This window comes from Topomyia yanbarensis, chromosome 1, assembly GCF_030247195.1.
Source record: "Topomyia yanbarensis strain Yona2022 chromosome 1, ASM3024719v1, whole genome shotgun sequence".
Classification (NCBI taxonomy): Eukaryota; Metazoa; Arthropoda; class Insecta; order Diptera; family Culicidae; genus Topomyia; species Topomyia yanbarensis.
This window is the reverse complement of record NC_080670.1, coordinates 41,462,056-41,534,144: the sequence shown is the minus strand read 5'-3', so window position 1 is coordinate 41,534,144 and position 72,089 is coordinate 41,462,056. Positions and strand designations below refer to the sequence as shown.

General features: G+C 39.4%; 3 protein-coding genes across 3 annotated transcripts; 1 reads left to right on the top strand and 2 right to left on the bottom strand.

The window, feature by feature from the left end:
• Positions 1-1,983: 1,983 nt before the first annotated feature.
• LOC131677453 (V-type proton ATPase subunit B) lies at positions 1,984-17,424 on the bottom strand. Its single transcript, XM_058957287.1, has 3 exons — positions 17,012-17,424; positions 4,986-5,311; positions 1,984-4,929 (listed from the first exon to the last, which is right to left on the bottom strand). The coding sequence occupies exons 1-3, from the start codon at positions 17,097-17,099 to the stop codon at positions 3,856-3,858; spliced, it is 1,488 nt and encodes a 495-aa protein (XP_058813270.1). The 5' UTR covers positions 17,100-17,424; the 3' UTR covers positions 1,984-3,855.
• Positions 17,425-19,366: 1,942 nt separating this feature from the next.
• On the bottom strand, positions 19,367-23,643 carry LOC131677452 (uncharacterized). The gene is made up of 5 exons (XM_058957286.1): positions 22,988-23,643; positions 21,657-22,931; positions 19,874-21,598; positions 19,665-19,813; positions 19,367-19,597 (listed from the first exon to the last, which is right to left on the bottom strand). The coding sequence occupies exons 1-5, from the start codon at positions 23,484-23,486 to the stop codon at positions 19,529-19,531; spliced, it is 3,717 nt and encodes a 1,238-aa protein (XP_058813269.1). The 5' UTR covers positions 23,487-23,643; the 3' UTR covers positions 19,367-19,528.
• A 4,697-nt stretch (positions 23,644-28,340) lies between these two features.
• LOC131677451 (uncharacterized) lies at positions 28,341-69,435 on the top strand. Its single transcript, XM_058957285.1, has 6 exons — positions 28,341-29,496; positions 57,903-58,018; positions 68,099-68,815; positions 68,874-68,952; positions 69,059-69,176; positions 69,251-69,435. The coding sequence occupies exons 1-6, from the start codon at positions 29,415-29,417 to the stop codon at positions 69,306-69,308; spliced, it is 1,170 nt and encodes a 389-aa protein (XP_058813268.1). The 5' UTR covers positions 28,341-29,414; the 3' UTR covers positions 69,309-69,435.
• Positions 69,436-72,089: the final 2,654 nt, after the last annotated feature.

Below are 72,089 nucleotides of genomic sequence, written 5' to 3'. Positions count from 1 at the left end.
CTTATACCACAGAGTTACAGACGTAAAACTCGACAACAATTATTCGTCAGTGTTAGCGGTCATTTTGAATTGAATATATTTTTAGTTGGGACTGTTATCGCATTTGCGATTATGGTGCCACTGACATATGCGCAAGTATACGGGGGATATACCAATTGTTCCTGGGCCTGAGGGTTAACTAATTTGTAAATGAGTGGTTGGAACCGTGTATAAAAGGTGTAGCTAGTGTTTTGGCCGAATTGGAGCAATGATATTTTTGCGAGGAGCCGCCGCTTTCGACGGCTTATCCTTACCAGCTTAACATCATGCATCATGCATCAATTCCTTGACTTAGGTAATGTACAAAGTTTTGGTTTCGTCACATAACCTTACTTATATAACACTGTTTCATTCTTTTGGATCCTAGGAAGGGGGCTACCGCTTTCTATGGTTGTTACCAAATGGCACTGAAAGACACACCTGTGCTGAATTTTGCGATTTGTCCTACATGTATGTTTATATTATTAAAAGAAAAGTAAAAATATTGCTATTGTCTAATGCTGCTACCAGTGCATTCTTCGAGGGGAGCAATATGGTCAACATACTGAAAAAATGTTTTGATTTTCATCAAAAAAAATTCCACTTCAAAAAAAATGTCTGGGAATTAGTTATAACTGTGGAATGAACTTATGAGCATTGGTTCATTCTGGATATGGTTTTCTGGAGAAAAGTTCTTTCTGGGGAAAACATTTCGGTATTTTAGTTTCTGTGGAATGGGTCAGCCATTCTTTATTTTAATTCGGAATAAATAATGTCATCCTAACTTCCCGTTTCAACACAATGCAAATCATTTCAAATGTGACCGAATCGAAAAATGTCGTTCGATGGAAGTGGGAACGAGTAGTACGTTTGAAAAGATCAAATCAGTAAAAAAAAGTTACTTTTCTGGGGAATGACTTTCTGGGAGATGGTGCATTCTGGGGTATGGGAATGGTACATTCTGGGAAATGACTTTCTGGGGAATAGTATATTCTGGGGGATGATATTCTGGCGAGTGGAATTCTGGAGAATGGCTTTCTTGGGTATGATTTTCGGGGGAATAGTATACAAACCTTTTCATTTAATAATATTTAGGGGAGTCTGGCAGAAAATGAAGACGAAGCTCCTGTTTTTATCTTTTTTATAACATGACATCAGGAACCCATTGTTTATTTATTGTATCTACACCAACCTTGGCTCCAATGGTGGTTACTTAGACTAGTTACATTTAAGGATAGGCAAAAACTTAGCTTTGGTCATTTTTCTCGACAAGTGGAAATCAAATGCGGTGCTAACTCAGCAGCAAACTCACTGAAGTCCGATAACAGCGCTCTGGGGACCATAGTTAGACAGTAAGTCCAAAACGAATAGGGTTTCCTCTGAAAGCTAAGGTTATTAACTGACAACGTTTTTCATAGCTCGGCCGTTGAAAGCTTTTTCGCCATGGAATATATCAATCTACAAAGCGTACGAACAGACATTAGGAAACTTCGATTCTTTCTTTCTAATAGTATGGAATTATCGATTACAAATGCCATGGATGCCACACGGTCCGGGATTGCGCGAAGAAAAATAAGTGTTTTAAAGCGCCTAATTCATACTGGTTGCTCCGATGACCAAGTTGTAGTTTCCTGAAAAAAACTGCTGTAAATCAAAGAATCATCCGTAGAAGGAAACGTCGGGAATACTACCGTAGTTGTCTCCAAATCCGAAGAGCTATGCAATTTAACATGAATCTGTGCTGAATGTTCCATCCATGATCCACTTCGTTATATATTCTAGTAATCATAGATGTCAGAATACAATCCATTTAATTTTGTTATGTGATGTTTAAGTAATTGATGTATTTGGCTTAATGACATTCGGATAAGGTGTCTATTTGGATCAAGACAGTGGGGTAAGTGATCCATTCAGTGTAATCATTGACAACTGATTTGCAGTTGATGCAGTAAATTAAAAGCCACATTTAAGGTTTTTATCGCTTTTATATATTTTTTTTTGTTTTCACTATCATTGTTTTATTTTAGTGTATACGGTGAATAAAATTATTTCTCCAACAGCTATAGAATCACTATTATATTCATTTGTTACCGTTGCTTGAAACGATTAAATATCTTCAATTATCCACTCAATTTACTTACTGATGTTGATGTAATCGACTAAGAGTTTTGAATTGCTTTTTACCCTCCAGCCAAAATAATCTGTGACGTCGCATAACAATGCTTATAATTTTGTGTTTGATTACTTTCTCTAGTCTATTCTCTAACTTACAAGCTACTTATTGTACAGAATTTCTTCCTTTAGACCACTCCACCACATTGCGGTTGGTAGTGAAGCCGGTTCAGTTTTTTCCCCAATTTGATGAAAGCATCCAAACCTTTATCAAGCTCTTCCAAATGGTCAGTGTATATTTGCTCATTGTTGAATTATTCAGCTTATCAAATGATAGTAATTTCGATTATTCCAGCTATGACGGTCGCATTAGTTGGAGGATAGCTTTCGCAACACAGCAGAATAGCTGAGATATTCAAAGTGGTGATATTTAAAGGGGATTACTAACCAAAGGACAGAGAAACTTTCAGTTGGTAATGAGACAAAGAAGGATGCTTTCACAAAATTGGATTAAACTGCCAGAATCACCTCACTGCAGGGTGGTGGATTGATGATCCTTTCGGAAGAATTTCTCCATATACGACGAGAAATAAGAACATGCAAAAAGGAAACGCTTGCACTTAATCGCTAAATTATTATGCTAATAAAATATAAGAACATTGCGCCAAAACTTGTATGCGATTTTTTAGCAACGTGGTTGCGCGCACTTCGCTATACATACTACTGGACCGGGTGCTGGCGATTTGTTTGTGACTACAGCTAAACCACTTCCTCGATTAGATTGGCTAACGTTACTAATGCTTAATACAAAAGCATATCATACAATGAAAATAAGATTGTTCCAGCTGTTGATTGTTTTCTACCCTAACATTGTGAACAAAGTATAAAATAAAAACTACTCGGCTTTCCACGGTCGGAGGGCAATTCTCGCCCTGAAGACGAACTATCTCGACCCACCAATCCCACCGACTCTTGGCTTTTGGTGACGGATCTTGTTGCGAGTCGACGTGCGCCCAGGAAAGCTGACCAAGGAAATTCGATGCTGAGAATTTCCTCTGGAATCAATTTCAACCTTCGCTTCTTTCTTTGAATGACGTTTTGCTGTTTAGTTTGCACAGTTTTTTTTTCTGTAGGATGGATTTTGTCATTGTTGTTATTCACTCCTTGTTGGTTGGTTGGTAATTATTTTGTTGAAAGTCGATTCTGTTCCACGCGACTGGTAGAGAAAAAAAATCCGCATTTCAGGGCTTTAGAATTGTCCGAGGGAAATACCTATGTCTTTGATCGTTTTCGTATTTAGACACCATTTTTGTTAGCATGAAATTTCGGAGTCATTTTCTCCATCCTGGTATTAGGAATGCTTAATTTCCACAGTGATACACAAGTATAAGAATTAACGAAATGACATTTGATGAATAGATACACCGGAACACACACACTCGAATATAATTGAAAACTATCCATCGATTTTTTTTCTCGATAAGTTGAAACTCTTTGATTGGCTGTTTCGTTGGTAATAGCAGAAGGGTTCAAATTTCCTTTACATTAAATAACAATACTTTATCGGCTCACGACCATCATTCATATGATTTATGGCCAAAAAAAAACAATTAATAAACAACATGATAACAACGAATTGCAGAAGGACGAAGGATAAACATAAACTGCAGCAGTGGCAAACTTTCTCTTTGTGTTTGTTCTTCTTTTTTTCTGAATGATGACAGCTTAATGACGGGAGTCTCTTGGGTAGAATTCGGCCAGAATTGAAGCCGGAATACGTTTCAACATTTCCTTGGGGAAGATACGCAGCAGCTGCCAGCCGATGTCCAGCGTTTCGAAGACGGTACGGTTCTCGTAGTTACCCTGGGAGATGAAGTTCTTTTCGAACTTAGTCAAGAACTCCAGATACAGTAGATCGTCAGGGGTCAGCGCTTCCTCACCGACGACAGCCTTCATGGCTTGGACGTCCTTACCGATGGCATAACAAGCGTACAACTGGTTGGACACATCCGAGTGATCCTTTCGGGTCATTCCCTCTCCGATAGCAGACTTCATCAGACGAGACAACGATGGAAGTACGTTAACTGGTGGGTAGATCTGCCTGTTGTGCAGCTGACGATCGACGTAGATCTGACCCTCGGTAATGTAACCAGTTAAATCGGGAATCGGATGGGTAATATCATCGTTAGGCATAGTCAAGATAGGAATCTGAGTGATGGATCCGTTACGACCTTCAACACGCCCCGCACGCTCATAGATGGTAGCCAAATCGGTGTACATATAACCGGGGAAACCACGACGACCGGGTACTTCTTCACGGGCAGCTGACACCTCACGCAAAGCTTCCGCATAGGAGGACATATCGGTCAAAATGACCAGCACGTGCTTTTCACACTGGTACGCCAAGAATTCGGCCGCCGTCAGTGCCAAACGTGGGGTAATAATACGTTCAATTGTGGGATCGTTAGCCAAGTTCAAGAACAGGCACACATTCTCCATAGAACCGTTCTCCTCGAAGTCCTGCTTGAAGAATCGAGCAGTTTCCATGTTGACACCCATAGCAGCGAACACAATGGCAAAGTTATCCTCGTGCTCGTCTATCACCGACTTTCCGGTGTGCTTGACAAGACCAGCTTGACGACAAATTTGGGCGGCAATTTCGTTGTGCGGCAAGCCAGCTGCTGAAAAGATCGGAATTTTCTGACCACGGGCAATCGAGTTCATACCATCGATAGCCGAGATACCGGTTTGGATCATTTCCTCCGGATAGATACGTGACCACGGGTTGATGGGTTGACCCTAGATAGGAAGTAATCGCTTTAGAGCGTGAAACCAAAACGAGTTCGAAAACGTACCTGAATATCCAGGAAATCTTCAGCCAAAATCGGAGGTCCCTTGTCGATGGGTTTGCCGGAACCGTTGAACACACGACCCAACATGTCCTCCGATACCGGAGTACGCAGAATATCGCCGGTGAACTCGCACAGGGTGTTCTTCGCGTCGATACCGGAGGTACCCTCGAACACCTGGACGACGGCTTTGGAGCCGCTCACTTCCAACACCTGACCGGAGCGGACAGTACCGTCGTTCAGTTTCAGCTGCACAATTTCGGCAAACTTAGGGAACTTTACTTCGTCCAAGATGACCAACGGACCGTTTACACCGGAGACGGTTTTGTAAGCTGAAAGTGGTAAGTGATAGGATGTGAATTATATGGCAGTTGAAGCAAGTGCAATGGGATGGACAAGTTCAAGTAAGAAATAAACGGGAATTGGTGCCAGCGTTTAGATACGTTGTGTACTTGAGACGAGCGCTGAACTGCCGTTCTACGCATAATTGTCCCATGTATATAGGGAATCCCATGGAACACGGGACAGATATGCTTATAACGGCAGTGAATGATATGCGATAAAAGTAGACAATTTGAAGCACAATTGATTCCGGTACAGAAAATGCGATGGCTAGCACATGGATTATCTGTCGGATTATGTTAGAACCAGAACGTCGATTTGTCGTTTATTTGTACCCTTTGACGATTACTTATAGACTAATTACATCCAAGAATGGGTAAAAATTTAGCTTAAAGCGTATTGTTCGTCAAGTGGAAGTCAATGGCAATAGTGACACGGTTGAAACAAGATCTGAAGTCCGGTAACAGTGATATTGCGGTCGTTGTGGATTTTTCGGTAAAACAGTCGCAGTAGTGAGTTTTTTGGTAGAGTTCGAAGGCGGGCTTGAAGATTATGGCTTTAGGGACTATAGTAGAGAACTGTTACTGTTATACAAGGTAACAACAGTCGCTTTTATGATGACATTGTAATCTAGCAAAACTTTTCAAATATGAATGATTCTGCTACATTTGTCTGGATCGTCACACAGCGTACATGGATGCGTCGATTGACTGTTCCAACCACGCGCCCGTTTGGCCAACCGTTCTTCAGAAAATTTGTACCCGCAAACAAAACGATTTTACCTTCTCTTATCGGATAGACGCTTTGATGTCACTTGAAGCGACCAATTATCTCTGGCAGCTAGTTCTGGAGCCATCGGATGTACCTATCATCTATACTACCCATAATCGCAAGTCAGCCACATGTTTTATGGGGTTCCCTATCTACATGGGACTGACTTGCGATTATAGGCAGTATATCAGGCGTGGCAAGAAATATATCTACCTCATTTGGCTTACAACGTTCGACCAGATAGTACCGCTCTATTTCCGAAAACCCAGTTAGTGAAGTTCACATAAAACCGTCGCATGCTATAAAACTTCAATTGTTACTTGGGAACTTCTATGTGAATGGCGGATGCAATCGCTCATGTCAGAAGGACTTCCTACATTGAATTTCAGAATCCATAGCTGTGTGGGGACACGGACGAGTGAATGCTACTAGTCTGTACCTCGGATGTGTTTCCTTAGTTGGTGAACGATGAAGAGTCACTCGTATTTTATATCGTTGGCAGTGTGTTCTATTCTGACAATAAGTTAGTGTCGGTTTCTGATGAGCCGAAGTCGAAACGCACCCACGATATTGTTAAGTCTGTTCTCACTTTGGAATATACTCTACACAAACGATGAATACTGAACATTCATCTTATCTTGTTTATGGCGACGGTTTCATCGTTTCAATGATGAAACTTTCCGTAGTAACTCTCGATGATCAGCTTAATGACCATATGGTCTACGCACAATTTATTGTTCCATCTGCCATTCTAAGGATTCTGTCTGCATCAACGAAGGAATTCAGCTTTCCTGGTCTTTAACTGTCAGGATCGCAGCTGTTATGCTAAGCAGTGCGATAGTGAACTTCTTCAATCCAGTGAATCTTTTCACTGGTAAGAACTCCGACTGCTTGCATGCCGCCGTGTCAGCAAAACAAAAGGCTTACGCATTTAAGCGAATTAACTCACCATGTTGAAGGGCATCAGCTTCAAATGTCCATAAGAACTTGAGCCCCTTGTAACGCATACTGTCGTTAGACATGGCGGGCCTTCTTCGGCAACATTCCATTTCGTGATGTTCATGTTTCGCCTAGAAGACACTCCCTGCTCCACTGCTCTGTGCTGCTAGGAGGTCCAGTCTAGCAATTGGTAGACTCTTGAGCGGCACATTCGAACGTTGTCGTTAAGAAACTCATCCTCTCACTTTTTGTTCCAATCTACAGCCATTCGCTCGACTTCCTGTAGCAGCACTTCTCAGTGGATCGTTGGTACTCATTATATAGCGTAGAACCTCCCGTTTGCCGTCCTCCTTCCGGCAGGTCCTGCCCTAGTCTCATCCGATGTAACGCTACTGGTGTTGAACGGCTCAAGCTTTTTTCGCTATTCGATGAGGGAACAGCCGGAGAGTGTGTTATCCAATTTCGAATCCACCTTGCTTGTGAACCGAGTCTATCATTCAGTCTTAAGGCGCTCCAAGTGTATTGGGCACTTGTCCGGAAATAATCATGACTTTCATGACGTAAATGCTGGGTTCCTTCTGGTCCTGATTATCTATCCACAGGACCTCCTGGCTAGGCTAATATTTACTTCCAATGCGAATTTGATGAAACATTTGTCACCAGTTACTGCAAATCGATGCTCTCGAAATTTGTACAGGACCGATGTTAATGAAGTTAGTAGGTCGCCCCCCCCTCATTAGTTCATCGTTTGTGGGCTTCCGTACAGTCTGGTATTATGCAAACTTTTTCTTCAGAATGCGTGCCATTTTTCTTTCTTCATGCGATTTTTAGAATTTTTCTTCATACGATTTTTAGAACCGTAAGGGAATTGTGGTTAAAACCGACACCTTAAGCTCAGGCCCGTAGCCAGGATTTTGTTTCGGGAGGGGCTTAAAAATTATTGCATAAATGTATTAATTCTGATGACTTGAAACAATCACTGGAAACTGAACGTAATTATGAAAAGTTCTTAGTGAAAACAATTCCAAAAATAAGACAATAGACACTAAAAACTCTAAGAATATGTTGCCTGTTACAAGAAAGGCTATAGTGCATCGACGAATTAAATTTGATTAGTTTACCGTTGCAAAGAATGTCCGAACAAAGTGAATGTCGAAATTTGCTTCAAATCTTCTGATTAGGCAGGCAATTTGTAGATGCAGAAAATAGGTTCAACTCCTATTTTCATGATCAGGTTTCTTTCTACTATTACTAGCTCTTTGACTTCATCCGAAGTTTGCGTTAACTCGACTTTATGAAATTTTCAATTTAAATGATACTGATCATGTCGTAATCAAAACAATCCTGAAAAAACACATGTTTTTTCATTTGACTCTCATAGGTAATGGGTTAAAGACTATCTTCGACAACATTATCAGGCAACTCAGAATAACTATCTTTTTAGCTATTTAAGTTGATTCTTTTTAGGTACTTTTTATATCATTGTACTTATGAATTAAAAATATCGTAGACTGATTTTCCTAGATCCCTAAAACTATAGTAAAAGTCAAAATGTAAAGTGAGTGCAAAAACTACTGATTTCACTACAAAGCAAAAATGCCTTAGCTCTATTGACTTTTGACAATCTTGCAAAACCGTTGTAACTGGAGAAGATTACCTAGATTAAGTAAATATTATATTTGAACATTTTGGTTTTATTTATTTATTTGAAGGTTTTATTTCGGAATTCGTGGGGTTTTGGACAATGTCAAATATATATTTCAATGATTTAATCTACTAATGGAAACTACCCAGAATTTAATCTACTGAGCGAAACTGCTCAGAATTTATTCACAAATCGAAAGAAAATTACTTAGCACTGATTACTCAATGCTTCTAATTTACATAAAATTTGGTAAATATAACATTGATGACACCACCAAAATAACTAGAGACTATAAACATAGATAATAATTTCAGCATCACTTGCTTCCGACACATGGAAGAGAACACATCGCACTTGCACCTAGCCTCGGCATTCTTTTAGAGTTGTCTGTTTTAAATTACAGCAAATTATCCGTTTCCTGTAAAACTTTTGCAAAACTCTTTGCCAATTCATTAAACAAATATGAACACTAATCTGTTTAGTAATAGGTTTGTTTGTGAATAAAAATAATTAGCTCTTGATTTTTTTCAATCATCATCAAGATTGGAAGAGATGTATGATTTCTTGAAGAAAGTTGTAATGTTTGTCTGATTACATGTTTGTTTTATCACTATTTGGGAAAAAGTTTCAATTAAAGTTGTTGCACCTAACGCAACGAAGACGAAATGAGAAGATCAGAGCGCAATTCGGAAAGAACTCGTGTTGAGTGTATAGTAAAGATAGAAGAGTGATCTTGAGTCGATTTAGATTGGTTGATTTTTTCCTCTCTTTGCTCTCTTATTTAAGATTATCTCTCTCATTTTATTCCATGACGAGCAAAAACGGAACGAAAGACTGTCACATACTTAAGACATGAAATCGAAACTGTTATCCCAACTTATTGACTTATAGATTCAATCAGTCCCAACATTTTAGTCCCTCTTCGTGATTGCCTATTATTTTACCACTTTTTGCCCGGTCCGCTTTTAAAAGATTTTTTTTGCACGTTTGTCGAAGATATCACGGATTAACAGTGTATTAGTACGGAACGAATTACTCGTAACAATGAAATGAAGCGTTAATAAAAATGGTATTGCGTTAAAATGACGCGAAATGAAAATTCTATTCTCGGCTCAATCGTTCTCAGACAAATTGAAATACTTTTTGTGTAGCGCAGAGTAGTGTACAGAGAACAGAGTGTACAGTGTGCACTGACCTAATACAGAAATTCAAAATTGTGTGCAATTCAAAAACTTATCATTTAAAAATAACAAACTGGGTCGTGGGTCTTTTATATATTTCCTTATGTAAACAATAAAAATAATATAACGAGTTTATGTGGTTGTCCTACAGATCTCGCGCAAGCGCTTAGCCATTGCACGTGGAAACCTGTTTACGAGGCGAGGAAATATTTTTTTCCTCACCAACTATGTCTTGGGGGGGGGGAGTAGTTCATTTCTATCTCGCTATTGTACATTTCCGTGTCATCATTGTAGTTGCTGCCTTTATGTTCGCGAATATCTTCCTTGCTTTTCGCCCTCAATAATTGCCCTTCCAAATAGATTCCATTTCTCCCAAATGTGACATTAATCTGCGAGTAAGCGGTATCCGATCTTGTAGCGGAACATTCATTTTCTCATAGTCCATATACAGAAGGATCTTAATTATAGCATTGTCACACACAACCTTGTGCTTTAAGTTGTGCGAAATGAATGGTTTCGTCTGCACTAATTTGTTGAGCGCTAAATGCCTGCCATGGTAGAACTGGATTGAGCCGGTTTCCGAAAGTCTAATCTCTATTTACACCTTCAGGATGCGAATGATCAATAATTTTATAATCACCGCATTTGGCTGGAGCACCAATTCTTGCTTCTGCTAATCACTAATCTCGACAGATTATTACAGCTACAATTAAAGTACTTTACGCACTGGCTCGAGCAAAAGCATAAAGCACACTGAATTTCGTGACCATTGCCTTCGGTGGTTAGAAATAGCCTTCTTTAACTTTTTCTCAATAATTTGTTCAAACCAAATAAGCAACAAGTTTTGTTAAAAGTCACCGGTTTTTTAAATTTATTTTTGAAAAATTTCGGGGGGGGGGGCTTTAGCCCCCTAGCCCCCCCTCTGGCTACGTGCCTGCTTAAGCTTAATCCTTTTTCTGAGTTCCCACAAAACCAATGAAATTATAGTTTTTGCGCAGAATTGTTCCTAAGAAAATTCTTAGCAAGGCCTAATTTTGATAGCGCTTCAAAAATTTCATTAAAAAAATTTTGGTTGCAAAACATGGAAAACAAAGTGATTTCTTTCAGGTACTGTGGGTAAAACCAACACACCATAGGGGTAAGATCGACATCCCCTTTAATTTCTTTTCTCTCCATTTTTTAAAAATCTGATATGTGTGTGTGTAATAAAGTGTAAAGAAGTACAGTCGTGATTCGCTTGTTGGACCGACTGCCAGATGTCAAAAACTCTCCAAAAGAGACGTTAGTAGTGTAATTGCATCTATTCACATCTCTAATAATTGTCAGATTGATTGTCAAAGTAAATTTGACATATGATTTTGATATTCAGATGCTTTTTAGTTGGACAATAGTCCAACTAAAAAGCGGTCCAGTTAAAAAGTGTCCAACCAGCGAATCACGACTGTATGTATGAAGCAAGTATGTGCTGTTTTTGTAGCCTCATCATGTAGTATGGATGGGTAGGGGGGACTGGAATGGATATGGGTAGGGGGGACTGGAATGGTCACCACCAAAGCTAGGACCCCCATATGAAACCGTGCCAAAAAGGGAACCTTATCAATTGCCTCCTCGCCGCCTCGAACCTAGTTTTGCTCAACGATGGAAGCCCAACGTGCCTAACCACGCTAAACAGAGAGAGTTCAGCAATAGACCTTACTCTAGCAACCCCAGGACTGAACAGAAAGGCATCCTGGAAGGTCATCAACCAAGAGTTCGGAAACTCCCACCTCTGCATACTGGCAACTTTAAGCAGCACGATCCCGCTTTACCCTCGCAAGACCGCCAAAGTAAACCAGGAAAAAGTCATCAACGAACTAAACCAAATTCACCCGGATGAAATCCGTAACCCAGAGGAGATGCAAGATATTTTGGAAGAGTGCATCAAACACGCAACGTACACCATCAACAACAAGAAGGCGAACTACCTGAAGAAATGGTGGTCGGAAGATATAGAAGGAGCCTACAAAGGCAAACAGCGACATCTCAGATTGTATAACATCAACAAAACACTAACAACCCAAATCGCCCTGCAAAGGTCAAGATCCATATTGAAGAGGAATATCAGAAAAGCCAAAAGGGAATACTGCAAGCAACTAACGGAAGAAATAAACGAAGCAACCCCAGCGAAACACCTGTAGAACATAATAAAAGGCCTGGATATCACGCTAACAAAACCAGTGGTGGGAAAAAGCGAACTGTCGAGAGAGGAAGGACAGGCTTTCATGAAACATTATTATGAAGGGAAATATATACCATCAGATCGACTTACGATAACCTCCAAACTGAACCTAATAAAAATTCGAAGCGTCTCTGACAGCAGAGGAAATTCTAAGGAACAAGAAAAAACACTCAGCGCCAGGTGAAGATGGAATGTCCTGTGCCATAATGAAAATCGGTCTTAACATCGGGCTGCAGCTCAAAGTGTGCGAAATGCTGAACCAAATATTCAAGACGGAGGAAATCCCCGAACGCTGGAGAATCACGGACGTTCGACCGATCCAGAAGACAAAAGGCGATCCACGAGACCCGGCATCGAAACGCCCAATATCGTTGATGAACATCAACATCAAATTGATAAACACAGTCGTAAAGGACAGACTAAACGAAATAGCGGAACAGGAAAAACTGTTACCGAAGCTTTCGTTTGGATTCAGGAAGAACTGCTCGGCCTCTACCTGTGTAAACTACGTAGTCAACCGGGTACACGAGACCAAACTCGATAGGAAACAAGCTATTGTAGTCTTCCTGGACCTATCAGGAGCCTTCGACTCGGTAGATCTCAGCACGCTTATGGACGTACTGGCCTGCAACGGAATCCCAAACAAGCTGCTGTCATGGCTACACATTTACGTAAGCAGGAGGAAAATGGTACTGAGAACGGAACAAGGGGAAACAACGGTACTAACGAGTGAAGGACTCCCACAAGGATGCCCGATTTCCCCAACGCTGTTCAACCTCTATACAGTACCGCTACAGTGATGATAGAGGACTGTGAACTAGTCCAGTTCGCAGATGACTTCATCATGTTGGCCATAGGCGCAAATCTTGATGAAAGAGCGATAAAGAACTTCCTTGGGAAACTAAGCACGGTACTCAGCGCGATGAACTTCAAACTCAACGTACAAAAAAGTGCAGCAATCGTCTTCTCAAATAAAACCACGAAAAACTGGAAATCAAAACCGGCCAAGAAACAGTGAGGATCAACAACACCCACAAGCTCTTGGGATTCACCTTGGATAGGACACTCACATTCAGGAGGCACATCGAGGAGGTCACAAACCAAGGGACGGAGAAACTCAGCATAATTAAGTTACTAGGTCGAAGGAACAGCAACGCAAGCCCGGACACCCTAGTAAAGATTGGAAACGCCATCATCAGAAGCAAAACGGAGTATGGAGCACAAATCTACGGCGCGGCGGCGACCACGAATCTAAAAAAGATTCAAACATTGCACAGCACCTACCTCAGATTCGCAATGCGCTTCCTGAGAACGACGCCGATTCACGTAATACTGGCTGAAGCTGGCCAAATGCCCGTTAAGGACAGGATCGAAATGCTAACCCTAAAGGGCGTACTAAAATCCACCTTTCACGAGAACCAGCTGTAGCCGTTTGTAGAGAAGGCGATAAAGATGGAGGAAGGGAATGGCTCCTTTTTAACAGCAGTGGCAGTGAAACACAACGACGTGATCAGCCAACTACACCCCAAGAACCAAAGCGCGACAGGAAGACACAACAAAGTGGATGCAAGCGAGAAAGCAAAAATAGCTATCAAGCTCTTCAGGGAACAGAAATGCAAAGCGGAATACAATAACCACTTCTGGAAACAAAAATTCCTACAAACTTTGGCGGAAGAATACACGGGATTCCACATACTGTACACGGATGGCTCGAAACCACCACTAGGAACAGCGACAGCAACGTACGATTCGACGGATCAGCAGGTAGCAAGCTTCAAGATCAATCACAATTTCTCCATCACCAACGCGGAATTGCTGGGTATCTTACACGCGCGTAAAGATGATCAACAGGAAGGAATACGCAAAAGCCGTGATTATGACTGACTCCTCCAGTACGACTCCTTGGTGAACGAAAACTACCTGGCGGCGATGATCTGGGAAGAGATAAGAGCATCCGAATCCAAGGACATCAGGATACAATGGATCCCAAGCCATCAAGGAATCGCCGGAAATGAAAGAGCAGATACGGAAGCAGTTGCAGCCGGGATAGGAGCCCAAAATTTATTCAACGCACTGACCCTCGGAGACGCCTTAAAGCTTGCAGAAAAAAGACATTTGGGACGGATGGACCAGGGAATACCAGGAAACCTCTTAGGAAAAAGGAGCCACACTCATGAAAGCACCAGGGAAAAGGATTTGGTGCCACGGCCTGACCCTGACAACAGAACAGAAGAGAATCATAAGCCGAATCCGTTCGGGGCACACCCTCAACAAGGATCGACTGAAACGGTTGGGAAACCGACGATTTATGCGAAATATGCGAAGAGCAGGAAAACCTCCATCATTTAGTTTATGAATGCCCAAAATTTAACAAAGAGTGGAGTTCGACCTACTGGAATACTACGAGCCACTGGGCAAAATTTTGCAGCAAAACATAGAGAGTGACCTCAAACAAATTACACAATTAATCAAATCAACTAAACTGCAAATTTAAACACACCAACCAAAACAAACTACAACAGAAATATAAGGTTGGCTCTTCGGTTGAACCTAAGAGAAGAGAAGACAATCGCGTAGCCAATATGATCCAGTCCTAACCTCAATATTGAACCTGCTTCTGATTGGTCGTTTTGCCAGTCAAGAGCGTTCATAATATTTTCAAACGGGATGGAAAACAGTGCTGCTGAATTTATTTTGGCTACATTTCATATACATGAACATTTCATGCAAATTGAATAAATCTCGACAAACATATGATTACGGCCTAAAAGCCAACTGTCAAAATCCACTTTGAATGGAAATTCCAGACAAACCATTACTAGTCGAACATAATTCACAACAGTTTATGAAAGAGAAAACTTTTCTTTTTCATTTAATACCAGCATCTGTGATTGGCGTGTAACGGTTTGTCCGGAATTTCCATTCAAAGTGGATTTTGACAATTGGCTTTTAGGCCGTAATCATATGTTTGTCGAGAAATACCCTGAATGACGATATAACTACGTGTATTGTTAAGAAAGACACAAATAAACTTAAAATTCAATTTTTAAATGCAGCTAGTATTGTGAATTCTTGACTAAGGGTCGATATTTGAGGTACAATTATTTTCAGCAATTGTGTAAATCATGCAAATGGAATCTGGCAACGATGGATGCGTGTTGTCTTTGGAATTACGACAGGGCCTGGTAGATAAAATTAAGAAGAGCAAGAAGCCTGTTGTCGTCTCTTCTCTTATGGCGATTTCGCTTGAACCTGAAACTGAGTCAGGTTCTAACCCCAACCGCTGTCAGTTCATACATTTTGACAGCAGTTGGGGTTAGGAACTGACTCAGTTTCGCCTCAAACAAAAACCACATTAGGGTTGAACCAAGAGCAGCACCCTACCCCTCGCAACACACCCTGCGTCGAGATGGGCCGAACACGGTCTTAGACGTCAAACGACAGCACAAACAAAAAAAAGATCATCGTCTCACTGTCATAAAGTTTAACTAGGACAGACCAACAACACCAGAAATTCAGTTTAACGAGCTTATTGCAGAAATATCAAAAGCATTGAATCTAATGAACAAAAATTCCTCTTTTTTATTTTAAGATAACAGATAAATAAACACAATAAAGCATTTATATGTATTTCTGCTATTACCATGGCGTGATAATAGTGTAATTTATTGAAGTGTCACTAAGAATCCTAGCCTTTTGTAATGAATCACAAATAAACACAATCATCTTAACAGCGTGTCGGTCTTACCCCAACCAAAGGGTGTCGGTTTTGGTTCTATAGCATTCAGTGTTGGGAAAACCATTATCAATGCAAGTTCATTCCAGGTTCATTCTCGAATCAATCTTTTCCAAACAAAAATCTGTGAAACCAAACATATCATCCGAGTGTATCATTCTTGAGACAAATATTCAATGGTTCTTAGCAAGCGAACTTCTAGTATAGAGTATACTAAATGGAACCTGAAATAGGACCTATGATTTTAAATCTCATGACGGGAAATGAGTACACAAAATCCCGCGATCAAATTCCTAAGCTATACAGATGGCCTTTTAGCTAGTCGGAAAATGGAATAAGCGAAACTTGATGCCTCTCTTATATGTTGCCTCTATACTGCATGATTTTACCACAGATAAATTATCTGTGATTTTACGTAATGTAGGCATGTGATGAAAACCTTATCTTATCGTATACAAGTTTTTCTCTATAGAATGCTTCCTAATGGTCAAAGAAAATCGTTTTCGGAAACATTGTCATGCAAGCTACGGTTTTTATTATATTGAAGGCATTGCGAGCAATATTCTACATGACGTCATAGATGCATGATGGACGCATACCTAACATGTCTAGATACTTTGGGTGGTATAAATTTCTAACAAAAACATAACTAGCTACTACTCACACATTGGCGAGAGCATTCATGAAAATGTGCGTGTATTCGTGATAACGAAACAAACATCTCTCGTAACCGACCACGACTAGAGAGAGCGAGTCAGGTGTTTTGACAGTCATGTGACATCATATTTTTTAGAATATTTTTGCTATATTTGCACATAAATCATCCTAAATTCCAGTCCACTCCGCACAATTACTAATTACAACCAGAACAAAACTTTTTTCTCCAATTTAGAACATTAAAATCAACGTAAAAACGCCAAATCCTCATTTCACATAGACTGAAACGTTATTGATTTGCATAGCAATCAATACTTTCGCTCACAATGGCTCTTTTTGCACGGCTTTGCCAATATTAGCATTCAATTCCTTTAATATCCATACATTGTACAACCGTGCTCAATAAAAATACAATTGATCGCAGTTGACATTTTTGCGAAAAGGTTATCACATGACACGATACGCAAAACTCAAACTCTATCATACGGGCTTCAATCCCAGAAAAAAAGGTCACCCGGATCGGCAACCGCGCCATATACTTACTCAGTCGTGGCTGCGAGATGAAATCTCTGGACACGGCCAGAACATGTTCCTTGGAGGCCTGCTGGGCCGACAAAGTACGATTTGCCATCTTATGGTCCTTGGCGTTCTCCCGTCTGCTACTGCTTCTGCTGCACTGGTGATAACTTCACCCTTCAATCTACGCAGGGAAAATGGCCTGGGATCCAATGAACCGGGGCGGAAATTTCTTGACGGAACTGCCGCGTGACCGAGATACACACACGCACGCACGGATTATCCACTCGAACGTGATGGAGAACGACGGGACACACAGGTGCTGTCGGCTGGACGAGAGAAAACTTTGTGACTATAATCTGCGACGGTGCTGGCTGCCAAATCGTTCGTGGAAGAAATTTTTCCTTCTACTAGCGAAGAGGATGACGAAACGAAACTCACCACCCCGGGTCGAGCTGTCATGTGATAAAAGAGTTGTCGCGAGTGCTGCACTCTTATCATGGTTGGGTATGTTTTGGGTACATTTCTACAAGTTGCGCATTATTGCGCATTTTACACGTAATTCAACCATTGTGTTAATATAGCTGTCTACGCAAATCTCGCTCGATTTCAGTCAATTTTTGACGTAAAAGTTTTGATTTTAATCAATTTTCGATTGTTAGGGTTACTAATCCATTAAAAAACGGTAACGAGGTTATTTTGACCATATTAGGGAAAAGTCCGCGCTATTTTTGAAACACTTTTAAATTTAAATATCCTTTTCAGGATACAGCTATTCAGCAGAAATGTTTCAATTTTGAGCATATTTTTTTTTATTCTGTGTATCTTTTCTCACTGAAACAATCCTATTATCGCCTCCTTGGCGAGCTAAAATTCACCACTTCGAAAAAAAATCCGGTGAAAAATAATGCCTTATATTCCACAGCGCCGAAATTTTTTTAACTAGATATTTAGAAACTCACCAGTTAAAATAAATGTATGTATGGATTTTTTTATATATTGCTGGCGGAATTATGGGATATGAGGCGGTATTTGGTAGTTCATATGCCCTATTCTCACAGTCACGTCACTTACGGCCAATTTCTTCACTGGATGAAAACCGGTTTTCGTTGAAAACCAGTTTTCAGGTTGCTGGTGACCAATTAGCCGAAAACCATTCATCCAGGTGAAGAAATTGGCCGTTAGTGACTAGAAGGAAATTTGCTTTCCGTCACTAGGTGACGTGATTGTAAGAATGGGGATCTACCAACCAGCCAAGAAGACTTCAGAACCAATGAGAGTGGCCCATGCCAATCGAAGGCCACAGGCTCAGCGCCATCTCGCATAGTTCCTGAAATTAGATGTTTGTTAGTGCTACTTACAGATGGCATTTCAACGGTAGTAAGTGTCTCATTCCCTCTTGTAAAACTCGCTTACCGCTGCTCATCTCTTCCGGCATTTTGACGCCGTTGGTCGACCGTCTCATAGAAGAGGTATCTTTCATCGAATCCTCAATTTCCGTCGGAACTCGTTTATGAAACGCCCAAAGGGTTGTACAAGCTGAAATATCAAGTATCTGAAGCGAAACAGGCGTTAAATATAATTTTATAAATATTCCCTAATCCTATAATCAACTATGGCTTTCTGTCGATTCTAATGCAGAAACGCTAATGATGTGACCATCAAGAAAACGTCAGACAACCTTAATTTAACTCCCTTCGACACCAGTTTGTCCTTACGAACCCGTAACGCGGGTGGCGGCGTAAAAGCTGCTGAATAGGAGTTGAGAACAACTGGAAGCAACAACTTGATCCAAAACGTCTCGCTAAGGTCGATCCACGAAGAACGTAATCGATTACATTCGTTAGAACTTTGTGTTAGTCGCGTTCGTTTAAGTTGTTGATGCATCATGGTGTAAAGAGTTTATTATTCTTTGACTTGTGTAAAACAACACTTTTCATCAAGTAGCGGTTCAATATTTTTGCATTTTAACAAACATCTAAAGGTTGAATCATGCCGTACCGTGTCTGACTAGTGAAGATCGAGCAAAACAATTTGAACTGTCAGCGGGGCCTATAATTTGTGTGCCCGCTGAGATGTTGACTCATGTCAGTTCAAAACAAATGGGATAGGATGCGTGATTTTTTAAGGAATCTTGTTTTTCTTGTTATAACGAGCAGTGTTTGATATGCCAGCTCCAATCTTTCGGTGTTAAGATATTCCATCACCACTGTCAGGTAGATGAGTGCTTCGGTACCGACACGCTCGGTGTAGTGACCCTTTCTCAGTAACCGATGGATTCGATCGACAGAAATTTAGAGACCGGGTAAAATTCCAGCCGAAAAATTTACAACGGTGCCCTATATTGAAACGTTACAAGTATTCAACTTCCAGATATATAAACTCGTTTTCAAAAAATGTATTTAGCTGTAATAATAAAAATAGAGATTGTACATTAGAACAGATCGTAATAACTAACCATAACAATGCATAATATACATTTCCTTCTAAAAGGCACTTCCTGCTTGAGCTAAATGACAGCTTTTCCATCCTAATGACAGTTTTTTAGTCTTGAATAACTCGAACACTGTTGGAAAGATCAATTTGGCCATGTAGAACTTTGCGCTGAAGGTTCTGCGAATGAAAATAATGTACGAAACGGTCATATGATATAAACAAACGATTTACAAGCTTTCCCTACCCGATTGAATTTATCTCTCAAAATAAGATTCTTTCGCTTGAGGTTGTTCTCTTTTTCGATCTCCTTCTTACGAAGGACTTCCGGTAATTTTTTCACTTGGCGGCGAGTATTTTCCCGTATTGCTTTCGAAGAGAAAATACGCCTTTGAGCTGAAACGAATAATAATGTGCATTAAAATAAGCCGTTCAGTTTAGCTTTAATCAACTTACCAAGCGGCGGCGGTGGCAGACGTTGCTTCACACCGGATCTCTTGAGTGAGTCATCCGAAGTCAGCAGCAACAGCTTTTTTCGCTGTTTGTTTCGCTCAGAGCGTAGCTTGTTTAACTCGTTAACACATTTTTGACGTTCCTTCAATCTGGTGAGCGTTCCCGGGCGATTTCGTTCAAACTGTTCTTTTAGCGGAAGTAGAAAGGACTGCTCCTCATCTCCAGTTTCGAAAGCTTTACTTGGAAGGTTTTCATTAGAACCATCCGATGAACTAATGTCGATTGAGTTTGACCGGTACACTCGTTCTTTTTCGGAAGACTTTCGTTTAGGATGGTCACCTTGAAACGTAATAACGTACGCAATAGAGTTTGGCTTTGTTTGCTGTTGTTTGTCCTGCTTGGGCTGGGTGCCATCGACGATTTCAGTGCGTTTGGGCGGTTTCTCAATCGCACTTTCATGCCGACAGGGACAGTTACAAGCGCACTGACAACCGACAGCCGAGGGAACTTGTACCGATGCAGTGGAATGTTTCGATTTTGTTTCAAATATCGGTTTCGTCCGGAGAATCGAACCGGTGGTCTGTGTGGCAACAGGTTTGACAGAGTCCAAATTGCTGGAACTGGATCTGGACGATTTTATATCGTATTGATGCGTAGTGGTGTTAGTGAGAGTATTGGCCGCTGGAATTGACATCGAGTCTGATGAAATAAATACATCACTGCTGGGGAAGTTGGGCTTTCCAATTGGTTTGGATATTTTTCGGACACTATATTTTTCATCCAGCCGAGAGTAGTGTTTGTCTTGCTTACTCTGTCTTCCGCTGTATGGTTTCGTGTAGATATGATGCTGGTCCTCGAACATTTGTCTACGGTGACGTTCGTAATTTTCGATGAATTTTTCCTTTCTGGTTTTAATGAATGTAGTAATACTTTCATCGGATGACGGAGTTTCAAGCTTTGAACGATTTTGGATCATTTGCTTCATGTGATAGTGTGAGTTCCATGCCGATTCTGAGCGTGTTACTGCATAGTAATCAGCTTGATCCTTAGATCGCTCACTAGGAGTATCCGCTTGGACCGAGTTGTAAAGAGGAGCGCTGCCGACACTTTTAGCTTGTTGACCCGTATTTGCATAGATATTTTCCTTCTCTTCAGAGGAAGCGTCTGGTTTCGTTTTTGGTTTTGTTTCCACGGGGCCCGCTATTCTAGTATCCGTTGCGATGTCGTTTACCACTTTTTGATCTTCTAAAAGTAGCAATTTCATCGATTTTAAATGCTCTATTTTCTTGTCTATCTTTAATAACTGTGACTGTTTTTCTTTGCGGAAAAAATCAAGAAGTCTTTCACTGTGTGTTGCAGAAGTGATACCAACAGGAACGCTAGCAGTATCTCGGTCAACAATTTTGCCACGTGTTTTCGCAGCCTCCAAGCTCCGCTTTAAGCCTTGCTGGTTTTCGTACTCCACCTCGGAAAGAGTCATCGGTTTTAGGTAGTCGTTCATTGCTTTCCGAATACGTTTATCGGTCTCGAGAAATTCCGCAGATGATGTTTTGACAGTTGAGGTAGGGATCGATGGAGCCATCTGTTTGGCAGTTTGGCTGGAATCCTGGCGGGAAGATATCGTTTGCTGTGAAGATGATTCGGAATAGTCACGTACGATCTTTGAAGCAGCATTTCGAATTTCATTGCTTCGGTTACTCGGCTCTTCTATGTCGTGGATAATGCCCGCTGAAAAAATATTCAAGCAATTAAAGAATCTTTCAACGAAAATACTTTATTTACGTACCCTCTTTGTGCAAACTAATGTTAGCTACAGGTACATCAGTGACAGTACCTTCAATACTAGATTTTGCAGCATCACTACGGTTGCTACTTGCTACCGTCGAATAGCTTCCACTTGTTCCGATCGTCTCCACCCCACTTAATACCTCCTTGCCCCTTGACACACCGTCAGACCGTTTAAATTTCCCACAATCCATCAGTAGTTCCTCTTTACTCCTTCCCTTTGGATCATTCTTCATCATTTTGCTAAAGATCTTATCGATCAAACTTTGTTTCACGCGAGCGGGCAAACTGCGGGACTCACAAATCGTATTATATAGTGTCATACCGAGCCGCAGTTCGTCGTCAAAGTTGTATGTGGGCGGTTTGCTTCCTTCCGCGGGTAGCTGTTTGCGGGAGGCAGAAGTAGACGAGGAGGACGACACTGACGGGGTGGAAGCAGTTACTTCCGGTGTACTTTTCATTGTAGATCCGGCAGAAGATTGATTCACTTGAGACGGGGGTGACGAATAGAATTCGAAACTTTCCGCTACCTCGATATGTTCGCAATTTGAATTGCCCTCCAACACGGACGTTGTACCACTTGCAATAGGAGCAGGAGAGCCGGCAAGCTGGACCGATTCCGTCCCAATCTGTTTATCGGATGTGACAATTTGTTCTGCTTGAACTGCTTTGGTGAGAATTTTCACCAAACTGGTTTGAGTTGATTTACCGGATTTTGGCGGAACGTTCTGTTGTGGGGTAATCTTTGGAGTGCTTTGCGCCTCCGGATTCATCAAACTCATGGAGATCTCCGATGGGTTTGAATACTTTTCCTTGTATTTTTGATACACAGCCTGCCATTTCAACTTAGCATCAGTCTTTAGTTTATCTTTGGTCACTTCCTGGTTCTTCGATTCAGACTTTTGAACATTTTTTACAACAACAACCTTTTCGTCAAAGTTTAGACCTTTTTTAGCAAAATACTTTTGCAAACATCGTTTTTCTGTTTCATTTAAATCTGCAGCCCCACAAAAGTAAATTTTTTCATTAGAATCATATCCGATGTCTCCCAGCGAATCCCATTCCAATTTCTGCTTGTTTGATGCAATACTGCTCACAGGAGAAATGTCTCGAGTTGTGTCGATAGTTTCCTCTGGATTTGAAATCGTTGCTAAGGTGTTGTGTTTGAGAATAGGACGGATCGGCTCTTCCGTTTGCTGTTTTGTTGAACGAGCTTCGGGCATGGTTTGTGTTCCAGCTGAACTAATTTCGTGGATTATCGGTACAGGTACTGGTGCTGAAATTTCTCAAATTTTTAGTATCTTTTTAAATGTAAATAGAGAATTTACTTACCAAAGCTAGTCTGCGTTGGAGAAATAACAGGTTGCTGGACGACAGTCGAAGGAGGCAACTTTATCTCTATAACTGATTCTAAATTGAAGCTAAAATTTCGTCCCGACTTTTTTTCATTCTTAGTTTCCTTCACTACAACCCCAGTTGACGGTGGCTGCTTGGGAGGCGACTGTTTTGCATTGGGCTTCTCCGCATCCGACGCGTCTTTCTTGTTCGACTTTGCACTACCTCCAGATCCGTCCAACTGTTCTTGAGATCGCGTTTGTCGTTGTTCCAGCTTTGCCAGTGTAGACAAATTTTCCAACGATTTACCCAGTTTTTCCACAATCTCCCCTCTCCGATCCAGCTCATCCAAGGCCGGAAGACTCCCGTCGCTAGAGGAACGCGTAGTACTAGCACGCAGACGAAGAAACTTCTCCAGGTCCCGATTTTGCCCATATCGTAGGTAGTAATTCATTATTTGATCCGAAATACGACCATCTCTGCTCAAGTTTGCCATTTTAATAACTTACTACGATAAAGGAATGAAATTTTTCTTTCGTGAACAGAAACTTTTTCTTCTCCATCAACAGATTCCGTTAGAAAATGCGGAACAGTAACAACGGTTACAACAGCGCGTAAACAGTTTTGTTGTTTATTTGATTGACAAACAAGAGAGAAGAAAGAGTATAAAAATTCAAGTCGCGCAACTGTAAATGGTGAATTTATACGTCTCATTATACGAGTTCAGTGGTGAAAATATGTGCACTGGAAAACTTTTTTTTATTTTCGTTTCCTACTGTATACTCGTATTTTTATATGCAGAGTTTACATATTCACCTACCCGTACAAATTAATACCATCCCTAATAAAAATAAATTATACACAAACATTAACCCATTTAGTGCAACAATTCCGCATATTGTTTGGATGATACCCTGAACAGGTCGTTAGGCTCTTAAATCATATACGATGTTTATTAGGGATACCAGAAACGTTTTGAATTTCGTTAGTTGAACAAAGGCTATGGCCCAACCAGCGAATCACGACTGTAATCAGGTTGGCCAGATAGAATTCCTTAATATCGGTAAGGTCACTAAAACGTAGTGTTGACATAGAATTGTAAAATACTGAAAACATAGATCTCGGACCAAATCCAACCCAAAAATTAATGTTGAGTAGGATATGTCCAAAATCAATAAAAATCGGCAGTTTTCGGTAAGGATAACAAAATATCGGTAGTTTTCCCTTGGTCGTCTGTGAATCGGTAGAGAATTGGCTCTCAAACGTGAAACTAATCCGGTCGACGCGCCAACTAGATTTCATTATTGGTACCATTCAAATGATGATAAAAATATTTTCTTGCATTGATGATGTAGGACTGTTGTACTATTTAATTTGTTTTAAGATAAACAATACATAGTTCCACAAAAAAATTAATTACGGGTGATAAGAAAAAACTCGTTCTTTAGTTTGGCACCAAAACATTCAATCGAACTCGATATTTTATTGCGAATTATTGAGATCCGGAATTATTTTTGTATTGTTGAGGTTATGTCGGTTGTTTTAGATACGGGAAATGTTTACTTAGAAATTGGATTTATCAGTGGATAACCTCGACTTTCAATACCTGCACTCTTTAATCTCTTTAATGGTGTATCAAGAAATTTACCATCAAGATATTTTTCAAACGTAGGAAACATATTTTCTTCATCAATTTTTCTTTTCATTAGATGAAATCACATTTGATTATAATTTTGATTGAATTTATGAATTTCAAAATTTAATTTTCAATGTGTTGACAGTTGAAAATAAAAACATCATCATTGCACTTTCATGCCATCTTGCGGTCTACATCCAGCTTTAGATCGCGAATACCAAAATTTGTAGGACTACCGATAAATCCACCCTGACTGTAATTTCGATTTTAGGTATTTGCAGCCCAGTCATAAAGAGCAATTTGCTGCACTCAACCAAGATATCACTTATAAATCACATGCAAAAACATATAAATATTTTCCATAATACTTTTCATATGAATGTCATATTTTTCACACATAATTTCTTTTCTCTTCCGTCTAATTGAAACTAGGGTTGATTACAGATACATGTTACGTGAAGTTCAGTTACTTTCTATCTGAATTTACAATAGTATTTAAATGCTTTGTAGCTGAATTGAATAAATGTAGGGATAATGTGTTGCACATTTAATTGGACTTAAATTAAGAACATCTTCTACTTGGACTAATTAGAAATGGCTTTCTACATGTAGTATTTAGTTTATTATTATATGCCCAGTATATTCTTAAATATCTATATCTTCATGTTCTTTGTACGCAACTTCTATCCAGGATTGGACAACCGCGTTTAAAATATTGTCGTAAATGATTTCCAATAATTAAAAAAAAATCAATAGCTTTGCAATAAAATAAACGTTTCTAAATCTATTTCCTATATACTTTTGCACCAGAAAACATGATATTATTTCCAGTTCCAGAAACCATTTCAGTTGTTCTACGATTATAGTGAATAACTCAAATAATCCAGTTCTGCATTCTGAAAAGAAACTCTAATTAGTTGTATTATTTTTATAAATATTAATATGATTTTACGCCAAAAAACCTCCAATAAATTGTACGGGAATCTCTAGTATGAGAGCAATGTTTTCATCGCCGGATTGTTCCATGACGCGAATTTGAATGTGTTTAGTTTTTTTCATATCGTACATTCACGTAACACTTATGTGTTTCACACATAACACTAAGTATTTGATATTCACTTAGAACATATGTGCGACGCGCTTGAAAGTTATATATTTTGTATTTGAATATCATCGGTGATTGTATAAGTGTTACATGCTGCATATGATTCTAATGTGCATAATCATTTTTAATATTTAGGTGATTTTTCACATGAAACCTATGTGATTTTTTGGCTCAGTGTGGCTAATGGGGGGGGGGGGGGCTATTTGCCAACTCGGATGCGCTACTTCCCAGTCAAAAAGGGCAAGTTGCTGGCTAACTCAGAACACGCCAATTGTTCAAAAAACAATTTTAACCCTAGAACGTTGCACTGGGGTAAAAATATACCCCACGACTTCTTTGGAGCCATGTAAAGACGAGAATTTGGCATTTACCGACCTGGGACCTTAACCTTAATTCAATTTAGAGTTCCTAGTAAGAGTAGGAAAAGGTGGTATAGCCAGTTTCCTTATAGCCTTCGTAGAAGCAGGTGTCAAAGTTGGCATGGGGTGCATTTGTACCCCAGTGTACGGTTGCCGTTAGTGTTTCGTCAGGTTTCGTGCTGTCAGTGGAAATGTGTCTCGTGACAATACCAGTTTAAATACTGGTTGTTTTACTACGTAAGTAACAATTAGTATTATATAATTGTTTTTAATCATTTATTCAATTAATTTAAATTAATTTTGAAGCGGAACAAAAATCGTTCTCATTTTTGCTGATTTTTATTGTTGCATTGTTTATTTTTTATAGTTTTTCAAAGCAATGGCTCGCAAGTATAATTTGTGCACAATTACTGCTGTAACAGTAAGGTTGCGTGTTACCAATGTATTACTAGCCAGAAATATTGCTTTCATTTCAATTTCCAACCCATTTCGTGATATTTTCCAAAACCAGATTTTTAAACTTTCACTCTTCCTAATAATTGCACTTTTTTGAAAATATCGAAATTCCATTCTTTCAACTTTTATAATCATTTGTATTTTTTTCAAATCACTTTTACAAAGTAATTCCTCCAGGAGTCGCCCATTACTTGTTAAAAATAAATCGTTGTATAGGAAATTTAACAAAGAAAAAAAGTCTCGAAAACCACGAAACGATCTGATGCTTGAGGAAAAAGTTATTAAGCAGTAACCGATTGATGCTCTGACGATTGATAAAATATTCATTTTTTCTAGCACCACTGCTGTTGGTTGTCCAATTATACGCAATTTTGTTTTAATCCTCTCTTAACGTATCTAAATCGTTTATATATACTATTTGGCCACTTCGCAAGATTTTAAGGGATAAATTGAGGCTTCTTTTGTACATAATAAGAGAAAGTTTAAAAAAAAATATAATAAAGCCGTCAGAAGCAGTGATGCTATGATAAGTGAAATTTTCATCAATCTTCAGGGAATCAGTTGGTTTTTGCTTAATAACTTTTTCCACAAGCATCAGATCGTTTTGCAGTCTTCTAGACTTTGTTTCCTTGACAAATTTCCTATAAAAATCAGACATCTGTTTATTTTTAGGAGATAACGGGCGACTCTTGGAAGAATTAATTTGCAAAAGACAATTTTCCCATACGAAATCCCATGTAAACTTTAAACCGTGGGCGCAAAAATATAGTTTCAACGATCGAGCTAAAAATTTGCAGAGTTGTTCTGGGAGCTAAATGGGACCCAAAAAGTTACTCGGACCCAAACTTTATTTTTTTCGTATAACCATGTCCAACTCTAATGCTCACCCGGGGAGACATTCGCGCAATTGCCGGAGGGTTAAAAAAAGTTAAGCAAAAAAAAATAATTAAATCCTACGTACGTCGCTGGAGAAATCAATTTTGAATATACTGTGAAAATTTCGAAGCGATCAAAACAACAAATGATTTTGTTCGAGTTACATTTCCGGCCAACTCAAAAAAAGTGGTTTCGAGAGAAGGTTAGTTTTCAGTACACACGGGATATACTTAAGAGGCGTTGGGGCAGAATTGAAAATTTGAACATTTATGTATTGTTTTCGTCTTCCATATTTAGGGATATCATTTTTACCATTTTAAAGCACATTTTAGACTAATAAACCTAAAGATTTTTTGAAAATTCTGCGGTGGTGTAACCCCTTAATGACCCAAGTGTTGATTCTGCAACTTTTTTTTGGTTAATCGAAATGTATCCCCAGTTTTACTAATCCAGCAAATTGATTCCGCATATATATTTCTGTCATCTTCTCTTCCTGGCCCACTGTTTCATTGAACGGTCAGAAATGCATTTAACGATTCTTCGGCGCAGTCAGCAGTTGCATTTACGCTGGCGCTCACAATTCTAACACGACCAATACATATATACACACGCACTATATGTGTATGCGTATGATCGCGGGAGTACGCTTAGCGTACAACTTTGATCTCAAATGATAACTGTCCCCATAGTTTCTGTTCATTCATTCATTCAATCATGACTAAAGCTTCGCGTACGCACATTTCGTACGACACCAGTTGGGAATGAATCATCAGTTACTGCCATGAGACTTAAACTAGGCACTTTGGTTCATGTAGAGAAGGCGGTCGAAACGATTTGCCCTATAGCGGAAGTATACGAGTGTGTTTGTATGTAGGGGACAACCAGCATCGTCGTCTTCGTTGCATTGGCTCTTACGTCGGTGTCAGTACAGTCATAACACTCACGCTTGTTGGTCACTTCTTGTGAATGCATGCGTTAATCCGAATGAAAATAACTAGATTTTGTGCCAATTGGTGTGTTCTTAATCTTTGAAATAATTAAGGTTGTTCGATAAGACACAAATTTTCAACGCGTCGTCCAGTTGTCACCAATTTTAAATTCAGTGGAAAGTGTTATCAGGCTGCTATCAGTTAGTGCCAAGGGCAGTCTATGAAAGCTAGATATCAGTGTAAATTTCTGGCAAACAAGATTACCGGTGATTTAAGTTTGGAAATGCCATATGCTGTCAGTACTGTTGAAGAGCTGAACACCTCAGCCGACACCTTAACTCAAGCGGCTCACGACAGGCGCAGTTAACCGACCAGCGCCTTCTTATTCGCAACCGCACGGCTTTCAGTCGAACGGCCGTTGCTGAAGTGTACAGTCGTGTCAGTTGTGGGAGGTTCATTGGAAATCGATCTGCGACGGGGTATCAGTCTGTATTAGAGCGCACTGCTTTTTTTCATTCGAAGGTGTTAATGTGCCACGCGGATTTAGTGCTCTCGACGTTTAAGCGGATCAGTCGTGTGTCGTTTTAATATTTAGGGCGTATACGTAACAGTGAAATTATCTAGATAGTTGTCGTTTCGTGGTACGTTCAAATGGAAAGTACTTTCAACTCGTCAGCAGACGGACAAAAAGAGCTGCCCTCGAAACTCCTATCGGTAGTATTGGTTCCAACCAGTGAAGACCAAAATAACAAAGCCCCCATTCAGGTAGTTTGTGTGTGATCCTCTCGATCGGAGCCTAGCGAGGAGTGGGGAATAGGTTGCATCCAACCAGAGTGAACGAGATAGAAGCAATAATAAACCAAGTATATAGTGAAGCCAGATAAAACTCGCATCGAAACGCGGAAAATACGCGAAAATAACTACCCAAAAGGGAACACACAAAACGGTTTTCCCCGGTGAAGTTCCCTGCGATTGTAGTGTGCGGAGCACTGTATACATCAAGCTGTAAAGTACTGTTCGGAATTGAGGTGTCCAGGTGCGAGAAGGATACCACGACTGCAAAATGTTGAAGAGCAAAGCAACCGAAGAGAAGGTCACTCTGCTGTCCACTAACCAGATACCGATCATCGATCTGGCTCATTGTGGTAAGTGGTGTAAGATGATTGCTGCCAATGAATGATGATCGCTTTTTCGAAATTTGACCTGATTGAAGTGTGATCAGAACGATAAAATTACTATTTCTAGTAGATTTTCTGTTTTTTCGCAATTGCTGCAATTTACATTTCAAGTTATTGTTGGAAATACACACAGTCGAAAAATTTGCTGATTTAGAAACTACTAGGCAGGGTGCTATACTTTTCGATTTGTGTTTCAAAAGCCATATAATGACAAAACTTGGTGTGAAAATTGTGAAAACCCCCTTTTTAACGAAATGAAACTTCGCATCGATCGCCATTCGCATACCACTTGAGACTGCGTTGAATATTCAAAGCAAAGCGCTGGTTGCTCTAACTCATTGGTCTAAATAAGAAATAAAAAGAACGTGGTGAAAAGGGGATCAAGACCCTACTTGCTTTACTCATCATGATTTCGACAAATATTTTTTTTAATTCATCTAACACCTCTACTCATCCCACCCATTTGAACACATTCGTTAGAGCAGAGTCTGCTACCTGTGACTACGAATGAATCAATTTAAAGTCACATAGGGTAAAGTGCCTATTTTCACCATACTAAGCAAGGTGCCTCGTTAATTCGTTAATTCCTCGCCCTACACTCAATGGAATGCGTAAAAATTGACATCAAAAGCTTTCCTTCGTTGTTATGAACCAATATAATAGCACAAATGCACTGAAAACAGTAAAATTCTCGTGAATTATCGCAACGAAAACTCGAATCGAGTGCCCCTATTGTTGCGCTACCATTTGACTCAATGCGTTGAACAAAGATGGCAGACACTGCTCTAACAACAACCTCTGACAGACAATTGCTTTAAGATGGTTATTGCATTACGCCTCGATGTTGGTGCATCGAGGAGACCGAGAGGGGTTAATGGGCCTTTTTGTGTTTTTCATAGGGTAAGGTGGGCAAATCCGACCGTTGGGTAAACCCGACCCCCCTCTGTTATCGAAAATCGGAAGCACTACGCGAACTAATATCAGTGTTGTCGTGTAGAACATCAAAAATAATCATAATGGTGGCATGACAGTATTTTATTAGTCTACATTGAGATGCTCACACGACAATGTAAGTGGATTCAAATTCTTTGATTAAAGTCTTACAAAGTGCATAGATGAATTTAGTCCAGCTTTTTTCTTAATTTTTGTTGATTGCATCGTAGTGAAAAATGGCGCGGTGGGGCAAATCCGACCTCTAAATAGTAGGGTAAATCCGACCGCTTTTTCTGCTGTTTATTTATCAAATTGAAATATATTTTTGTTATTTTTTAAGACAATGGCAATGTGCATTTATAATTTTTTTGCACATAATTACAAACGAAAGACACAAAAACGTGATGAATATAGTATTCGTCGAGCAATTGCTCCGATGCAAATGGGAATATCTTTACGTGCTACTGCTCATGATTTTGACATTCCAAGATTGACATTGAGTTCCATTTTCTTTTATTATAATTCAATAACATAACATTCATTCATACTATGTTGCGTTTCGGCTTCGCCTCATCAGAAACCGACACTAACACATTGTCGGAATAGATTAGCGCCGGCTTGACGCAAATCCCTTAAAACTAAAACACACTATGTGTTTCAATCAAACGACTGATCAAACGTGATGTCCCGTTCGAGCAGAAGTTCTGTTTATGCCGATGAGACACAAGTGAAGCCGAAACTTGTCTTGGCTTAGCAGGCCTATGCGAAAGCACTATGCTATATTTCACCCTAAGGAGGAAAATTTGGTAAAAACCAAAATTTCTCACTAGGGTGAAAATTTGTTGGTAAAAACCAGTCTTTGTACAGGAGGGCACAAATCCTTATTTCATACTATGTTGCGTTTCGGCTTCGCCTCATCAGAAACCGACACTAACAAGCCGGCGCTAATCTATTCCGACAATGTGTTAGTGTCGGTTTCTGATGAGGCGAAGCCGAAACGCAACATAGTATGAAATAAGGATTTGTGCCCTCCTGTACAAAGACTGGTTTTTACCAACAAATTTTCACCCTAGTGAGAAATTTTGGCTTTTACCAAATTTTCCTCCTTAGGGTGAAATATAGCATAATAACATTCATTGATTTATCATTCAAAACCCATAAAATTTGGGTAATATCTGTACTAAATCAACCAAGAACATAGGCGGTCGGGTTTACCCCACCATTTTTTGAAAACAGCAAAAATGAACATTTTCGTAAAATGCTTGCATCTCAAAATTTTCCCAAGATTCGAATAAAATGCTAAACATAGAAAGTTGCGCAGAAGTCTAACCTTTAATTTAGTACCAGCCCAAACTAACGAACAATAACTAACCTGTGCGTGCTGGTGTGGCCGACGTGGATTGTCTTATGCTGTAGGCATTGTTTATAAGAAGGAACATTTCCTTAATGGCGGTGTTGGTAGACACGGTTTGCAGAGGGGATCATTGTATGTCGATTTATCGGTCGGCTTCGTTATCGAGCACAAGCTAATTAAAGTAATGTAAAAGTAGAAGTCTTAGTGTTAGTGTAGTAATAATTGTGGTTCATAGTACTAGTGTACAATTGTTATGTGTTAGTCGCGTGTGTGTTCGTCTGAGTGTTTGTGGCAGCTAGGTCAGCGAATGACTGGCGTATATGATAAAATAGTGAGTAATTCTTCCAAGGATTTGTTGGTCATTTTTTAATTCGTGCATTCGATTCGATTCATTCGGGAATAGCACGATAAAATTCTAACAGAATGCAATTTTCGTTAATGGTAAATAAATATCATTTGGACATTTGGACGAGTTCATGTAGCTTGGTTGCATGTTACATGTGTTCTTTTCTTCAAACGGGTGTTCAATGAAAATGTGAATGATTTCAATACCTTTCTGTAGTTAAAGTAAAGAGCGTACATTTTTCTTCTCTGCAATTGAATTGCTCTCTGGACCCCCTAGATATGAGTGGCTTGATTCTTTTCGCTCGGGTGCTGTCAGTTCAATCGAAGATGGCGTCGCAACAGCAATCACTCCGCAAGCGTGTTTTACGGTTTTAAAATGGCGGTACGCATGGTCATCATGAAAAAAAATTTACGGTAGACTGCTTTCGAGGCGAAAACGTGCCCGTGAGTACAGTTTACCGGATCCTGTCATCCCTGGGCGTAGATCGAAAGACCGATTGCGGCCGTCCTGCGAAGATAATGACGAAGAAGGAAAAGAAGAAGGAAGCGTTGAAAAAGCTGTTCGACAACAAGGCCGGAACAAGTTGGCGTGACGCTCATATTCACTAGACAACACGTTCCATGGAGACATGACCGAGAACTCTAGTGATATGGGGAAACTCTCTTCTAGTATCTGAACCGTACACTGAAAATTAAGAAAAAGCTTCGCGGTCCGCTCGGTTATTCATGAACACTTGTGAGTATGCGAATAGCCACAGGTTATAAAATCGAATTTATACGCGTGAAGTTACATACATGCTAGCAGACGCGACGAACACGTTAACATACAAACGCTCGAGTCATCCACGCACACCTGCGTCCGAGATCTCGCGTCTCAAGACTGAACCCACAAACACCCGTGTTTGCCCGATCATGAATCGGTTACGTCCAGCAGTCCCTACTCTCGACCCTAGCAGTCTAGCCCTATGTCTTCAGTTGGACCAATAAAAAATGATGCTGAAAATGAGATAACACGTTCCACTCTAGTGATATGAAAGAACTCTCTCTCTTCTAGCATCTGAACAGTACACTGAAAATTAAGTATCAAATTCACGGTCCGCGGAGCCTTTCCGAGACCCTAGCTCAACAGCTCTACTAGGACAACATTCGAAAAAAGGATTTGTGTGTCCGCCAAAATCTTGATACGGTTCTTGAAATCAACGGCGTCTGTAATTCACATCGTTGACGTAAAATAGAAATATAAGTGGTCCGAGATGGCTACCCTGTGGGATGCTAGACGTAGCGGCGAAAACATTTCAGAGTGGTCGTTGCCTGTATTCACGCTGAGTTGACGGCCTACAAGATATGACTGAAATCAACGGAGGAGTGATCCATTGAATCGAAGTTTTGCTAATTTGGAGATGGCGATATCGTTATAGATTCTGTTAAAAGCGGCGTTGCACAATAAGACTTTCATGTCTTCTTATGGTTGAAATATTAGCTGTGTAAACTGTCGAACACTGGTTGATTCAACATATAAACTGTAAAATGGCACAGAAAAGAAAAAGATAATTGAAACTTGCTGGACAACTTATGTAACTTGTCAATGTTTTACAGTCGTTGCCTAACTGTTATGGATGTGTGTATCTATTAGCTTTTATTTGATATTATTGCTCGACTTTACAACGATCTTTTTTCACAATCCGTTTAAATACGCGTGGAATTTTTTAATTCGAATAAATCCTACAAACAAAAATTCTGGTGTAGTAATTGTGCAACATTTCGAACTTGCAGCAAGCTGTAATTGCATGACGTCCAACATGCAGTTGGCGAGGAAACAAATGTTTCCCCGCCGCACAAAAAATCACCAGGCGCAATGAAAAGTGGTGTGCAAGGGGTTCTGACGGCTAACCGCTAAAATTCGTTTTTCCATCTTTTAAATATAAAACAGACTCATGGCTCCGTAAAACCAACAAAATGACCCGTGTCAAAGAGAGCCAAATGATATAGAATATGACGGCTCTCAACGGCCGTGCTGATAAACAAAAGATTGAAGATAGTTGCTACGGCCCGTTAGAAAACGTCAGTCTTCCTTATGTTTAATCACTGATAACTGACATACAAGTCAAGTTCTCAATGTGTGTGAGAAAAATAACAGTCGTTTTCAAATGATAGCAGCAAGTAGATACTTGCCGCTGGTCGGCGCTACGATCGGTTAGCAGACTTCCAGCAATCGCGGTATACGGACCTTGCGTGCAAGCTTGGATACGATGGTTACTCACTTATGCGAAATTGTGTACAACGGTGATTTGTAACGTATTTTTCTTCGAATGTTTACACAGGTTTTCCAAAAAAAATGTTCTAGCTTGTATGTCTGTTCTCTGTGGTTTAATGTATCTCCAGCGAGATTGATGCGAATGTAAAGACAAATCGATCAGAAATTCAGAAAGAAATGAAGGTGGGTTACTGGTTATTACCTGATTAACAGTAAATAACCCCTGGATTCTGAGGGTAAGTTGAAAAATGAGACCACAGATTACAGACGTTCATTTATTCATTTTATTTTTTTATTTGTCATTTTTACCACTTATAAACCCAGTTTTCGGATTAAAAATAGTTGTTTTTACAAATTTACTTCACCAACTTATCGGGCCTAGAGTATCTTTTTTAAAATCGAGCTAATTTTATTGTCCAAAAATAAATCGCGGTTTTTTCACATTACTCTTTACCAATCTGAAACTTTTCACTGTATCTCAATAAAAGGTAATAAGAAGAGTTGCCAGACTCTTAACAAGTAGATCTCATAAGATTCGAACACTTCTCACTTGATATTCCTGCGTTATGAATGAAACGAAAAAGCGGCAATATAGTGTTCACCGCCTTATAAAGGGCTAAGTTAGTATTTAGCGCTTTCGGATCCTCATCAGTAACTAGCACCATCTTGGTACCAGTCAGATGCTAAATCTAAACTAGCACCAAAATTGGCACTAGTTAGACGCTTCGAAGTAGTGTTTTGGTTTAAGTACCAAACACATGTATTTATGTAAAAAAGTTAGTTATTGTGCCCTTTCGCACTAACACAAGGTTCGTTAATTTTTTTTGCATGATTCCAGCCGTTTGGTACATAAACTAAACTCTCATACGAACCACAACCAACGTGTAAGACTCAAGAGGATACTTTATTCGTAGTGTATTGTAAAAGCTGTCAATTTTTAGGGTGACCAGATGTTCTGGTATCCTGGGACTTCGAGGAAAATGCTTTATTTGTCCTATCTCCTGGTTTTCTTCTCTAAGCGAAAAGATTTTTTTTGTTAAGTCTTCGCTTGATTCATTCTGGTCACACCGTGAACAAAACGAACCGGTTCCGGTCGTAGACCAAACTCGGTGTTGTTGATGAAACGATAATTACCAGAGCTTTTTCTTGGTTTAATTCGTCTTTTAACCCAGGACCCAGCGGATTTCCTCTACAATTTTTGAAAAATCACATTGACAGACTAACAGACATAACACTATGAGGAAATTCCTCCAAAAAATCGATTTACTAATTTTACCAGAACACTAGCTCCACCTTTCATACACGGTCCGAAACACTCATTTGCCAGTGGGTTACTCCTCAGGCTTGAGAACAATTTTTCACTAGTTATCTATCCCCGCATACTAGTTCATATATCAGAGCGCCAACATCGCAAATACGGCCACAGCCCCAACTTGCCAAATATGTTTAAAATGACCGTTAAAGCAAGCAAAGCATTGTTTTTGAGTGTTACGCCTGTTAGTCTGTGGTTGATCTGCCCTCGAAAGTCAAGTAGGAAGGTATAGGTTGGCTCAGCCGCATTCCTACAATCTGAACGCAGAGAATACTAGGCAAAATTTGTTTCTCCAAGTGTCATTTGTCACAAATTCCATTTCTCCATACTTCGACATGAATATTTTGATATATAATCCGTACTAGCACGCTTCGTGTAAGCGAATTTCCGTCTGATCAAGGTCCATATACATGGGAATCTTGGTTTTGACTACTTGACTCGTATGATGTAGTTGTATGTGTGACACTTCTGTAAGAACAAGTTCCATTTTCACCTTGGCCAACTGTTCTACCTCGCGCACTGGGCGGGTCTACGAAAAGTCAATCGTTATTCTGTTCTCCCGTGGTGTGCGAAATTTTTGTTTTGTGGTTAACGCTCGCTCGTTTGTAAAAATTCTACAAGCGCAAGCGCTCGTTTGTAAAAATTCTACATCTGGCTACATTTTAGTAATAATGATTTTATGTCTGGCTAAATATTTTTCAAACTAAATCCAATAAGGCGAAGGTACTCTTTTCGATGTTTTTAAAATCTGGGGGTGCTATATTCGAGATTAAATAAAACACACACCTAAAAAATCAACGGTTCAACTTTTATTTGAAGAGTATGAATACTGCAGATTATTCAAAAAATAATAACACAAATTATAAATTTAGTCATTCTGGTAAGAAAATGAGCAAGTGGCAAATGATGTGAAAAATCATGAAACCACGGAAGGAAATGTTGAAAAAACATGTTTTTCACAGCTGCGTCTGCCTTTGTACTTGCGAATGATTTCTTCGGTGTCCTCGTCGTCGCCAGAGTGTGGAATTGAAGGGGTGCATCCCGGATCACGTGGTTGCTTAGCTGTACGACGATCACGTTTGCGCTTCGGAGCATTTAATTTAACCACGTTAAAAAATCGCTAAAATGCAGATATTTGAAATCAATAACAATTTTTGTAGTTATTTCGATCCTACCTCACGGACACAGATTGCCAGGAAACAACATTTACTTCAACGTCAAACAATACCCCAAGGAAGGCACCTGCTACTGTTGATTTTTCTGCTGTACTTCAGTGATGTACATCTAAGGCTGAAGACTTCAGGACTGTTATTCGATGATATCTACGTATCTCCTCTAATTTACTCAATTGAAGATTTAAGGTTTCTTCAACATCAGTATCCCGTTTTTGTTGCTTGGTACAGAAGAACCGTGCGAATAAATGTTCGGTGGTCTCGTTCATACAAATGAGATTTGAACTATCTGCAGCAAATGAATGCGAAATGTGCCAGACACGTTCAAGCGGACAGTACCGTCAAATTAACTTTGCGTCAGCGGGAACGGGGTCCAGTTACGACCGTCTTGGGTATTTCCTCGCCTGATATGGTCACCCTATAATTTTGATCCACCCTATAACAAATATATTTAAGATTGCGCTCATTCTAAATAACACTTCTGTATGTTGCGTCTTTGTTGTAAAATTTTATGATTGCCTCAGACACCTACTAAAAAGAAATTACATTTTTTCTCTATTTGCCTTTTTGCCAAACTTTCAAACTTTGCACCAACCCATAGCCGAGGAATAGCTGTGCCACTCAAATAAAACAAAAATTGAGAAAAACAACAACACCTCTTTGGCTGGTCATACTACAGTCATTTTTATTGCTTAATTCATTAACAACTGTTCCATCATTTCTGGTCGTGGTTTGCTATTATAGTGGTATACATAATAATTGCTATGCGACTGATAACATCGCTTCACGGAACCACGGTCAGCCCTGTCAGCGCAAAGTGTGCCACTTTGTCTGGCTAAATATCACGATTAGCTATCCCCGAGCGGAGACACGCTTTGATTGATGGACTGATGATTTTTCGATAGATCAACGTTATTGTCAGACATAAATACGTCTAGGTGCCGAGTAGAATGGGTGGCATGGTAACTGAATGAACACGATAAAGATGTTTACTATACCGACAGACTTTTTCTGGTATATCGCCACGTTGGATTTTGTTCTAGATGAGATTTAGGGAGTTCTAGTTTATATATATATATATATATATATATATATATATATATATATATATATATATATATATATATATATATATATATATATATATATATATATATATATATATATATATATATATATATATATATATATATATATATATATATATATATATATATATATATATATATATATATATATATATATATATATATATATATATATATATATATATATATATATATATAATCGCCTGCCATATCGGAAATTTCTTGGCAAACATTGCATTTTTCCGTAGTCGAGCGTGTTGTAAGCTTCTCATCCATCGCGATGCACTACGATCAAATAAGCAAACCGTGACCAAAGATTGTTGTATGAACCTTTTTGCCTTTCTCATATAAAGAAAGGCTATGCAATCACTCCAAAAATCGATTTACGAACAAAGGCCCGGAGGGCCGAGTGTCATATTCCATTCGATTCAGTTCGTCGAGATCGCAACATGTCTGTGTGTATGTATGTGTGTGTCAAATAAAGTCATTCAATTTTCTCAGAGATGGTTGAACCGATTTCCACAAAGTTAGTTCAAATGAACGGTACAACGCTCCCATAAGACGCTATTGAATTTTTAGTTGATCGAACTTCCAGTTCCGGAGTTACGGGTTGAAGAGTGTGGTCACACAGCAAATTCCCATATAAACTGGTAACCCTATGATGTCCGAATGATACATATTCAAATACGTTCAACATTACTTGGATTTGCGTATCTAGCTCACTAATGGCCAATCAAAGTAGTTTATTTATTTGTTTATTTTGTTTAATACACCAACAGGCATATCAAAGCCCCAATGATGTTAGCCTAAATACTAATCTTATTTCTAATACTCAAGTCGCACATAAAAACAATAATCATACAATAATTACAAACAAAAAATAAAAAGGTCAAGTGTTGTTAACGAAATGATTAAACAATCTGGAGAAACGTACACGCAGAGTATGTCGAGAAACGTTGAAATCAAATGCTGAAGCTACCTGATTGAAAATTCGTTGCAGACCAGTGATGGCTCCATACATACTATAATTTGTGCGTCGGAATGGCAACCGGAACATATTGTTGTTACGTAGTGCTCGAGGTGCGACGTTTATGTTGATTTGTTCCAAAATAGCTGGGGCATCTATACGGCCTTGCAGAGTGTCAGCGATGAACAAAGCTCTTGCGATATTCCTTCGAACATGTAGGGGCTCTAGTTGAATCAGCTGACATCGGTTTTCATAGCTAGGTAGTCGGACAGGATCTCTCCACGGCAATCTACGGAGCGCGAAACGTAAAAAGCGTCGCTGCACACTTTCAATTCTTTCAACGCCATTATTATAGTTCGGGCTCCACACTTCAGGGCAATATTCTAGAATTGATCGGGATAAAGAGCAGTACAGCGATTTGAGACAATAAACATCCGTAAAGTTTTTGGCTATCCTGAATATGCATCCCAGTGCTCGAGACGCTTTACCTACTGCATAGGATACATGTTGTTTAAACGTAAGTTGAGAATCCAGAATCACTCCCAGATCCTTCACGTGACTGACACGTTCGATTTCTGTCTCTAGTAGACGGTAGTTAAAATAAATCGAATCCTTCTTCCGTGAAAAAGATATTACCGAGCACTTCTTCGGGTTTACATACATGCGGTTCGTATTGCACCAATCAGCAAGGACTTGAAGCTGCTGTTGGAGAACTCTGCAATATTCAATTAAACGAATTAGGCGAAAAATCTTGAGGTCATCTGCGAACGATAATCGTGGAGTCTTCAAAATTAGATGTACATCATTGAAGTATATCAGAAACATCAACGGTCCCAAGTGGCTTCCTTGAGGTATTCCAGATGTAGAAGAGAATGCAGGGGCCTGGCATTCTCCTATGACAACCGTTATCTCTCGGTCAGTGAGGTAGGATCGAAACCATTGCAAAATACTACCATTAATTCCAAATCTCTCCATTTTTGCTATTGAGATATCGTGGTTTATCTTGTCAAAAGCGGCAGATAAGTCGGTGTAAACAACGTCGGTTTGAGCGCGATGTTCCATACTCTCTGTTATTAAGGATGTTAAACATAATAGGTTAGACGCAGTTGACCGCCCAGACGTGAAGCCGTGTTGATCGTCACTTAGGTACTGCTTACAGTGAGCCTGAAGAGGTTCCATAATCACAAGCTCGAACAACTTCGAGACAGCACTCAATGAAGTTATTCCACGGTAGTTATTGACGTCTCGCTTATTTCCCTTTTTATGTACTGGGAACATGTTCGCTGATTTCCAGCAAGATGGAAAAATACCTCTGTCAATAGATGTTCGAAAGATGTGAAGAAGCGGGTTAACCAAAACTTCAATGTGCCTTATCAGAAAAGCGGAGGGGAACCCGTCGGGTCCCGGATTGAAGGATGACTTAAGTCGAGATGAAGCTCTGGTAATCATCGTTGCGTTGACATCGATAGCACTCAGAGTTTGACCCACAAGTGGAGCTCTGCTAGCAGCGAGTTCGATTTGCTCAATAGTTAATTCCTCATCTGTGAACACGTTCGCGAATTTTTCCGAGAAAAGTGCACATATATCTTGTGATGTGGAAGCTGTGTTACCATTGAAAGTCATAGACGACGGCAGTCCAGATTCCTTGCGCTGTTCGTTTACATATTTCCAGAAACGTTTAGGATGCGACTTGAGATTACGCTGAATATTTTGCTGATATTGATAGAAACAGTTTTGACTGGCTCGTTTGTACGCATGGTTGAGACTGACGTAATAGTCTCTGAGTGATATTGTACGATACTTGGTAAACCTCCGCAGGGCAGCTCTCTTAATAGACTTCAACCGTCGCAATGTACTCGTTTGCCATGGAGGGCCGGTTTGTCGATGGTGAACTTTCTTCGGAACGTACCTGTCAATAACGTACGCCAGAACGTTGGAAAAGGTTTGGACTGCGGATTCGACATCCTCGAGGTCCAAAATATTTTCCCAATCGATGGTGGAAAAAAGGTCTGCGATACTGCGATGGTCGGCTTTACGGAAATCGTAGGTGACAGAACGTGGTGCAATATCGAAATCATGCACCACAGTGGCATCAATCGTAGCGATCAATGGAGGATGATGCATCACTGGTTTTACTAGAGGAGAGGGCGCCATCACTATTGATGTGGCGGAAACCTGATCGCTGGCAAAACAAAGATCGAGATGGCGGCTATTTTCATTGGCAATAGAATTGATTTGTAGTAACGTGGCTGAGCTATAGCTGTCAAGTAGCCTCACTGCAGCTGGGTGGAGTACGGAATGGTCCGAATCCGGATAAAGGAATCCATTGCGGGAAGACTTCCATGAAATGCTAGGAAGATTAAAATCTCCTAGTACCATGATCTCATCAACTGCGTTCGCGTCTTCGAGGATAGTAAAAAGTGAGCTGCAGTGTGCTTCAACATATTCGATATCACGAGCGCGGTCGGGTGGAACATACAACGCACACAAGTATAACTTACGGTCGCCAAGCTCGATAATCGTCCAAACCTGTTCTAGACAAGCCCAAGAAATATTCTCGACAGTTTTTGCCTTCAAACTGGTATTAACCGCTACTAATACGCCGCCTCCGGCGGATTTTAGACTATTGCTATGGCTCCGGTCGAACCAAACACTTCGTATCCAGTACCGAAGACCAGACTGGAAAGCGTGTCATCGTTCAACCACGTTTCGACGAAGACAATGATGTCAAAATTCTTATCGGATATTGCAAGGCGGTATTGCTCGACGATTGAGTTGATACCACCAACATTTTGGTAGTATAACAGCAGCTTATCCCGTCGTTGACCAAGGCTGGAAATCGAAGAGCTTTGAGGCAAGGAAGAGCTCACTGATGCATTGTAGTTGCCTGAGGTAGGTTTACGGAAGACCCCTCGTCCCAACTCCACCACAGGACCGGGACGGCTGCTGGTCGCTGGCAGGAATGGCTCGACTGTGATGGGGGACTAAGGGCTTCCTCACGACTGGCGGCAAGTGTGCGTCCCGGTGACCGAAGAGATGAGATGACGTGGGATGTATGCAACAAAGCTGGACTAGGTACCTCACGTAAACAGCAGCGGTTCGCTGGCAGGAGGAGCGGCATCTGGTGCTTATACGACGCAATTAACGGAGAACTGGAATCGGGGAACATTTCAGCGCTTGAATTATTCTGAATGGATGGGTACTTGCCGCAGTAGGAAGTTTGGAAGACCCTTTCTCCACTCCCGCACACAGGACCGGGACGACTGGTGAACGTTGGCTGCAGTAGCTGGACTGTGGCGGGGGGATCGAGGGCTTCCATAATACAAGCTGCGGTGCATCCCGGTATCCCATTAACGAAATCTATCCTGCTTTGGCTGGTCGAAATTGAATTCACGAACGAATACTCCGGTGGGCCAAGTGGACGCTTTGAGTGCAGTATCCTTCAGCTCACTCGGAAGCTCAACTCGGAACGAGACGAAATTGAGTTTTGTGAGATCCGTGTCTTTTTTTACCAACAAAATTGCTTTGGGTGTGTCGCTTATACCGAGGCATTCTTGGGTCATAGCAACAATCTCCTCCACTGTATGGCTCGGGTCGAGGCGACTCAGATAGACCCAGAACTGATCGCGTTCATCAGAAACTGTTCTGATTTCTCGCTGAATGGCTCTAGTACCACAGACACCGGCTGCCGTGGCGCGAATTTTTGCATCATTCTCACGACTTCGTTTTGGAGTGGGCAGGTCCCCCGGAAGTCGCTTCACAAACAGCCCCCTTTGATTTAAAGAACCAGAATTAGCCGGAAAGTGAGTCTCAATGCGGCTCGAGAGATTTGAGACGACCGCGTTTAGATTGTCTACTGCCTCACATAACTTGTTTGTGTCCACGATAGGAGCAGCGGAATCGGGTTGCTGCACCCATGTGTTGAAACAGCAAACACAATCGTCACACAGCCAGTACAGATTCTTATTGAAGCTAGACATTAAGTCTAGTGCAGATCGCTGCATACCAGGAATACAAGTGCGGTGGAAAACCGATCCGCAGCGGCCTCGGCATGCAATTCTCTCAATCCCATTAACGGGAGAATCGCATGACTTGCAACTCATACTCATGGTTGCTTTCAACCCGCCCTATGACCAGCTTTTTCGATCTCGTCTCGCTATGCGCCAAATTGGAATGTGGGGAACACTTTCCGCTGTTCACGTGCAGGTGGCGAAATGAGCGCGTACAATTTTTGTGGGGAATTACACACTAGTCACGGGAATGTAAACAATGTCGCAAATTGAGCAAAATTATTGCACAAAATACTCAATTCCTTGCGACAATTTTGCAAAACAAACACAACACCGTACAGGAGACAACTTCGGGGAGCAATTATCTTCGATTTCAACGGAAGTAAGATAAGTATTTCACACAATTAAAAACACTTTTAGGCACAGAAAACTGACAAGTGCAGTACGTCAGTGAACCAAACAATACAGTTTTGACCACACCTATGACGGATCTTGAGGCCCCCTGGGAACGCTTCAGGTTCCCGAGCTAATGCCACACCTATTTTCCAGCAAACTCTTAACCGATTTTTACAAACTTGATTTCAAATGAAAGATATAATACTCTCATTGACTGTTTTAGAATTTCAGTTCTAACGTTTGGTTCCGGAGTTAGAGGTTGGTTATTGCGGTCTCATAGGAAGTCGTACAGGAAGTTTCATCTCCCCAGACCAACATGGCTTCATGCCCGGGCTATCCGTTTTAACAAACCTGCTCGAATTTACGTCAACTTGCATCAATTGCATGGAGAAGAAAACACAAGTGGACACTATATACACAGATTTGAAGGCAGCTTTTGACCGAATCGACCATGAAATTCTTCTCAAGAAATTGTACAAGTTAGGAGCGTCCGACAAGCTTACATCGTGGCTACGCTCCTATCTTACGCTTTGTGTGAAATTGGACTCTTATATATCGGCTCCGTTTACCAATAGATCAGGTGTACCGCAAAGCAGCAATCTGGGCCCACTACTTTTCTCACTGTTTTTTAATGATGTAGTAGTAGTGTTAGGTTCCGGGTGCAAGCTCATAGTTGCTGACGACCTTAAGCTGTACTTAGTCATCCAGTCAGTCGAGCACTGCCGCCAGCTGCAAGCACTTTTGGATTGCTTTGTGAAGTGGTGTCGAATGAATCAGCTTACCGTAAATATTGCCAAATGCTCCGTGATGACGTTCCATAGGAAGAACGATCCGTTAATCTTCGATTACAGTATCGACGGTGTTGCGCTACAAAGAGTCAATGAAGTCTGGGACCTGGGTGTAATTCTTGACCACAAACTGTCCTTCAATTCGCATATGACCAACATAATTGCGAAAGCAAATCGGCAGTTGGGATTTATTTCGAAGATTTCACGGATCCTTACTGTCTAAAATCCCTACACTGCGCAATGGTTAGACCAATCCTTGAGTTCGTTTCGCCGGTTTGGAATTCGCATCACCTAACTTGGTGTTTAAATTCGGAAAGAGTGCAGAAAAGGTTTATACGCTTAGCTCTTAGGAACTTGCCTTGGCGGGACCCGCAAAATTTACCACCGTATCGTGACCGTTGCCAGCTGCTGAATTTGGAGACTTTAGAATGTCGTCGTAGTATCCAGCAAGCTACTACCTTGGTGAAAATCTTAAATGGAGAATGCGATGCGCCTGAACTGCTGTCCCGCTTAGATTTCCGAGTAGCGAGGAGAACACGAGATACATCATTATTATTGCCGAGGTTTCATTGGACATCTTTTGGATTCCATGAGTCACTGTCTTCAATGATTCGAACCTTTTCTCGTGCTGACAGTGCATTTGAGTTTGGTGACTCCTCGAAAATATTTGCAAGCAATTTAAGAAGATTGCGTTTACTGTGATTATTATGTGTTTTAGTAATAAAAAACCTGACATGTAATATTACTTGACTTTATACTTTTGACCTTACGAAAAGATAGTGGTTTTTACGTCCATTTGAGGGTGGCGCGTGGTAGGAGCAGGCCAGCTCAAACGGACTTTTTCCAACCTGATTCATTTAGACTATAATGTCCGATGATACATAAATAAATAAATAAATAAATAAATAAATAAATAAAGAAATAAATAAATGAATAAATAAATAAATAAATAAATAAACAAATAAATAAATAAATAAATAAATAAATAAATTTCTCATATAAACCGGCACAATCGTAATACCTCATAGGTTTAAAATCTATTGAAATGCACACATCAAATTACTTCGATTCGCAGGCCTAGATTATTGATGGCGAAGCAAAAATTATTGGAATGTATTGTACACTATCAATTATTCCGGAAGTCTCGGGGTTCCGGGCAAATTCCAGGTCTAAAGTCACTTCGGTGACGACTGAACCAAATTTCACCAACCTAGTCTCAAATGGAAGGTATAATATGAAGTTCGGTGTTGAACCCTCCATCTACCCCTTCACCTCTTACCTCTCAATCCCCCCTGTCTCACCCCCACCCTCTCAGACCAACCACCAACATGCATCCCCTTCATCCATCCCATATACTAAAATAAGTTAGATGATTCCTGACACATCCTCCCCCGCCTACTAATTATATCCCGTCCCTTCTCCACCATGAAGTTAACATGAAGACAACATTGAACTCACGCTGATTAAGCTATATAAATATTATATTTTTGTTTGTTTCAAGTGTGTCAGTATCGACATGTTGCTTATCAGGATCGTGACAGTCGTGCACTTATATGTGCTCATCAAGTGTAATAAGAATGAAATAAACATTTCCACAATATTATATTGAACATAACCAGCCATAGTTTGGAACATGAACATAGTTTGGATAAATGAAAAAGGCACAATTGCACAACTAGGTGGATTAAAACAGTTTTTTTATATCTTGTAACATAGTTTTAGAATTTTACGTAGTTTTTGTTTCAGAATCGTTAACAGTTAACAGTTATTCCATTAAATTTTCAGTGACTAATTGGTTCATCATCTCAAGTCATCAGAACTAGCTCTATTTTAAATTTGCAACCCCACATAGAGCAAAATTCTTGTTATTGGACTGAGTGTGTCATGCCATGTTAACGTTAATTATTGCACACTAATTTATTTGTTCGAACTAGTGTTTAAAGTGTTTGTTACACAAAGGTATAACTGGTACGATATCAATACCGTTAAAAAAATCAAGTTTCTGTACCCCGCACGGCACACTTAGTCATTCGTTTTCACTTTTCATGTTGCAAAACTTGACGCGCTGAGAGTTAGTTCCTGCATAACCAGTGAATTTTATTGAAAGGTCTCAATCATTCGGGCAAGCACTATGGTATCTACTTCGTTTCTCATTTTCACTCGTCAGTGCTGTAACGAAGCAAGATTTATCGTTTCGCTGGGTGTTATCTCGGTAACCTACCACTCGTGTGCAAGTTGATAGCCTGTCTATAATTTGACATCACCCACCACAGTTTTATTTCATCGAAAAACCACTACAACCCATATAAAACCGATTATATCGTCTGTGTGTCTACAATTTAATACCTCGCGTGACAGTAGCACTACTCAGTGCTCACTCCTCTTGCAGCACTGCGGTTTCGGAAATCATAGTGGCAATAACATGCTGACAATGGTAATACAAATGAAGGCTGTGTTCGGTATCAACATTATCAGATTTGCGTGAAGAGTATATGAGCTGTGCATTAAGGTTTAAGACACTCAGGTAGAGTGTTTGTGATAATAGAAACCTTATTAAAGTGTACTCGAAGAAAATTTCTCATAGAATCATTTAAAATTCCTCATTAAACTGTGCAGGAAACAAAGTTACATTTTTACATTTCTTACAAAAGAAATGTATATTGCCATATAAAACGACATTCACTGATTTAGTTTAGATATAATCATTAGCACAAATATTCATTCTCGACACAACTGTTGACCTGATCAAACACCTCTCGGGGTACTTTGCGTTCCCCGACACGTGCCTATTAGTGGAACCCCGCACGTGTGGAATGTCAAACTTGCAAACGGCTTAGTTGATGATCTATATATTGGTATTCGCTTAACGTATCTCTACTTCAACGAACGTGTCCCTGATCCAGAATGTTTATTTAGTATAGCTATCACGATGCAGGTGCCTGATTGGGAAGTACATACCGGTACAGCTGCCGGTAATTCCAGCATTTTGAAACGTTGCCTGCCCTCGACGTCACGATTCAACTATTGCGATGCTTAAAGCACAGAGAACAGACATCAATGATCGAACAAAAATATTTAAAAAACGTGTGTAAACACTTGAATTAATATACTAAACACACTAGCGTCGCCACACCAACCTATCCCAACTATCTGTCAAATCGATTCCGGAACCGGTTCGAAATCCTGGATGGATTCAGCATGGAATCTAGCTCAAAGAAAACAACCGATTCCGACTCTATCGGTTGACGCATTTGAGCTGGAATTCATGCTGGAAGTCCGAATCGGTTCCGGACTAGTTTGACTGGGTAGAGGAATAACCGCTGTCATTTCTGTCGCACTCAGCCACAAAAAAAACATGACGACAGTAGCGCACCTGGTTTAGATATCCAAACCGTTAGAGATTTTACACAAGTTGAATGCTGAAGATGGACGTCTGTTCTCTGTGCTTAAAGAGTCGGAAAACAAGTTATGTACCCTTAGTCATCCTCACCGTTCGATTGTGTGATCTAACTCTGTCGTCGTCGCCGCTGTTGGTAGGAAGGCAATTCGAAAAAGACGTATATATTTTCAAGCTGGTTTTTTCCATCAGTTACTAGAGCTTTTAACCTTAAGGTAATTTGTTTTTGTGTTAGAAAAATCTCTATATGCGGGGCTTGGAATCGAACCCAGGTGAACGCTTACAAGGCAATATATTTACCAACTACCGCTACAGGCTCCCCTGGAGTACAAATTTATTACAATAAAGAGTGCTGTTAAATTTCCATCCAACATTTTTCATCTGTCAAACTGAAATAGGCCGGTGATAGTTCGTTACATGTCCGTCTTGCCTAAGTTTGACAATTTACAAACTCCTTTCATTTTATATTACTTGAGCAACTACTAACATTAATTGCTTCTAAAGCTTCAATACTTCAGCAACAGGAGGCTATAGATATTGACGACAAGAACCGTGGGATTCATATGAAATTACTTTATACTTAAATGCATCGTTTGGAATGGAATACACCGTAAAGCTCTGGTAGAAACCCTCGCATTCCGTTTCTGATTGCTTGGAAGTTATACGTACCTAGCTACGTTGAAACAGCAGCGGCAACTATCGACCGTCTTCTGGTCACATCACAGTTGTGTCGTGTGAATAATCGGTCCCTTTCTAAAATTATCAATACGCACACTTCGATTAGAAACAGACAGCGCCCGATGGTTATTTTTAATTCGATAGCGTATTGCGTATCTTCGCTAAAGTCCACACGCAAAAATAGAACAATCTACAGAATAAGTTCTTTTAACGTAAATTTAGGCACTTTTGAGTTGTGCGTCGCTTTCGCACTTATTGGTGCTGTCAAAAACAAAACTCAGTCGAGGTCTTCCGTGCAGTAAGGTACTTCTGAGTTGTTTGGGGTATACTCAAAATTAGGTAAATTCAACTTAAATTTAAGTAAACTAAACTCAAGGTTGAGTTATGATTTTTGCCGTAGTGAAATGGAAACTACCTTCAACACGGTTTACCTAATTTTACCTTCCTGCACGATACCACGAGATTGAGTCAAAAGTACAAAAGCTCATTTGATTTTGATGATTGGTTTTTTGGCGTTCGCACAGTTTGTGGAGCAGCATCATCAAAAACATCTTTTCATATGTGCACCAGACTAGATACAGTAACGTTCCGTTTTTGGCATGTGCCCTTTTTGGCACACTCCGATTGTAGCAACAAATGGGTTCCATTTTTGGCAACAAGTCTTTTAAAAATGTGCAATATATATTTTTTGTATTAATTAATATCACATTTGACTTTATTTCCAAAGATGGGAGTCATATTAACCCTCAAAGGTGCAAAAAATTGCAAATTTTGTGAAAATTGTCTCTTAGTTTCAATACATTACTGTGACAATTTTGAGATGTTTTTCGCAATATTGTTTTAAAACAGCGTTATGCATTTAAGGGTTAACTGTAGTTTACGGTATACGTGTTGTATTTAATGATTACAATATACATAGAAATGTATTATTTATGCATAATATAATTGGTAAAAGTGAAACTAGTGTCTGACGGAATCAATTTTTATAGTAAGACCCAGAGTCTGTGAACTTTAAGAGTCAAGTACAAAGCAATTCGCTACACTGCATAATAATACTAGTTCTGGAGAAAACTTTCAATAGAACCTTAGTAACATTGCGAGCCTCTTTCTCTTTCGACTATTACGACGTCACTATAAAACTTGGCACCAATTTTTCAGTAAATGTCGAAAGCTGACCATAGTGCGTGCCAAAGCCGTATTTGGGAATACAAAACGGATGGTCCCCCAAATAGTTTGTTTTAGCTTTATGATGTCTTTGGCAAATTTGTTAGTTATTTTGGTGATTTTTTTTTTCAAATGAATGGAATTAGGGTAGTCCTTATGGTTAAGGTGTTCAAAGCATCGACTAATTAGATGTGTGAAGTTTGCCTGCACAATATAATAATACAATTAAATTGAAGCAAATTTGCTAAATAAGGCTATCTGTAATGGTTAATTTGTATTTTTTTTAGGTTTGAGGTAGAGTGGCTCTTGGAAAAACGGGTAGCTTATGTTATCTTTTGATGTGTTAATTTCTAGCAAATGTATTGTTCTAGAGATTTTTGGAACTTTCGCAGAGCACATTTTTACCGTAACACTGATGTTTCAATCCCTTTTGTTTGGACAGTTGCAAGTGATTTTTCAAACAAAAATGGTTTTCTTCAAACCTAAATATCTTCAAGCATTGCAATTCGAATTTCAATCTTTCAATTCCATTTGAAAGATCAACGATTAGTTAGTTATAGAGAATTATTAAATTTATTTATTTTTTAAAAGTTTCTCTATAGACGTTACGTAAATCGAATAAAACTAAACTTACTTCGAAATCCCAAGGGATTCTGGTCGCTTGTTAACACTAAGAGAAAGGCTTCCCATCTGAAATGTTTCTCGATAATGATGCAGCTTTCTCTGCAGAAGATAAGTGCAGCTGTTTTGCACGGCACTTTTCGAGCGTCTTCTCTCAAGATTCGCATTCGCCTGAGGTGATTGACAACGCTGTTCGAGACGTCCCTTCTGACATTTTCAGCATGGATGTTTTCGTCATCGACGACGAAATGGTTCGTTCGGCTATCCAGTAGACAAAAGCGTCCTTCGATCCCGGTCTGAGTATTATGCCTGCAGCTGTATTGAAAAAAAAATGCTCGGACTTCTTGGCTACACCACTCGCGCAACTTTTCAATATGTCGCTTCAGCAGCAAACGTTTCCAGTGCACTGGAAATGTTCGACACTAATCCCTATTTTAAAAAAAGGCGACAAGCGTAACGTTAAAAATTACCGTGGAATTACTTCGTAATCAAAACTGATTGAGTCACTGGTTAACGAAACACTATTTGCTTCCTGCCGAGGCCGACACTATATTAGCACCTGTCAGCATGATTTCTATTCTGAACGTTCGGTGGAAACCAATCTAGTGAGCTTTGCGTCATTTTGTATGGATAATATATGCAAAAAACTTCAAGTGGATGCGATATATACAGATATGAAATCCACCTTTGACAAAGTGAATCACGATATTCTGATTGCCAAACTGAAAAAAAAACTTGGCTGCACGACTAGGTTTTGTGAGTGGCTTCGATCATATCTCGTTCATCGTCAAGTTGCTGTTTGTATTGGCACTGCTCAGTCTGATTGTTTTTCGAACAGCTCTGGAGTTCCTCAAGGTAGTATACTCGGAACGCTGCTATTTTCGCTGTTTATTAACTACGTTACAGATATTTTAAATCCTGGTGGCAAACTATTTTTCGCTGACGATGTTAAACTATATTACGTAATTCGTGATCAGTCCGACTGCCTGGTATTGCAAGCCGTTCTGTATACTCTTAACGACTGGTGTGTGCGGAATATGATGGTTGTTTGCATTCCCAAATGCAGTGTCATCAGCTTTCATCGCACTAGGAACACCATCCCTTTTGATTATAATGTTTCTGGAAATCAGCTACAACGTGTTGACTGCATCGAAGATTTTGGAGTAATTATAAGCTAACTTACCATTGTCACTTTGCTACAATCAACAAGGCCAATCGACAACTGGGATTCATGTTTAAAATATCCAACGAATTTCGTGATCCTTTGTGTTTTAAAGCTCTTTACTGTTCATTAGTGCGTTCGATGCTAGAATTTGGCAATGTTGTTTGGAATTCTTACCATGCTGTTTGGATCAATAGGATCGAAGGCGTTCAGAGACGGTTTATCAGGTACGCTCTGCGTTTCTTGCCATGGAGTGATCCGCAAAACCTGCCGCCGTATGAAGATCGCTGTCGTTTGTTAGGCTTGCACACCCTTACTGAAAGGAGAATGACATCGCATGCAGTCTTTGCGGCCAAAATACTGCTGGATGAATACGATGTTCCTGACCTACTAGCACAAATGCATTTCTATGCGCCATCTCGTACTCTTCGCCAAAGAGTTATGCTTGTTCCTGAAATGAGACCAACTGGTTCGGAGATTCAACGAGTTTTCCAAACTATTTGATTTTAACCTCGACGAATTGAATCACACTAGTTTTAGGAAATTTCATTAAGACATTAAATAATGAATAGATGAATAAAATTTTTACAAATACAAAAATACAAAAAGAGCTGTTTTTTTAAACGAAATTGTTCATTAATTTTCGGAAAGAAGAAATTACAACCCCAGGAGCGAAACCACAACTACCATGCAGTGAATTGTTTGAGTTTTGACGTCCAGTGGGCCGAAGAAAAGCGATTCGAATTAAATGATATGTTACAACTCCGTAATGAGGGGCATTGCTCTGGAAAAATGCGCGAAGATTGTGAGAATTCTACAGGACGACGACTGAATGTAATAAAAACATAAATAAAATTGAATTTGATTATTTTTGATTATTTTTTCTTCCATCTCATTCAATTTCACATATGATTAAAAATTCTTGAAACATTTTGAAGTCGTAAATTGAAAATCCAAACTTTAAAAATAAGGTTCCATTTTTGGCACGGTTCCGGTTTTGGCAACTGAAAAAAAAATAAAATTGTTGCCAAAAACGGAATCCTACTGTACTTCATTTAACAATAATGACACGGAAAAAAATCATGAATTCATAAAAACAAATCACAATTTCGTGAACGGAACAATTAACGACAACCGTGACCAAGTTAACGAACCTATGAATCAAAAACCTCGAATTCATGAAAATATTTGTGTTTCCTGGACATGTTAAGTTTTTGTTATGATTCTTGTTAATAATTTGGGAATACACAGCCGACAGCCAAACGTTGTTCAAGATTTAAGGAGCTTATTCGTGATTTTTGTGATTTCTCATAACGTTACTGTGCTATTTTATTCACGAGTTTGTTATCGGATTTTTCTGGCAGACTAGTGGGATTTAAGTTCATGATTTCAGGATCTTAGTCGCAATTTTCGTAATTTCTAGTCACGTTATCGTGATATTTTAGTCATGAGTAAAGTGATTCCTGTTCATGATTTTAGGATCTAAGTAACGGTTTTTGAAATTTTCTTCACGTGTAATGCGATTTAAGTTCATAATTTCAGGAACTTAGTCACGCTTTTCAAAATTTCTGTTCACGTCGTCGTGATATTTAAGTCACGAGTAGAGATTTATGTTTATTTACGTTCACGATTTCAGGGTCTTAGTCACTATTTTTGATATTTTTGTCACAAGTGGTGTGATTTTTGTTCATGATTTCAGGATTTTAGTCAGGATTTTCGTAATTTCTGTTCGCGCTATCGCGATATTCTATTTTAGAGCTTACTTTCTAATTTGGCACGTGGAGTAATGTGACTCATGTTAATGATAGCAGCAGTTTTATCATAGTATTCGTATTTTCTCTTCGCCTCATCGCGATCTGTTAATTCTTTGCTTACTATAGGTTTTTTTACTCGGAGTAAAGTGACAATATGAACTAGATCATAAAAGTGTGACTGGTTTGCGGGATCTTGTTCTGTGAACTATATTACGAAAGTGATTTGTCATGCTCAGCGTAGTTTTCGTTTTCTGTCCAGACATCACACTGCTCTTTATCGAATGAATAGCGTAGTTCGAGGCAGTTTTCTTATACTCGTACCTATTACTGGTCACTAGCAGCTGAACAATGTCAGTGAACATTTCATGAAAAAGTGAATGGAACAAAAATGATTCCACGAATAATACTACAAATTGTGTGAAAAAGTTTACGTGAAAATTTCATTACCATGTTGCATGAAATTGAGAATAATTACGGATATCTTCTAAATATCACAAGCACGAAAAAATATCGTAAACTATGTCCTAGGAATCATAAACCAGTTCACAGATCCATGAATGATATTTCATGATTTTGTGAACTATTTCACGAGCCCCGATATTTGATCATGACCAATATATTAGGAATCATGAACCAGTTCACAAATGGATGAATAATATTTGATGCTTTTGTGAACTATCTTACGAGCACGAATGGTAAGTCGTGACTATTCTACAAGGATTCATGAATCAGTTCACGAATACATGAATCATGTTTTAGAATTTTGTGATTTATTTCACGGACACGCATGGTTAGTCGTGATTATTGTACTAGGAATCATGAACCAGTACACGAATACATGAATATTTTATGATTTCACGAGTATGAATGGTAAGTCGTGACCAGAGTCGACGAATGTTTTTTTCATCTACCAAAAACGGGCGAAAATGACGAGAGAACGACGCTACTTTCTAAACCACCAGAACATTGCGAAAACAAAAATGAGCCAACGATCCACGACAAAGCATGCATGTGAATTAAATTTCATTATTTCCTCCACACATTCGTTTTCACATTGAGATTAAGAAAGACAATAGACCCTTCAATATTGAACATAGTGCTAGGCATACGAAAATACACTAGTAACGATATTTACTTGTCGTTACAAGCTAGCAACGATATTGGACGGCTGAAGCACTATTGATGTGCATATTTACCGCGTTTGTGGCGCTCTAGTTGCATTTTATGATGCACATTGCTATAATTTCATTAATTGCAAATTAAAATGAGAATCAAAATTACTGATTTAAAATTAAAACGAGGTTTTCATATTGCCTTAGGAAAACGTAAGTCGCTACTTCTACTAGTCGCTACCGTAGAATCGATAGATGAAGGGGCGTTGTTATTATTCTGCTTTGTAGGCTTTTAGTAACGAATGAGGCAGCGAATAGACGAAGGGGGTTTCAGGGGGGACGAATACATGCATTATATTTTATGATTTTGTGAACATTATCTCGGGTACTCATGGTCAGTCGTGACTATTATACAAAGAATCATGAATCAGTTCACGAATAGATGATCAAATATTCTATGTACAGAAAATAAAATGCTGCTTACAAATTATATATTTCCTTCTTTATAACATGAACTGTCCTTCTGGGCATACTATCAAATCTCAACCAGTGTAGAGTTATTAAACTTTTGTTGTAAATGACTCATTTAAGTTTAAATGCCTTTTTTCTTGAAAAGTAAAAATAGTATATTCATTATTCCCATTAGAAAGACCTTTCAAAAGTTTAAAACTAGTGTCTTCCATAGCGCTTTCATACGTATGAAGTTCAAAGTGGTTGATACTTATTTCATTTTCATTTCTGTATTCGTATAGAACTTTTACTTCTTCTTTTCAATCGAAGCTGTTCTTTTGATTTACAATGTTTATTTGGTCCTTTGGTAGCAATCATTTATATCCAAAATTGCATTGAAATTTCTAAAAGTAAGCTTCTATTGAACTCTTCCGCTTATATTTTTGATTAAAATATTTGAATTGACTTATTAAACACATTAATAATACCTAATAACATAATATTTAAGGGCGATCTCCGGACCTCCGTGTTTTACATCTATTTCTCCGGGCTCGGTAAAACCATAGATAATTTAAACTGTTTTAGTACAATTTTTTTTACAAAATGTCTAAAAAGTTCAAACTTTTATCACCTCTAGGGTTAAGAGTTACCCTTTATTTCAAGGTGGCCAATATGCTAAGAATTATTTCGGAATTCGCATGAAAAACAAATTATTTTGTCCATCATTTTAGAAAAAAAAAGTATTCCGCCGTTTGCTAAAATTTATTATTTCACATCCCACAAAGGCGCTCAAAATGGTTTAAAAAAGTTAAATTCCTTCAATTTCACTAAATCACCTCACTGTTACTGATGCTTATATGCATCTGCTGCTTGATAGGATGGCGGTTGGTCTAATTCAATCAGCCGGGTCAACATCGAATCAACGATTTCTTCTCGTGTTAACGTTTTCTGCTCCTTTAGCGGTCCTTAGATATTGGCTACGCCGGTGAGCATTGCTCCTTTGCTGAGATCTCCCTATCGACTGTGGCGAAACACTGGATTCTTCGTTCCCTCCAAAGAATCTTGGAAGACACCGCAGTGTGATTCCCAAGCAGTGCTGCTATCCTGCTTCTCTGCTCTTCCTGTTCGCTTTGTTGGAGGGCAAGGTCCGTTTGGCCTATCCTCCACAGCGAGAGTGGATGGTGCATTTTGTATTCTTTGCGATAAGCCGGGAAGTGAAATTCTATACCACACTAAACCTACAAAACCGTTACAAATGTGAAAAATTTGAACTTACTTAATGTGAACGGCTCTGAGAAGCGGTGCGCAGTATAGTTTGCAAACTTGAGTTTATTTTGGTAATATTCTAATCAATCAGTGCCGAATTGATACCCTGACTAGTTTCAGAATAAGGGAATGAATAAGGGCAAACTTATCACTTTCAACTCATTGGGTAATAAAAAGCGATAAATGTCGAGCAATCGCTTTGACTCACATTTCTGTTTGATTCCAGCGAATACTCATATGATGCTTAAAATCTACTACCACGTCATTAAAAATCTCCAGGTCAACGCCTTTCCAGAGGTGGCAGCCCTATACTTTTACTATCTGACATAAATCAGTATTGATATGTATGTGGAAGTATGGCCAGCGTTACCAATTCTTGGATTGAAACAAATAAATAATTGTTTATGTTCATAAATCACATTCAAATTCGATAACTTCGAATCACTGATTGCGAAGATAAATGGTTTCTGAAATTTGCCATATGATTTAATGACCATGGTTGACACACCACTACCAAGGCTAAAAAAAATTTCGTCACAGCCGATGATCATGGTCAATAGTAGCTATGCTGGCGTAACGAAATCTCCCCAGCAACGATGCGTACTCTGCTATTACTTGGGTAAATGGACTAAATATTGCACTTGGGCTGATTTTCGCCAAATCCAAAGTACAGAAATATAATGAATTTTTTGTTTGGTGCCTCAAGGTAAAACCAAATAATGATCTTGGTGCTACAGTCCGCTACGATATTAGAACTATTACTTCCATAGACTGTTTGTAAATTTGTTGAGTATGGGAAAATAACGGGGATAGTGCAATGATTGAAAAATGTTTCCTGGTGGAGTCTCGAACATACAACGAATTGCCTATACAAGATCTGCTTGTTAATTATATCCTTCACCACCAAATCAGGAACTCATCTCAAGGCACACATATAACAATTTCACCCTATAATTTTATAAACACGGAGCTGATTGTATGGCATGAGCATTTTGCTTCGAAGAAAACGGATGGTATCCACTGTTGCTAAGAAAAGCGCCGCGTCATGCGAAAAGATATAGAAATTTTATTACCTCCGTGGTGAAGTATTGCGAAAAAAAAAATGTGCTCAATGACGACGACCAACGTGTGTCAATCCGAAGTCACCAAGTGCGAAAAGTTGTGTCGCAGCTGGTCGTACCGCCGCCGATAACGCGATCTTCTTCTATATTTATACATAGCGCGTTCCACCGACTTCACAGATAAATGACAAGCAGCAGCAGATCAGAATTCCGGATGCCAGTGAACTGTCGTCGTGTGGGTGATCCGCTCTGACAGATGTAGTTTGAAAGAGAAGACTTCCTACTTCGCGCTGATTTATGCGAAGCGTCTGAAACCGAGTAGGGGAATCGTTCCATTATTCATCTCAGCCTCTAGAAAATTAAACATCGCGAACGCACTGAGTCAATCATAACGAGTGAAATCTGTAGACGATCATGTAAAATGGTCCGAAGTGCAATTGAAAGCCTATCTTTGTTTACTATCTCTTTCGATTATCACGACGTCAAACTTTTTAGCATTATTTCAGTATATATCGAAAGAATTTGATTTCGTCTAGCATATTATACAGAGTTAAGGAACAAACGTAAAAGCGACCGAGTTATCAACGGAAGAAAAATTAAACAATAAAAGCCTTTGATTTGATTTGGACTTTTCGACAAGTTTGTCTAGCAATATATTTCTTTTGAATTTAAATTAAAATATGAATAAGGAGCACGCTGTTATGGACACTGTAGGTAAGATGGACATCGCGTTTCTCAAAAACTGCAGAATTCAATCAAAATGATACAATAACAACTGTCAGATATTTGAGCAAAACCTTTTTTTCGCCAATTGACATGATTTTTTGACAGGAGAAAATAATGATTACAACATAAAAATCTAGGTTCAAATGATGTACTAGTTTCTTAACACTTGACAGATTAAAAATAGAAATTATACCCAATCACTCAGAATATGGCTACACTTTTTTTAAACTTGGTATTATTTTGGGCCAAATAGACACAGTAGTAATCACTATTCGAAAAATAAATGAAGTTTCGATCTGATTAAAATAACTATTTCGACACTGCATCACAAAATTAATGCTCTCTTTATTCTCTTCGAAACAGGTACGGAAGAGTGTCCAATTCGATCAGTCGTTAATCGTGTTGGGGGGCAGCTGTGCCGTGCCCTGACAGAAAAAGGTGTGGCTTTACTGGTGAATCATGGAATTGGAGAAGAAAAGGTAGGTACCCTTAATCTGTACAAAATCGGCGTAAAGCTTGTTTCGTATAAAAACTAGCTGCTTTTTTACATACTTTTGCAACTCTAGTTATGATTACGGGAACCTTTTATGATGTGCAAGATTTGGTTATTCACTGGTGAATATTGGGTTAATTCAGTGAAAACAAGGCATGAAGCTTAATATAGTAGAAGTTGACTTGATCATCCAAAGCAAATCATTCTAAGGTCAGACCACACTAATTACGCACTTAATACGGATCCCTCCGTGTCAATTATGTAATCAACAGGTATACCATGCAAAACCTTCTAAGGAAATTCCCTTTCCTACAGCCAGAACCATTACAATAAAGCAATGTATACTCCAAACCAACAACCATCACCACCAACAAAAAGTACACACCGAAGAAATCTGATACACAAGAGCGAAATCTGCGCTAGTCTGTGCATTATAACAGAAACCTGTGAAAATCTGTGCAGTTTTAGAAATCTGTGCAGCGTATTGAAAATCTGTAAAACATAGATTAATCTGTTCATCTGGCATCTCTGCTAAAGGGACAAGCAGTGTGAAAATTCGTTCACTCCTGTGGCAGCTGTTGATCGCATAATAGTCCAAAGTGTGCTCACTAATACCTAATAAAAGGGGTTTGAAAAAACTTCACAATGGGTCACTAGATGCGCGAAATGCGAACGAACGATGAAGCTGGAACTGCTAAGAGCAGCGTAGAACTTTGTCCGCCAGCGATCATGAAATGGTTACGTGAAGCCTGTGAAGCTTTCTGGATATAGGAAAAACATGCAATATTTGAATTAAAACATTTTTTTCATTTGCGAAGCGCATTTCAGGGAGCTTGACGAAGTCATACTAAGAATTTTATCTAATGTCAGAATAGTTCTGTTTACAGCGCCAATATAAAAAAATCTATGATTATCGAATATTCAATAGCTTGAGCTTGCGCGAACCACACCAGGTCAGAGCTCCGTTATAGATCGGGACCAGCTGAAATTCCACAGAGAATTATTTAATAATAATGCCTGAGAGTAACAATTCATCATCCATTATACAACACCTAGTAATCCAAAGCTGTTTATCAGTCAATACCCGCACCGGTCAGGCCCGTACTTAGATCGCAGCAGGAAAAATTGTGCTGAAATTCGCGAGCGAGTCAAAATTTCAGGGGTCTTTGGGCACAGGGTTGCCACATTGAAATCTGTATTTTTTCAAGAAAACATCTGTAAATCTGTATCGCGGGAGAAAAATTCTGTATCGAAAATCTGTATTCAAAAATTAACTAAAAGCAATAATATTTTTACAAAAAAAAATTAACCAACCGATCACAAATATAACAATGAGATTGATTTTAGTCTTCATCAGGAGAACAAATGATATCTAAATTTGGCATTTTGTTCCTCGCCTTAGTGGTTGCTTTAGATATGAACTTCATAGGGTACTTTTTAAGTGTTATTCAAAATTCTTATAGGCTAGGTACTACGAACCTGCACTAAAAATCTGTAAAATCTGTATTTTAGCAAAAAATCTGTAATCTTTATATACATAATCTTGGTCGTAAATTCTCTTGAAAAATCTGTAAAATACAGAATAATCTGTATATGTGGTAATCCTGTTGGGCACCCAGCCACCAGAAGACTCATTAGGTGCCTAACAATATAGCTATTTCAAATAATAGAAGAAAAAATAATCTAAAAAAATAATAAAAAAATAACATACAAACTGAGGCTACAGCTGAAAAGGCAGCAATTTTATTCACGACAAGAATATGAAAAAATTTAGAGAGGCCCGAAATAAGCATCAACTGTACGTGAAAATTTGTATGACATACTGGCTCCCAGCTATATGACGGACATGCCAGCTACCAGAAAGGGAAGCAAGAAGGTTTTTTAGGAATAGATAATAAAAAAAATCAAGAAATGAAGAAGTTGACCTGTTTTTATCGCATATTACGACATGGAAACAGGAACACAGTGGATCAAACATTGGTTTCTGCTGCCGGATGCTACACTGCCTTTAGGCAGCTTCAGCTCGGGTGCGTTCGCTGCGCCAGGTTGCTTTGCTTAACTTTCTATGCAAGCAGAAAGTTTAAAAGGTGAAGAAAGCTTTCTTGTCATTGGCGAACGAACGAACGAAATTAATTCATACATTCTCGAGTGAGCATGAGAAGAAACTACTGGATTATTCTAAAAGAACTCTTACTCGAGTAATGGCACAGAAGAAGGAATCTCTCAAAACAGCCTACAGAGTGCACTTGAAGTATCGTAGTGAATCCGTTTATTCCCAACTGCACTTTCGAACAACTCGGAAAATCAACGATTCTCAACTTCTCTGATAACGATTTAGCAAAAAAAAACTGAATACTAACCGTTGTACTGTTGGAAAACTCATCTCCGAAAATGCTACAAATGTTACCGAGAAAATAAACAACCCAACCGAAGTCCCAAATAACAAACATTGGACAAATTCCGTATGCTGTCCGACCAGGTGCTGACGAAGCTTGATAGATGTGTCTAGATTGACGATGAATCATATACGAATCTATGTTGCAATTGTTATTAACAGTGGCGAATCCAGGGGGAGGGTCTTGGGGGTCCGGACCCCCCCCCCCGAAATTTTTCAACTTCTTGAGAAATTTTAAAATAGTTTCTATTTTAAATTCGTTTTAAACTCAAAATCTTTCTAAACCAAATTCGACCACCAAAACTGATTTTAATTAAATGAGGTTATTACATATCACGTATTGTACAATGAACATTTCAAAATCGAAATTTCGGACCCCCTCCGAAATTTTTTTCTGGATCCGCTCCTGGTTATTAAATACCTTCATCTCGGGTTTATAGGGACCCCAAGTATCGGGTAGTTTCCGTTTTCCTCCAACTTCCAAAATGATCTTTTTTTAGTTTTGTTTTAGGGGTGGTATGACTGGCTACGTCCTTGATAAAAATCAAGTCATGTTTCTTTTGCCAGTTCAATTCATACAGAATAAAAAAAATACTCTTTTACGTTTTAACGACATTCAATTAGCTAGAGATTACTGGGTAGGGAAAGTTATGAAACTTAGAGCCATAGTACTCAAGTGAGAGCAAGGATGTGAAGTAAACAGATCGGAAAACTAGAAGTGGCAGGGTCATTAGAACAGGCTTAATATCATACGGCCTCTATTGGATGAAGGTAGGAAGCTTAATGTAAAAATGTATATGTGTGTGGGTGTGCATCACTATGGAAAGTACCACCTTTGCCCGCAAGTGGCGTTGCTGTTCCTGTCTCCGGATTCTGGACAGAGTTGCCAGTCTTCTTGATATGCAGTCTTCGATTAAACTCAAGATTAAACTACATTTCGCTGACAACTATCATCAGCGTCTTCTTGAGATCCCGCTTGACGATTGCCCAATATTTTTCTATTGAGCGTGTTGGGCACCACCTGGACGTTGTTTTCGGCATATCACTCCATGGCCTTTTTCCGTAACGGCAAGATACCAAATCCTGTTGTGTTGCTTGAGGACAGGCAACAGCCGTTATTCCAGGCACTCCCGTACATAATGTTTCTGGTTGATATTCCCATTTGCGATGTAAATGTCGCCGCGAACCTCAGCAGCCAGAACCTTGACCTTGAGCAGCCGAGGAAGCTGTTTAATGTTTGCCTTGAGGAGGATTACGCCAAACCCGATTTGTTTTGCTAGTAGTCACGATTTGGAGTCACCACTAGAGCTTCCATTTCCCGACGGTTTTCAGCTTCCCGGGATTCGGGAAATAAATAATAAATTTCCCGGGAAATTCCGGGATCCCGGGAATACAGAAGAAAAAAAAAAGGGTAATGATTTTCTTAAGAAAAAAAGAATAAATTGAAAAGTTTTCAAACCCGTTTGATTGCATGTATATCTGTCCTAAAAGCAGTTGTCAGAAAAAGGCGATTTGGTGTCCTACACATTATTCAATCATTTGATAACTCGTCAATAAGTTTACGCAACATCAACTTCTTTTGATTTTTCTTGACTATATGTATAACCTAAATTTTGGTAATCACGGGTACGATTGGAACGATATACTAAACGCAGCTGCTGAAGTTACTGCCCAAAATTGGAATTCGATGATACAATGGATCAATTTAATGTAAAGCACCTTATTTGGTAATCTTGAATAAAACGATTAAGCTGCTTCAGGGTATTGTGCAGTTATTTCCGATCAAATGAGAAAATGTGATATATGGAATCCATTTCTGTCGCTGTAGGATCAGCATCATTCCGAATTAAGTGTGAATCAAAATCAAGCAGATAATGGACGAACTGTGCAGCGATGGATGAAACCTACCATCAATTTAATGTTACGGGCGAGTATCTGGATTGCTTGATCTTATCCCTTCAAAACTCCTTTCCTCCTCCCACCTTGAAAGCGACATTCAAATAGGTTGGATGCGCATGATATTGGACAGCTACTGCGTTATGTCTTTCTTTTCATGCATCCAAAAATTTACAGATATTACAGTTATAACAAATTAGACGAAATATGCATTCGATGAACCGATCAAATATTTCGGCAGACGTTCTAGAAACATTCTTTATTTTAAATAGCGTTTGCGTTAAGCATGATATCATTACAAACCATCCCAAGTGTTGAAACAAACACTCATCGATTTTTTAAGAAATTACCGCCATTTCAATTACTAATTTGATTGCATTCATTCAAGATCTAACTATTAAAAGAACTGTTAAAAAATCTGATCAATCGGCCCATAGCAGAGATATCGTGCGCATCACTAACGCTACTGTCAGGAAATGCTTCGGTACAACGGCCGGCAAATTAATCCATTTTTGCATGAAAATATCAACATTTTTAGTAGTATTTTGAGCAAGGCTTAGACTATATACCTAAAAAATCATAAGAACATATCAACGAGCCTAAAGATATGTAGTCCAAAGATCTGCAAATCAGTTGGAAAAGCATCTGCATTCACTGCTCACCGTTTGCCGATAAAGATATTTCCTACAGAATTCCTTTCGCAGAACCTAAGCCATTTGAAATAAATTGAAAATCTTTTTTCCCGGGATTCCCGAGTCCCGGGAATGAGAAAACACAATTTTCCGGGAATCGGGAATCCCGGGAAATCCAAAAATCCCGGGATTCCCGGGAAATAAATTCCCGGGATGGAAGCTTCAGTCACCACCTTCCTGTAGTCCAGTTCGCTTTTTAGTTTGCGACATCTCAGACGGAGAGGTTTCAGTTTCGCTTGAAGCAGCTGGCTTCCTCTTTTCTCCATTTTTGCGGTCTCAAGCTTCCGATTGCTTCCCGATCCAGTGTTCCTGGCTGACCACAAATGTTTCCCGAACATTTTTATATCGTTGATGACAGCTGATTTGTCCACACTTTCGCCTACTTGGCGTATGAGTAGTTCGGATTTCCGCGATACACGCGATTTTGCTCCGTTGTTCTCTTTGATTCGATACCATTTTCACAATTGAAGAACAAATGTTAAAATCAAACAGTAGGCAAGACGCTACGAGGGTTTTTCAATAATGCTGATTTCGTTTTTAAATCAGAGTTGCTCTGGGTTCGCTCGAAGCTGTCACTTTTATATGGAAACTGTAAACATTAGAGCGAACCTAGAGCAACTCTGATTTAAAAACGAAATCAGTATTATTGAACAACCCTCGTAGCGTCTTGCCTACTGTTTGATTTTAACATTTCTCGACAAACATATGATTACGGCCTAAAAGCCAACTGTCAAAATCCACTTTGAATAGAAATTCCGGACAAACCGTTACACGCCAATCACAGATGTTGATAGTAAATGAAAGAGAAAAGTTTTCTCTTTCATAAATTGTTGTCAACTGTGTTCGACTAGTAACGGTTTGTCTGGAATTTCCATTCAAAGTGGATTTTGACAGTTGGCTTTTAGGCCGTAATCATATGTTTGTCGAGATTTGTTCTTCAATTGTGAAAATGGTATCGAATCAAAATGCGATCCATAGGCAGGTCCGTAGGTCTGTCGTCGATTAAAGTCAACAACACTTGTTTGTTCATAACAATGAAAAAACGAGTTCAGGACTGTCATCAAACATCTTAAGCCCGAACGAAAAAAGCAGAGTTGGATGCAGTTCATGGCACATCTGCACCTGTGTTTGCGACGATTTACAGCTGGGTGAATAAATTTTAACGTGGCCGTTAATCCACCAAATATGAACATCGTTCAGGACGCCCAGTGAAGGTGTCTGCTCCTGAAATCATCGATAAAATCCATAATGTGATTTTGAGCGATCGGCGAATCAAAGTGCGGGGATTAGTTGAGGCCGCAGGCATATCACAAGGTACAGTCGCTTCAATTTTGCATAAACAAATGATACACTGAAAAAAAATTTCGGCGACGTGGGTGCCGCGTTTGCTCTCAGAGGAGAATAAACACAATCGTATAGTGGACTCCGAGGTTATGTTGGAGCTCTTCCATCGCAGTCTTGCCGAATTCCTTCGTCGATATGTCACTGTGGACGAAATCTGGATACACCACTAAACTCCAGAAACGAAGAGAAATGGCTTGGCGAACGACGGTGCACTTTTAACGAGGACGTCATTCCTCAAACGAGCAAGTATTTTGCAGAACTTCTAGAATCATATTTTTTGGACGGGGGTTGAAAGGAGATTACGTTGAGAAATAAAAAAAGAAATTTCCAAAAAAACAGTGTTTTCCATTTTTATATAAGGATTTATTGAACGTCCCTCGTACATGCATACCTATTAGACCGGCAACAATTTTGACTTTTTTTCGGAAAACTATTAGATCCAACGGTAATTGGCTCCACATACCATTTATCCAATATGAGCTTATTCCAAAAACTCTAGTTCACTCACAAGAGTTTTCAAGTTTGTTTGTGAAAATATATGAAAAATAGGCAATAGAAACTATACATTCAGTAAAAAATACCAGTACCATCTTGTGCATACCATAATCTGCAAATATATATAGCTTAAGGTGTAAGGATCAACATTGCCGAAGACTGCAAATAGATCCGATTTCACAATAAAAAGATATTCTCATATATAGTTATGTGTTGACTCTCTTTCTGGCACATGCCTAGAATAGGACATTTGAAAAAATCGGGTGGTCTTCAAAGTTAAACAACGCTTTCGGGAAACCTCCACTCAATATGCAATCTTCAACAAAGTTGTTAGTTATAAAATAAGCTACACGACCATAAGTTTTGAAGTATGAAGAGTTACTGTGGAAATTTTTATTGGATTTTAAGTTTTTATTTCCGAGTTTCCATATAAGGTGGACGAGCCCTTATTCATCTCATTATAGTCAGGATGTCACACTATTTCGTTAATAACTCGACTTAGTTCCTAAGAAGCAGTACAGTTAAAATTTTAACTGTAATAGTAGGATGAATAAGGATTCATCCTACTATTTGAGCTAACGTGTTGAATATAGTAGATACTGCTCTAATTAATGTGTTCAAATGGGTGGGATGAATAGAGGAGCTAAGATGAATTAGGGAGCACTAACCCTATATTACTATAGAAACTTGATACCTCTTGTGGGTGAACTAGAGCTATCGGAAAAAGCTTAAATTTTGCATATGATTTGTGAATTCAATTACCATTTGAATTAGCAGTGTTCCTAAAAAAGTCCAAATTGTTGCCGGTCAAATACCTATTTACAGTGAAGGGTATGTAGCGCAAATGCTGAGAATTCTGCTGAGTAAAGAATTTGGATGGTATTGTCTTTTTAGAGTAAGGCTCCGAGAGACTGAAGGATGGCGGCTTAATATTGAGTAATCTTGAAATTTACACTGATGTCATTCGAATTATACAGGAAAGATCTATTTTAATAACATTAGAAAATAATACTAATGTATTTAATACAATATGAGCAAGTTGATACGCTATCTTCAGATGATAACAAAGCTTTGCTTACCCATTATTTCACATATTATTGAGTTTTGAGAAACCTAATGTTTGGTACTAAACGTCCAATGTTAAAAGGAATCACCTCATTAATGTTTACATTATTAGCTTCTGACCTACCATTTCTGAAAGCGAAACGTCAAAATAAACATACACGCCACCGAAAAACTACCTAAAATTAAGTACTTTTGACTCAATCTCGTGGTATCGTGCAGGAAGGTAAAATTAGGTACAGTCGTGATTCGCTGGTTGGACACTTTTTAACTGGACTGCTTTTTAGTTGGACCACCGCTAGTTGGACCATTGTCCAACTAAAAAGCATCTGAACGCCAAAATCTCATGTCAAATTTAGTTTGACAATCAATCTGACAATATTTAGAGATGTGAACAGATGTACTTACACTGCCAACATCTCTTTTGGAGAGTTTTTGACATTTGTCAGTCGGTCCAACTGGCGAATCCAATTCGTTAGTTGGACAAGGCTGTAGCCCAACCAGTGAATCACGACTGTAAACCATGTTGAAGGTAGTTATCATTTAACTACAGCAAAAATCATAATTCAACCTTGAATTTAATTTATTTAAATTTAAGTTGAATTTACCTAATTTTGAGTATACCCCAAACAACTCTAAAGTACCTTACTGCACGGAAGACCTCGACTGAGTCGAAGCGTTTTGTTTTTGACAACACTAATAAGTGCGAAAGCGACGCACAACTTTACCTAAATTTATGTTAAATGAACTTATTCTGTGGGTTGTTTTATTTTTGCGTGTACATATCTCCAATTGAGACCATCAACTTTCCTGTTTGCTTTTCCGACACACGCAATTCCATTTCCTTTTATCGGGTATTGGTGGCTAGAACTTAACATTATCATGCCAAAACTAATTATACCTTCACCCCCTTTGTCAAAGTATAAGTGCATACTTTTCGATTATTTCGAAAAGATATACACTTCGGATGCGGGCATCTGTGGGTGCTGGGTACAGAAACGACCTGGAAAAGTTCACGGTTACACGGTTGTCTAGACTTTGTCGTTCTGCATTACATATCGCATGTCGTAAACAAGCTGAAGTAGATGGATAAAACCCATCACGGGCGGCGGACAGGAGACTATAAACCTGTACCCACTTTCCGTATAGGTTATGGCTTGAGGAACAGATGTCAAAATCTGCGATGGTTTGTTTTTGCATGCACCATTTACGAGTGGATTTAGGAGGAACCTCTCTCGCATTGTCGCGGCGAAACTTCAACCATACTGGTGGTAAGCAGCGAAAATGGTGTCTGGAATTGAGATATTTACACACGTTGCTTCTTTGGATGGGTAAATATTGTTCGCTGAAAAACTAACAGTGAGCATTGACGTCGATAAAAGTACATAAAAGAAATATTGACATTGGTGATTTCCTGCAAATCGTGCCTGGTAGATCAAAGCACGTGATAATTGAGTGTGCAGGTGGTTGCTGAGCGCGATACGCCAATGTCTGCGCAATAAAACTTTTGGTCAGGGGGAACAGCATTGAGGCGGCTCAAATTATGGAAGAATTTCGCGCGATTAGTAATCCGCCAACAGGTGGGTTTGAAAGAAAACATTTGTTTTTTTTTTCGAGATGGTTACGTCCGTTGCAATACTGGTGTCTGACGGGTTGACATCGTTTTTTTCCCGTCTAATGATTGATAAATAAACTGGTCGAACGCGAAGAACCCCTAAAAAGAAAATAAACAGCTTTTTTGATAAAAGCTGATACTGAATCTTTATAGACACACACAACCATAAATCTGTTAATCCGGTGATGTTTAGCGAAATTAACAACTTAATCCGTGTTTTTCGAAGCATGATGGGTGTGATAAAAAGTGATGAAATTAGTACCAACGCGTTAGTCTCACCCTTATTTCATTTTTCGCGGCGTAAATTGTATCTTTCTCAACTCCCTTGGTTAGTGTTGTAACCAAACTTAAGTCATAACAACTTAATTACCTTCGAAATAGTATAATCACGGAGAACAGACGTTCATCTTGAGCTTTAAATAGAGATAATTGAGATCTTACTCATTCATCCACTTGAAAATTCAACTATATAAATATTATACCAAGTTTGACCATAACGCCATATATTCTAAAAATTAAGACCATTCAAACCTGAATAACAAACTGAACAACTGCTTTCGATTCCAGATCAAACTCGCCTACAGCCATCTGGATGATTTCTGCAAACTGTCGGATGACACCAAGGAGCTGTACCTCCGGAAGGACGGTAATCACGGCTACGTCAAACCAGGCCAGGAACGGTTCGACGGTAAAACTAAGGAGCTGCGTCACACGTTCAACATTTGTACGTTGAAACCGGATGCTTCACTACCGGAGGAACCACTGCCCGGATTTCGGGAACACATTTCCGATCTGGCGCAGGATTTCCAGCGGCTGTCATCGCTCCTCCTGCAAGCTCTAGCCGTGGGGCTGGAACAACCGCACAAATACTTTCTGGAGAAGCATACCCACATTTTGGATGGGGAAAGTGAAAACCAGTCCACATTCCGCCTGCTGTACTATCCACCGTTGATCGTGGATGACGGCCAGAATGAGCTTCTGCGCGGTATCTGCCATTACAGCCAGCAACGCTGTGCAAAAGACGAAATTGATCTCTCGATCCCCGAAGACTACAAGAAAAAGATGGCCGAGGAAGAGGAGAATCGGGAAGCCCAGTATACTCGGTGTGGGGCTCATTGCGACTACGGCACGTTTACTTTGCTAGTGCAGGACTGCGAAGGTGGTCTCGAAATAAAACTGCCTGGAACGGACAAGTGGAAACGAGTGGGACACCTGCCCGGAGCTATTCTAGTTAACGCTGGTGAACTGCTGGCGAGCTGGACCAACGAGAAGATTCCTGCCTTGGTGAGTTTTTTCTTTAGTCATTCAAATAGATACGTAATGATTGTTTTGATTTCTTTAGTGCCACCGTGTCGTTATACCGAAAGACGAGGCTTCCAAGCATCGTGGAAGGCACTCAATCGCGTTCTTTGTTCATCCAGGTAAGATTCAGCATCTCCTAAAACGAACTGGAATGCAAAAAAGAATTCAGCTCTGAATCGATTTATTTTTTCTGAAAGCACGATAATTTTCGTTTTACACCCACAGACAACTGCACCGATATTGAGCCACTTGAAATACCAACCTCCAGTTCCTCCAATTCACTCGAGTCGATGGACAAGAAGGAGAAGAACCGGAAAAAGTCTTTCAAAACGGCGAAAACAAAGTAAATCATCATTCACTGTCTTGCAATATTTCTATCTTCCTAGAGTGACGTATGTAATTTCACTTTATTTTCAGAATTTACAACGCCTATCAGCATGTGCAACGTCGCTTCAAGGAAACGTATGCCTCATAACGGTAGCCGGAAATGCATCCACATTCGCAAACAATCGAATAGGATTGTTTTCCGGGCTGGATGCCTCTACTTACAGGTTGTCCATCAATCATGCTGATGGTGAATAAAACCATATTAACGCGATGCATCGCATTCAGTCTTAGTTCTTTGCCGACGAATAAGAACATGCCGAACAGAAGTATTGTGCTACAAATTTCTATTAACTCTTCCCATTTTCCTTATTGAGATCTAAAATAAACAAAATCAAATGAGTATCTTTTACAATTCATTCATTTAGTATAGATCGGCAAATAGGCCCAACTGGCCCATTCTAGTAATTTGAATCCACAAGTCAATCAACCGTGGTAAACATTTTTGCGCTGTTGCCGTAAATGGATCAGTTTTTTGGTATAACATCGGTACCCAATTGTTGTACGTCAATACATAAAATCAAATCCATTCCTTGCTTCAAGCTGTATCAGCTCATGAAAATGGATCGTTCCTTCATGTCAGATTCTCGCGCACTAGACATGTGGGAAATGAATCGTTGAAATTGATTTACATGTCAGTCTAATCCTGTAGAGAAACAAATTACATATTTGCAAGTGACAGTCGATGAAAATTAGTTTTAACCTTTTATAAGGCAACTATATTACTACCGACAATTTTTAGTTATTTATGTAAAAGTTGCGATTTGCGTAGGATATCTTACAGGGCGCCATTTATTATTATCACTGAGGAAATCACTCGACACGTGGATGCCTCCTTTGTATATGACTTACCTCCACGAGAATCTGATGCACAATGACGCTGACAAAGGACTATCGTGGCGGATGTTGGCGCTTTGCAGTGGCAGCGGTGCCAGCATAACTAGGCATTATTGGCGGTGTAGGACACAGTTGAGTAAGAGACTGAGGGGTACGAAACTGAGGTAAATCTACACCTCACAATTTATAGGCTCAATAACATAGTAACGAATATTATTTTGTTTATAGTCAACACATGACTTTTAAAAGTACTTGCTAGTTTTTCGATCTCAACAAACGTTAAATGACAATTGAAGTGCAATTTGTGTGTCTGAGCCCGATCCCGTCCAAACCATGTTTTGAACGTTTAAACATCGAAAATAATGTTTCCAACCAAAAGTGCAAGGTAAACCCCCTTTCTTTACCCTCAAATTATAGTCAAAATCTACTGCACATGATATCTGAAATGGTGCTGTGGAGCACCACCAGGTACATAGAGTGCTTTCCGCAATGTTGTTATAACGCATTTTTATACGACTATTTGAATAAATATTTAAGCCAGCGGTGCGACTTTTTAAACTCAGTTACCTATTTCTGGTTGAATTTACCGAAACCTGCATTCAGCTTCAACGCCTCCCTCATTCATTCCCAACTGGTTGAGATTCAAAATGAACATAAAATGTGACGACGATGCAGAAGCTATCCATCCAGGAAGTAATGAAAAACTCAAAAATACTATTTGTTTGTGCGGAATCTGATCAAATCGCTTTCCAAATCTCGGTCCATTCATAATTTATAATTTATTGAGAATTGAACAGAAGGTTTAAAATTTTCGGCAGAATTTTATTTGATTTTATTGAATGTGAATATCTGCTGTTGTACTGATCGAAAAAAAGAAATTTTTGCGCTATCTGATTGGAAATATGCTCAACCATTTAGTAACTAATTCCGTAGCATGTACTATTTCTGAAAAAAAAACTGGGGCTAGGTAATATCCAGAACATAACATAAGTTTTCTGTTCAACCTTAACCTGTATAATGCTGACTAAAGCATGCCACTTTTGCTAGTAATTCGCCAATTTTAAATTTCGAATAACTGAACTAGTCAGCATTCCTTAACATTTATCGCCAGGAATTTACCGAAACCTGTCATTGACAGATGTTTGTATACCTGTATTTTATGCGGAGAGCTCGAAATTAAAACTGTTCTACTGAATTGATTTCCGAACGGAATACTATTCAAATCACCAGGAGCCCGTGTAAGCCTTTCGAAAGAGATACAAGCAGAATTTTAATAATATGATACACCAACGAACAGTCCTACGTCACCACCGCGGTTATGTCCCTGACATTATCCACACCTAGTTTTGCGGTTCGTTACGTTGCGTTCCGTAAGCACGGTATACTTCGTAGATTGCAGACTGATGACTCTCATTTCCAGCCAGACTACTTGAGGAGCATTGTTAGGGAATAATAATTGATCCACTCCAAGCGAGAATTTCGCCTGAGAACCACCATTGCGGGCCACGACCATATTTACCGCAACTACGGGTACGAGAAAAGAAGTGTTGAAGTGATATTTACTTAACGGAACTCCCCGACTCAGTGACACTCCCGTAAGTACCCCAGATTGGGTAGTGGGTGGGTTGTTAGTCAGGATTCGCATCAAGCAAGCGATGCGCCTGAGAATATATTTTCGTGCATAAAAATGAAAAGTTTGAATAGTTTATTCACTCTACTGCCCATGATCGCAAATCAGTCCCATAAAGATAGGAAATCCCACAGAAAACGGGACAAATATGCGATCATGGCCAGTCTAGGATACTTAAATGTTCTAGATGTTAAGGCATTTTAACTCTGGGTAACCGTTTATCGAGAGTTTGTTTCATCGAAAACAACTTGAACTCAAGAAAGCCGGCTGTGCGAAGTGTTGTCGACAATATAAAATGGACCATAAACAGTGAGTTTAAAAGTGGTATTGTGGACCATTCATAAGTTATGTCACGCAAAGATTGCCCAGTTAGTTACTATTCTCTCATTTTTTTGTATTTCGTTT

Coding starts and splice junctions, on each gene's coding strand:
- LOC131677453 (XM_058957287.1), bottom strand. CDS start 17,099: ATGGCAAATCGTACTTTGTCGGCCCAGCAGGCCTCCAAGGAACATGTT. Junction 5,312..17,011: donor CATCTCGCAGCCACGACTGA/GTAAGTATATGG, acceptor TACCACTTTCAG/CTTACAAAACCGTCTCCGGT. Junction 4,930..4,985: donor AAGATTTCCTGGATATTCAG/GTACGTTTTCGA, acceptor CTTCCTATCTAG/GGTCAACCCATCAACCCGTG.
- LOC131677452 (XM_058957286.1), bottom strand. CDS start 23,486: ATGGCAAACTTGAGCAGAGATGGTCGTATTTCGGATCAAATAATGAAT. Junction 22,932..22,987: donor TCCAACGCAGACTAGCTTTG/GTAAGTAAATTC, acceptor GAGAAATTTCAG/CACCAGTACCTGTACCGATA. Junction 19,598..19,664: donor TGAGAGATAAATTCAATCGG/GTAGGGAAAGCT, acceptor TTTCATTCGCAG/AACCTTCAGCGCAAAGTTCT.
- LOC131677451 (XM_058957285.1), top strand. CDS start 29,415: ATGTTGAAGAGCAAAGCAACCGAAGAGAAGGTCACTCTGCTGTCCACT. Junction 29,497..57,902: donor CATCGATCTGGCTCATTGTG/GTAAGTGGTGTA, acceptor TCTTCGAAACAG/GTACGGAAGAGTGTCCAATT. Junction 69,177..69,250: donor TTCAAAACGGCGAAAACAAA/GTAAATCATCAT, acceptor CTTTATTTTCAG/AATTTACAACGCCTATCAGC.